General features: G+C 46.0%; 1 protein-coding gene and 5 pseudogenes across 1 annotated transcript; 1 reads left to right on the top strand and 5 right to left on the bottom strand.

Annotated features, from left to right (window-relative positions):
- Positions 1 to 6920: 6920 nt before the first annotated feature.
- Positions 6921 to 11076, bottom strand: LOC123813608 (annotated as a pseudogene).
- Positions 11077 to 19529: 8453 nt separating this feature from the next.
- Positions 19530 to 23410, bottom strand: LOC123813606 (patr class I histocompatibility antigen, A-2 alpha chain-like). Its single transcript, XM_045830677.1, has 7 exons — positions 23278 to 23410; positions 22758 to 23036; positions 22202 to 22480; positions 21383 to 21658; positions 21181 to 21285; positions 20717 to 20749; positions 19530 to 20401 (listed from the first exon to the last, which is right to left on the bottom strand). The coding sequence occupies exons 1-7, from the start codon at positions 23339 to 23341 to the stop codon at positions 20397 to 20399; spliced, it is 1041 nt and encodes a 346-aa protein (XP_045686633.1). The 5' UTR covers positions 23342 to 23410; the 3' UTR covers positions 19530 to 20396.
- A 10486-nt stretch (positions 23411 to 33896) lies between these two features.
- LOC123813609 lies at positions 33897 to 34799 on the top strand (annotated as a pseudogene).
- Positions 34800 to 35864: 1065 nt separating this feature from the next.
- On the bottom strand, positions 35865 to 43526 carry LOC123813607 (annotated as a pseudogene).
- Positions 43527 to 53529: 10003 nt separating this feature from the next.
- LOC123813611 lies at positions 53530 to 54920 on the bottom strand (annotated as a pseudogene).
- A 6394-nt stretch (positions 54921 to 61314) lies between these two features.
- On the bottom strand, positions 61315 to 68543 carry LOC123813605 (annotated as a pseudogene).
- Between the last annotated feature and the right edge of the window lie 3210 nt (positions 68544 to 71753).

Below are 71753 nucleotides of genomic sequence, written 5' to 3'. Positions count from 1 at the left end.
TCTTATGGGAACTCCTTTGTAGGTAACAGTCTGGTTTCTCTAGTGGTTTTTAAGATGATCTCCTTATCTTTAATCTTGGGTAATGTAATTATGCTGTGCCTTGGTGTGTGCTTCTTTGGGCCCTGTGTCTTTGAGACTCTCCGAGCTTCCTGGACTTCCCAAAAGTCCATCTCCTTAGCCAGATTAGGGAAGTTTTCCTTCATTATGTTTTTAAATAAGTTTTCAGTTTCTTTCCCTTCCTTTTCTCCTTCTGGTACCATTATTAGTTGGATGTTGGGACAGTTAAAGTTGTCCCAGAGGTTCCTAAGCCTGTCCTCATTTTTCTGAATTCTTGTTTCTTTATTCTGCTTCATGGTTGAATGTTTATGTCTTCCTTCTGCTGCAAATGATTGATTTCATTCCCTTATTTTCTTCTCTTCATTATTGGTTCCCTGTACACCTTCCTTTTATTTCACCTTTCATAACCTTCAGTTCTTCCTCTATTTTGCAACCATACTCAATCATTTCTGTGAGCATCCTGATTACCAGTGCTTTGAACTGTGCATCTGATAGGTTGGCTATCTCTTCATTGCTTAGTTCTATTTTTGGAGTTTGATGTTTTTGTTCCTTTGGGCCATGTATTTTCATCTGGGCTCACTTGTTACATAGTAAAGGTTGGAGCCTTGGGTACTTGCTAGGGTGGGGAACCGCCCCCCCACCCCCATCACTGTGTTGTGGCCCTGCATGTGGGGGAGGGGTCCAAGAGGGAACAGTGCCGTTTGCTCAGCTCTTGTCCCCACGTTCAGTCACTTCCCCGCTTCCCATAAGCGAAATTGGGCAATTCAGGTGCTGATTCCCTAGGTTGAGGGTGGGTTGTGTACATTCTGGGTACCCCGTAGGTCTCCCCCTGCAAAACTCTCCTGTGAGGCTGGGAGTTTCTCCCACCATTACCACAACCCTCACAGGCTTTTAGAGTCAGAGGTTTTGAGGCTTTATTTCCCCACACTGGAATCCTGGGTTGCTTGGTCTGTCTCACTCCCCAGTCATTCCTCCTGCTTTATCCACATGCAAATGTGGGACTCCTGCTCCTCCAGTCCCAGCCCCACAGTCTGCTTGTGGCTGTCTCTCCCACTCAAGTCCTTCAGCCCCCGCCTTGCAGTGAGTCCTCTGTGCCAGGCTGCCTATCTCTGCCCCTCGCTAAGGTCTGGATGGATATTTCCTCTTTAACTCCTTCCTTGTTGGAATTCCATACAGTTCGATTTTCTGGCAGTTCTGGTTATTTTTTGTTTTTAAATTTGTTGTTTTCCTCCTTTTGGTTGTGGGAGGGGGCAAACTGTATCTACCTATGCCTCCATCTTGGCCAGACAACTCTTTTCTGCATTAGCTGATTCTTTTTTTAGACTTTTTAAAAAACTGATTTCAGAGAAAGGCAGAGGGAGGGAGAGAAAGAGAGAGAAAGAGAGATTAGTTGTTCCACTCATTTACATTCACTGGTTGATTCTTGTACGTGCCCTGACCTTTGATGAAATCCACAACCTTGGCGTATGGGGACGACAGTCTAAACAATTGAACTTCCCAGCCAGGGCCTAAAGCATTTTTTAATAAAGGGATCCTAGTGTCTTTTTCTTTTCTTTTTTTACAGTGGTCACACCATATTATAGGAGTGTTAGGTGTATAGCAGTGATTAGATATGTATATAATTTACAAAGAGATCCCCCCATTAGGTCTAATTACCACCTGGCACCAGGCAGAGCTATTACAATGTTACCGAGTATATTCCCTTGGTTGTCCTTTACATCCCTGTGACTGCTCTGTAACTACCAATCTGTACTTTTTAATCCCTTCACCTTTTCCACCCAGCCCCACAAACCTCCTCTCATCCAGTGATCAACAATTTGTGTGACACCCAACAGAATCTTGTCTTTTTTTTTCTTTACCTGGTGGAGAAAAAAGAAAAAAACAACTCTGTAATTCTAATTTGTGGCCAACAGGTTCATTTGGAAGATGGTGATTGGTTCTTGCAGATGGAGGGGGAAATCCCCGAGTTTCTTTACTTCAGATATGATACAAAAATATCCTCATATTTTTGTATTCAAAATATCCTCATATTTTGTATTGCTTCCTTTCATTGTTTTTTACATTTAATCCTCACCTGAGGACAAGTTTTGTTGACTTTAGAGAGAGGGAAGGAGAGAGAGAGTGTGAGACATGGAGGGAACATGGATGTGAGAGAGGAAAGTTGATCATTTGCCTCTTACACACACCTGACTGGAGATCGAACCAGCAACCTGGCTATGTGCCCTGGCCAGCGATCCAACACCCCAACTTTTGCTTTGAGGGACAATGCTCCAACCAACTGAACCATCTGCCAGGGCTCTAAGTATTCTTTATGATTATTTTAATTACCTTTGCCCAGAAGGTGAGGGGAAATGATAACATTTATAGCCAAGAACCTAATGGTGTTCTGGTCTTTGGGAGGACAGAAAAGCCCGGCTTACAGAGTTCATCCTATGCCCAAGGAAACAGACGCAGAAGGCGGGCCCTGGATGGTGGGGTAGTGTCAGAGCCGGCGGATGTGTGGAAGGACTTTTCTTTAGTGTGGACCTGCACAACCCTTCCCTCCTGTCCCCCATGGTGACCTCTGAGGGAGGCCTGGACTTGGCCCTCAAGCCCCTTTCAGTATTGGCCTGTCTTGGTCCCTCTGGGTGGCTGTAACAAATTTCCATCTACCAGGTGACTTGGAGGCAACACTGTGTGTGGCTCACAGTTCTGGAGGCTGTGAGTCCTGGATCTAGGCTCCTGCATTGCCACGTACAGGTGGGGGCCTTCCTGTGTTGTCAATTCATAGGAGGGGAAGGACAAGACGTCTCTCTGGAGCCTCTTCTCTAAGAAATGCATCCCACTCACAACGGCTCTGCTCTCATGATCTGAGCACCTACCAGGGCCCCACCTCTTAGAACATGTGTGGGGTTTTATCATCAATTTTTTAAAAAAGCAATTTATTAATATATTTTACAGAAAATGAGGGAACGAAAGAGACAGAGATGGGAAGAGAGAAAAGAGGCAGACAGACAGACAGGCAGAGAGACATTGGTTGGTTGTTGAACTTATTCATGCATCCGGGATCCAATCCACATCCAACCGAGCTACCGGCTAGGGCTGGGGGGTTATAAATTCTGCACATGGGTTTATGGACACAAACATACAGACCACAGTATGGCCCAAGGTGCATTCAGTCCACTGTATTTCCAAATGTGAAGCACACTGTTGAGTTACTGAGGAAGGAATTGTGTGATTCATGATTGTATTAAAAAAAACAACCCATATATTAGTTATTTTCATAACATGCACCAATTCTGGCAGACTTTGAAAATAATGGGACTTCATCTCATTCCAAATTCTTTTTCCTTCCCTGCTGCCTCAGGTTAAGAGGGGACAGAGAGGCATCCCCATTCAATGAGAGACAGAAACATGAGAGACACTCACACACACAGAAACCACATGGGAGGGTGACTACATCCCTGGCAGAACTTCCTGAGAGGCCGGCACCTCCTGCAGGGGAATTTGAAAGAGGACAAGTGTATGTGGGGGTCACTGAAGGGCAGACACTTCTCTGTGTTCTTCTGTCTGTAGCTGTGTGTGTATCTGTCATTGGATCTCATTTCATGATCCGGGATTTTTCAGTCAGAACCGAATACTGCATGGCAATTCACACTCCTGTCCTCACACCCTACCATAAACCTGGGAAGTCTCAGAAAAGTGGAATTTTGTTCAGGGTGGAGGAGCTCCATGGCTCCTGCCATACAAGGCTGTACCCAGGTTGCAAGGGACCCAACCCCTTTCTCTCACTAACTGGGACTCCGGGGCATAAGGACCTGCAGGGATCCTCCTGAGTCTGGCCTCACCTGAAACACCCCCCAGCACTTCCCCATCTCCCACCTGCCCAGCCCAGGCAGGAGGGGCAGCTCAGGACCAGGCAGGCTCAGCACAGTTTCACCCAGGGTGCTGCCCACCCACAGGTCCCAGTCCCTCCTGGGCTGAACCCTCCTGGTTCTGCCCTGAGAGTGGATGGGAGGGACCCCTTACCTGGCTGGTCTGAGCTCCACAGCTCTGTGCAGGGATTTCTCAGGCAGGGTGGCTCCTGACCCCAATTACAGGGACAGAATATGTGGTTCTGACCTCCCCACACAGATGCCACTATCATGTCATCTGTCCTGTCAGTGTCACCATCTGGGTGAGGATCCTGGGGTGTCTCTAAATTACAGCAACTTGTACTGTGCAGATCCCCCTCAGGCACATCTGGTGATTGGGGGACAGTGATGGTCAGTACTGAGATGCCCTGAGGAGCAGCAGGGAGGAGGCAGAGAAAGTGTCCCCTCTTCCCTGAGGAGGAGCTGAGCTTAAAGTCACATGTCACTAGGGATGCAGGGACATCTGGGCCAGGAGCTCATGTCATGGTGTTTCCCACTGGCCCCTTTCCTTCAACTCCTTTTCTTCTCAGTACCCCATCCCCATGTCCCTCACACTGTCATCCCTGTGATCCAGGCTGGTCTCCCGGTGGATTCTAGTCCCACAGCTCTTGCTGCTAACACCTCAGGTCCGGTCTGTGGCTTTTCCTGAAACAGAGTGAGCCCCCAAATCCCACATAGAAATCCTTTTATGTTTTGATTAGAAAATATCGGGGACCATTAAGCTTCAGAAATCACTCAGGGGGTAATCCCAGAGAGCGTGCATTCTGAGATTTTCATTATGTTGACCTGAGAGCCACTTTCTCAATCTTCTGCTTGACTTTACCCCACAGTAGAGAAAATGCTGTGCCTTTCACATCATATGACAACATATGAATGATTTTCCCCACCCTGGGCCCTACCACATCACAGAATTGTGTGGTTCAAAATCTTTCTGAGATCAGGATGGCTTGTGGGCTTGTCAAAATCTACTCGAATTTCTCAAAAACTACTGACAGAATGTTGGGCATGATGTCCAAGTTAGCACCTTTTTAAACTTAAAATATTTTATTTTTTCTTTTCTTTTTATCTTTTTATCAATATTTATTCCCACATTCCCTTTCCACCTGTACCAACCCTTGCCCCCCATATTATTACATGTTGTCTGTGTCCATGAGTTAAAACATATATATACATATTAAACATGTGTATAGCTTATTCAGTAATATCCCTGATAATTCTAGCTTCAATCTGACACCACACATAATTATGATAATATTATTGGCTATTTTCCCTAAGCTGTACTTTACACTCTAAAATAAATGTTGAGGACAGATATGGGACAACCAGCACATTGTCATTGACTTGGGTAGAAATTATAAGAGGAGCTACGGAGGGTGAGTGTAGAAGTGGTGAAGAGCACAGCAGGAGAATCTCAGAATATCTCCCAATAAATTCCTAATGAATGACAAACACCAAATGCTGAATGTATGACAGGGACACCGGACTGTCACCAACCTGGGGAGTCACCAGGATGAACATCCCCACTGTTGGGACAGGGAGGTACAGAGTCCAGTCCTTGTTGTTTCCTCTTCCGCAGTCCTTGCTCCCTTGGTGGCCTCATCCATGCTCACAGCTTTAATGTCATTCTCATAGCATCACCTGCATACCTATGTCTCGAGCGCAGACATTTCTCCTCAAGGTCCCCACACTCATCTGTCCAACCCGAAATCTCATTGGTGTGTCTAACAGACATCTCACCTTGACCTTCTCTTCAGCTGAAAGCTTGAAATGCCCACCCGTCCCCCCACATACTCCTGCCAGAGTCTTCTCCCCTCTCTGCTGATATAACTCCATCTTTCTGCTGGCACAGTACAAATGTGGGGTGTCCTTCTTGACTCCTTTCCCACACCCCAGATTGAATCATTAGGGAATGCTGTGAAATCCATCTTCGAAATGCATTCAGTGTCCAGTCCCTTCCCAATGTTTCCACCACTCACAGCCCCATCAGAACACCCAGCACCTGCAGCCTGGAACCCTGGGAGCTTCCCCACACCTTTCCCTCTTGCCTCGCTGGTCCCTTGTCTCCTGATTCTGTTCTCAGCCCAGCAGCCAGACTGACCCTGTGGTCCGAGGGCTCTATTTTGAGGAGGATCTCTTAAAGGAAGCCACTAAGGAATTCCGCTCCTTGGCCTTGAACTTCCAGGACTCAGCATCTGCAGAATGAGATCAGTGTCTGCAGTGGATTAAGGACAGTGGATGCTGGAATAGTTCCTGCTTTAAGCAGGTGTCCTCACCTTCAGATTGGTCAGCTCTCTGATCCCACATTGACACCCTTGAGATCTACAAGTTGGGGGCCTGGAAGCTTAGGGTAACTTCTAGGCTACAAAGAGGCACTCCATTAGAATCTGGGGACTCAACCAGCCATGGCCAGAAGCTCCAAAAGGTACATTCAGATGTGTGGGAAGGAACCCTTAATTGCCCATGGGGCACAGGTGGTCACAGAGAACATCACTGGGGAGTCCTGTGGTCCCCTTGTCATGTGGCACATGGTCTGTCCCTCCTGGGTTGTCTCCACACCTGATGGTAAGTGTATGAACTTAAAGTGACTAGAACAGCTTAACAAATGATGTGAAGGTGTAGAATAACACCTACCAGAAACAACATGCCTTGGAGCTTATATCACTAATCTTAAAATAATGCAGGGATGTTGAGATGATTAAATGATGTTCTGATGTTGGGTGTAGAAACAGCAGACGGGGAACCTTAGAGTCCCAAGGGGAGGCTGCAGTGACTATTTTAGCACCAAGTCCTGGAGAAAGCAGCTCTGTCACTCTGGAAAGAAAGTTATTGTGAACAAATTCAGGTCAGTCTCAGAAGTGTTACATTCTCCCACAGACACCACATGCTCCGAATGTCCCACTAAGAGAATTCCCAAAATCCAGTTGTGTCCCTGTTCCCAATGCCCCCCACTTTCTGCCCTGAGGGTCTCACCATCAGGAGCTGTGAGAGACACATCAGAGCCCTGGGCACTGTCGTTGCCTGGGGGAGACACAACAGCAGAGTTACAGGGTCGGGGAGTCCCCTCCACAGACTCCAGCCCACACTCTCCCAAGGCTCCTAGACGTCACCTCCCCAACAACCAGACTTACAGTCAGCCTGAGTGTAGCTCTTCTTGCCCCTGTCTGTGGAAAGGAAAGTTTCTGTGAGAAGTCGTGGGTAGGCTGGGTCCCATGACCCTAAAAAAAAAAACCCATACTCGGGAGCACAGGGAAGGTTCCAGACCTGCAATTAAACACTCACGTTAGGATCAGGAATGACAGGGAAAGTACATGTGTGGGGACTGGACCTACCGCCACTCGGGACAACTGTCCTGAGCAGGGACCTTCCCCTCTGGACTCTGACAGCTGGAAATTGGTCCCTATCGCTAGAACCATCAGGTGATAAATGTGTCCCAGACTTTCCCACAGGCCTCATTAAAGAGTCAGTGTTAGCAAATAGGCCCCAGATGGACAAGCACCTGTGTGGGGATATGATGTCCATTAAGGAGGCAGAGCACACTTCCACCTGGGCTTGACCTCTAGGGGGACAGGAAACTCAGCTCCTGCCCCTTGCCCACCTGAGCACTTCCTCCTCCACAGCACAGCTCCAGTGACCACAGCTCCAAGGAGACCCAGGGCAGCAGCGATGCCCACAATGGTGATGGTGGTCTGGGGAGGGGGGTCTGTGAGGGGAAGGTGAGAGGTCAACCTCAGGCCTGAGTCCTGAGCCTGCTCAGGGACACCCTGAGGAGAGGCTCTGTGCCCACACCCCCTCCTCACCCCATCTCAGGGTCAGGGGCTCAGGCAGCCCCTGGTGCTGCACATGGCACGTGTATCTCTGCTCCTCTCCAGGGGGCATGACCACAGCTGCCCACTTCTGGAAGGTCCCGTCCCCCGCAGGCCTGGTGTCCACAAGCTCCATGTCCTGGGTCAGGTCCTCCCCTTCACGCTGCCAGGCCAGGGTGATGTCCGCAGGGTAGAAGCCCAGGGCCCAGCACCTCAAGGTGACCTCATGGTCAGAGATGGGGTGGTGGGTCACATGTGTCTTTGGAGGGTCTGAGGGGAGGGTGAGAAAATTCGAGAACTCTGCATGGTCATGGGATACTCCAGCAGTGCTCATGTGACCATCCTGAGAGTGGACAGGACAGTGGGGGTGGGGAAAGGGAGTGCACCACCCAGACACCAGCCTGGACAGAGACATGGGGGATAATCTCCTATTTCTTGGAAAGTTCTAGAATCAGGTTGAGAGCCGAGGGTAGGGTATGCAGGACTCTAAGAGGAGATACAGACTTAGGTGGATGCTGAATGGCTGAAAAAGCCAGAGTTAGGCTTCCAGAGAACGTCTCAGCCTGAGAACTAGGGAGAGTGGCTTGGAGCACCAGGTGCTGGAGGGTGTGAGGCAAGGGTGTCAAACTCATTTTCACTAGAGGCCACATCAACTTTGTGGTTGCCTTCGAAGGGCTGAATGTAATTTCGACTCCTTAACAGTTACGGAGTAGTGGCATTTATACAGTCCTAAAATTATTTTTGGCTGTTTGAAGGCAATGTTGAGGCTGATGTGGCCCCTGGTGAAAATGAGTTTGACACCCCTAATAAGGGAACTGCTGTGGGGTGTTTCAGGGAGAGGCTGGGTCCCTTACTGTCCTTTAGAGAAAGCTGGGCCCGTGGGTGAGTCACAGAACAAGGAAACCTGGGGAACCCTTCCCTCTCTGGACCTTGAGGGGAATTGTGACACTGCCCCATTTCCCTCCTCTCCTTGTAGGAAGCCCTCCCAGCCCACAGATCCCCTCCTAGGGGAGGCCTGCATTTTGGTACCTGCTCGGAGCAGCGTCTCCTTCCCCTTCTCCAGGAACAGGTGAAGCCAGCACACGCACGTGTCCTCCAGGAAGACCCATTCCTCCATATATTCGTCCTGCAGGAAATTGCGCCGTAAGGTGATCTGGATGGTCTTTTTGGCCTCGGTCGAAGATCGCAGGTCCAAGTTCAGGATGAAGGATTCGGTGCCATCGTAGGCGTACTGACCGTACCCGCTGAGGAAGCGTGGGTAGGACCCCACAACGCAGCCCGTCATTTCCTGCAAGGTGTGAGACCCTGACCGCGCCCTAAAGGTAGCCCAGTCCACTTGTTCCCCCTGGAGGACAGATGTGCCCCCCACGCGAGCAGCAGAGACCCGTCCCACGAGGCTTAAACGTAAACTGAGTGGAAGTAAGAATGGGTTGGGAACCCCTGGGCTCCTCCCGGGATGGTAGCAGGGCGCATCCCGGAGATTCGAAGGGATTCTTGCCTGTCCGTGGGCATGGGGGTAATGCCTAGACCTGGGCACACATGGCTCACCTTCCTGGCTCTGGTTGTAGTGGGCGCGCAGGTTGGTCAGCTTTGCTCGGGCAGCCTGTTCGTAGTGCTTGCAGGGCCTCGTCAGCTCCTCCCAGAAGTCTGGATCCTCCTGCTCCACCCACTGCTGCTCCGCCCACCGCACCCGGGACTGCACTCCCTCGGGTGCGGGGTGTCGCTGTCGAACCACAAAATCTGCGTGTCGTCCACGTGACAATGTATTGAGTCCGGACAGGAAAGTGGTGAAATATCTCAGGGAGTGTGGGCCTGGGGACGGGGAGGACGTGCGTCCTCGGTACTTGTCGGGGGTGGTAGCAGCAGGTGGCCCAGGAAACAGAAAAGGATTCGGTGGTTGAGAGGAGGGGTGGGTGCGGTGGGTGTGGAGGGAGGGGGTCTGGAGTCTGGGGTTTTGGGGTGCGCTGTCCTGGGTTCTCAGCTCCTGCCGGTCCCCTTCCCTCCTTGCCCCGCAGAGGCCTTCCCCCGACCCCGCACTCACTGGTCCAGGTCTGGGTAAGCGCCAGTGCCCCGGAGAGCAGCAGAAGCACAGGTCGGGGCCCCATGACCCAGACCCCGAGCGTCTAAGGAGAAAGAACTCGGGTACTACGTGAGGACTTCATACTCGAAACCACGGTGACACCGACTGGATCGTGCAGAGTTGGGACATACAAACCAGAATCACAGCAGAACGTCAGGAGTATCCAGGCAGAAGGACCTGTGAGAAGGAGAAGGGAAACCCCGAGGAGAAGGGCACACCCCCAACACTGAGAGTCCCCGCCCCAGACTCGGTCCTCAGGGCTGAGACCCTGAGAGCCTGGCTTGGGGACCCGGGAATCTGCCCCAACCCTCCTCCTGCACGGAGAGCTCTGTGCTGCTGTCTCCCTGAGTCCCCGCCCACGTGCTGTTCTATTAAACGATTCCCAAACATTTTGGTGTCAGACCATTTATACAGTCTTAGAAAATAGGGACGACCCCCCAAAATAATTTCGTTTATGTGGGTTATAGCTATCAATAGCTTAGCAATATAAGGAGTAAAATAATTTGAAAAAATTAATTCATTGGGAGTAATATTCAGTGATATGTTAAGAGAAACTATTTTCATGAAAAAATAACCATTCCCGAAATAAATGAGGTAGTGAGAAAAGTGGATCTGCTTAAGTTTTACTTTTTTGCAAGTCTCAGTGCTTGTCTGTATCATTACAAGTGTGATATATTTTCATATTTGCTCCTTCATTTAATCTGTTATTTTGGTGGCAATATGTGAAGAAATATACAGCCCGAGAAATATGTAGGAGGAGCATTTTTAATTACTTTTTTAGATAAGTGTGGATATTCAGCTTTGATTGTACCCTAAAGCTACACAAGTGGTAGTTCCTGAAAAACTCTTTGCAAAGTGGAACCTGAAACACCAACATTGAGTATTTCCTATTCTGGTACATTGCTTGAGTGGCTCTTGTACTGATGCAGGATTATTTAAAGTGATGCATTGTTTCACTAAGTGATAGAGATCTCCCAGTGTTCATGCATTTAATGACACATCATCAAAAATCACATTTGTTAACATTACCACAGACCCCACTGGAGATGGTTGTCAGCTCTGGGAAGCTGTCTGGCTGCTGTGGGGAGACACATGTTTGCCAGAATCCTGGTTTTCCCCTGAGAGCTTCCATTCCATCCAGACAACAAGTGCTGTCAGGTGTCAATTGCCCATTGACTTTCCTTGAGGGAGAAGCTCATGTTCATTTGAGAGAGTGTTCGCCAGTTCACCACACCTCAGTCATCACAGGTTCTGTGTCTCTCCTTCTCTTAAGTGAACTTGCTGTTCTATGAAGAAGCGGTTGACTCAGCTCTCACAGGTCAGTTTCCTGGGCTCATGGTACTTAGGAATGTATGTAGCAGAAGTGTGTTTGTGCACTTTCCTGGTCATCATAGCAGTTATGTTTTTCTTCATTCATTCTCCATTCTGCATTTATTCTTCATTCTCTATTATTCTCTATTTTTATTACAGGTAGTTAAGAAATCAATCCATTTGTATAATGAATTCAAGACAAAATTATCTTCTTTTTTAAAAAGTTTTTTTAAATTTTTTCATTTACTATTGATGACCAATATTATATTAATTTCTGTACAACTCTGCTGTCTTCATTTGTCTATGAGGGTCTTAGATGTACACTACACTCAAAATACAGCATATTCAAGAAAGATTACTTAATATCTGCTTACAAGTACAGTGTGCAGACATTAACCAAAATGTGATATAATGCCCTAAATTTTTAAATGATCAGAAATGCTCCTCACTGGACTTGGTCCTTGTGCACATTGCTTTGGGACCCTTGGTGTCGTTTTTGTGAACCTGGAGACATCAGCAGGCACACTCATCTTTATTAATTCAAGAAATAAATATGTGCGAGCACAACATGTATCACATTCCTGTAGGCCCCACACATAATTAAAAAGTTGTAAAGAGGAAGATGTAAATGTTGGAGTTCCAACTTAGATTCCTTACCAATTTGTCTTCCTCCTCTTCCCCCCAGAATTCAAGCAATTCTGTTTCCCTTCACCCTTGGATGCCTCTCCCCTAGATGAAAATATATATGAAGTTTCTACAATTGTGGAATGAAAAATTCTCTAAGACCAAAAGATGAAAAACCATGAAGGAAAACATAAAACTTTCTTACATGAACCACACACTCTGGAGATACAAACTCATGCCCATAACCAAACTCAAAGATGCATAAAAATGTTGTCAGAGGAAGGTAAGGTATGTCAGTGTTCTTCCGCCAAAGACCCGGAGGAGTGCCTGGGGCAGACAGCCTGCTGTGTGTATCTCTCCTGGGAGTGGGATTGCACCCCCAGGGATATGGGCAGATTCGAGGGACCGGGGAAGATAGGACATGCCCTAGAAGTCGGCTCTGGATGGCTACCTCAGGAGGATCTGTGGGTGCAGGATCCTCTGTAGATTGGCATTGTGAGGACTTGTGGGCAAGTCTGTGATTGGCATCTCAGGAAATACTTAGGGATGCAGAGGACTGAAGCGAGGGTGAGAGGGGTGATATGAAAGACATTGCCTTCCCTTCTGTTTGTCGGGCCCGGGAGCTGCTTGGTAGTGTGTGAGCTGCATGGTGCCTCCTTTCTGTCTGCGCTGAGACAACATGCAGCGTGGTGTTGTTTTGTCTCCTGTCTCCGTGGTCTCAGGATGTCCTTGTCTGATGCTGATGTTCTGTGAGAGCACGAATGTCCAACCGTCTATCTGTTTGGCAAAGATGAAGGAACATGATAGGCATTTCACCTGGAGGGGAGAGAACACATTCTGTATAAAGGTTGAAGGGATTGAAAACCGGGACAAAACTCCTGAAGGATGCTTTTGTAAAAGGTCTCAGTAACTTAAATGTGTTTACATATTGACACAGAAATTCTTTTTTTTAGGAATTTGTCCTAAGAATATAATTACACATACTTCAAAAATATATATTCAGAGATGTTTCTTGTGTTGTGGTTTTATAAGAGGAAAAGGATGGAATGTCTCTAAATGCTCCAATCAACAGAATGATGGTAACTATGGACAGAGGACTGCTTAATGTGTCTCAGGCAGTAACACTATGGGATCTACATAGAAGGTCAAGTATAAATCCACTGGGCACTCAATATGGTATCCTTGTGGGGTACAGAGGAATGGAGAATCACAGAAGTTCAGGGGTGGGGGAAGGTGTGGTGAACACAAGTTGTTTTCTCTTAGATCTTTGATGACTCTCTTTCACTGGGTCCCTTAGCAGCTGTGGTCACCAGACAGGCCTGGGCCTGAGTGGTTCTGCCTCAGGTCAGCCTGTGGTGTGTGGTGTGTGGTATGTGGTTTGTGGTGAGTGGCATGTGGATGCTTGACTTCCTCTGGATAAGATTTCATAACAGAAATCCAAGGATTTTGAAAGTATGTTTATTAAAGCTGGGGACAGTGATGCTAAGAAACCACTTAGGGTAGAAGAGAGAGTCTAGACAGAGCTGCTTTCAGCTCACTGGGAAGTAAAGTTCAGGGACATAGAAGTGAGCCAAGGCCAGGCTGTTGTCAGCTTACTGGATAGTCAGGGGAAAAGGGGGGCCTTAAAGTCAGGATGGGGGATAAGCCTGAGACAAGCTGTCAATGACCACTGCTCCCCTGGCTGATAATCTCAAGGGCACCTTAGAGCTCAGGAGAGAAAAAAGTTCATGCATGACATAGAATGTGGGTGAGGTCTAGAGTGAGCTGCCCCCAGGTCTCTGTCTGGAGGGTTTTTATCTCTCTTCTGTGGGTGAGAATCTTAGGGGAGGCTGTCAGCAGAATATTCATCAGCTTTCTATGGGTGTTTTTAATATGCTGATGCATCAAAATGAGCACATAGTTAGGTTGTGGATTATCCTCTGGTCAGCTCCACTGTTTTACTTTTATCTTAGGTCTGTCTGGCTCTAATGGGTTTTTTTTTTGTTCTTTGTTCCCCTGGCTTCATCTGGTTCTGGGTTCATCTGGCACAAATGACATTAACTGTTGTGAGACCCATTAACTGGGTCTCTATTATGTTTACTCCAACCAGGGTGATTCATGCTATGCATTCCCTGTTAAATAGGAGATGTACAAATAATTTGTTCTCAAGTGTCCTTAGTTAGGGGAAATAAGGTCTTGAGAGTCACCAGTTGGCTGTAAGTTGTTCAGACTGTTCGGCCTTCTTTGTTTTTCTTGCCTCAGTTTCCCCATTCCACTTGCCTAGTTTTCCTTTCTTCTTACCACCCTACCTCACTATGACTCTGCACTCCATGCAAGTGAACTGTTGCAATGTTCCGAAATGTTCTGTGATAGGAAGCTGCTTGGCTCAGAGCTTTGGAGGACATCAAGGGGCTGTGTACCTCAGCTATCCAGACCACAGTCAAGTTCATCATCCAGCATGGGTTTCAAGGTCTCCACTGCATCAGCATTAGAGTCTGGAGACAGAATGCAGAACAAGAGTAGGACCCTGGTTCTGTGACTCTGGCACAGTTGTGTGGGAGATGGGCCATTAGGAGAAGTGACAAACAGAAATTTAATCATGACCAAGTGCAGTGGGGGAAAGGTTCCTGATACCATGGAAACAGTTAAACAGGAGACCTACGGGTCCCCTCCACTGGTCTCCATCTAATTTGAAAGATGTAAAAGATAATGACATCTGAAACACAACAATTATGCACAGTCATAGAACAGGAAAGATCTCTTGGAAATTAAAAATGTCACCATAGAAATGAATAATTCAGTAGATGAACTAGAAGATTCATGTAGTTCTTCTACTGAGTCTCACAAATGGAAAAGTGTGGACAAGCTGGAGAAAATACCTATTAGTCTCTTAGTCACGGGATCCCAACAAGTTTATGATGTCTGTCTAGAAATAATGATGAGTAGGAAATGATTTTTAACATTTTCAGGAATATTTCTCAAAGTTCACAGATAACAAATTACATTTTGAATGGCCTAATCAAATTCTTGCTACAGCAGATAAAAACAGACCCACACTGTGACACATCACAGTGGAATTTCAGAAAGAGGGTGGAAGAGACCTTGAAACCTTCAAGAGGCAGGAAATCTGGGCATGGAGACTAGAAGATGTTCAAGTAATGCCTCCCACTTTCTGCAGAAAAAAATATTTCCAACACAGAATTCTATATCCAGTCAAGATATGAATAAGGGCTAGGGTAGCCTACAGTTCCTTTGTGTATTTAGAGTTTTAATAGTTAACTTCTCACATTGTCTTTGGGAAATACTACCAGACAAAGTGGAGAAAATGAGGTAGTAAACAAAAAAAAGAGGGACATGTAGGATCTAGGTGACAGGGGATCCAGAACAGGAGAGGCCATGGTTCCTTGAGGTGAGGTGAAGGACATCCAGTGTGTCCACCCAACTCCATGTGTGCAGGGACCCAGTCCACCTGTGGCAGGACCAAGGGCTGTGGACAGGTGTCTGCAGAGATGAAAGTGGTTGAATATCTGGTGTGTTCAAATACATACTCATGAAGATTTAGACTCTGGGGAGAGCAGTGGAATGAATGTGTGAACCAGACAGAATGGCCCCATGGCTGAATTAGGACCAGAAGCAATGACCAACAACCCCCTACCCTAGTGCTGACCAATCAATGGAAACCTCGAGCCTATGTTCTTTAGTGCCTTCTACAACCCATACCCTAGTGGCATTGGGAAATCAACTCACCTGTAACTCAGTGTTTTTGTCCACCTTGTTAAATCAACTTTTCCTTCCCTTTTTAGCTTTTTTAATCCTCACTGTAGGACTTTTTTTTTTCATTGCTTTCAAAGAGAGAGGAAGGGAGCAAGAGAAACATTGATGTGAGAGAGAAACATTGATATTTCCAAATATGAAGCACACTGTTGAATTACTGCAGAATGTATTGTCTTGTTCATAATTTTATTTTTTAAAAAGTCATATTTAATGATTTTCATCCCATGCACCCATTCAGGCACACTTGGAAATTAATGAGACTTCATCTCACTCCAAATTCTTTTTCCTTCCCTGCTGCCTTGGGATAAGAGGGTTCAGAGAGGTTCAAGTTTCCATTCAATTAGAGAGACGGAAATGTGAGTGACACTCACACAGTAACCACACAGGAGGGTGACAATGTCCCAGTAGAAATTCCTAAGAGGCTGGCACCTCCTGTAGGGGGATTTGAAACAGGACAAGTGCATGTGTGGGGGTCACTGAAGGGCAGACACTTCTCTGTGCCTTCTGTCTGTAGCTGTGTGTGTGTCTGTCATTGGATCTCATTTTACGACCCAGGATTTTTAAGTCACAGCCGAATACTGCATGGCAATTCACACTCTTGTTCTCACACCCAACTTTAAACCTGGGAGGTCTCAGAAAAGTGGAATTTTGTACAGGGTGGAGGAGCTCCATGGCTCCTGCCATACAAGGCTGTACCCAGGTTGCAAGGGACCAACCCCTTTCCCTCACTGAAGGGGACTCCAGGGCATAGGGACCTGCAGGGACCCTCCTGAGTCTGGCCTCACTTGAAACACCCCCAGCACTTTCCCATCTTCCACCTGCCCAGCCCAGGCAGGAGGTACAGCTCAGGACCAGGCAGGCTCAGCACAGTCCCACCCAGGGTGCTGCCCACACACAGGTCCCACCCAGTTCCTCCTGGGCTGACCCCTTCTAGTTCTGCCCTGAGAATCAATGCAAGGGAGCCTTTATTTGGCTGGTCTGAGCTCCACAGCTCTGTGCAGGGATCAGTCAGGCAGGGCAGCTTCTGAGCCCAGTTACAGGGACAGAGTGTGTGGTCCTGACCTCCCCACACAGATGCCACTATCATGTCATCTGTTCTGTCAGTGACATCATCTGTGTGGGGAGCCTGGGGCATCTCTAACTTACAGCAAACTTGTCTCATGCAGATCCCCCTCAGGTACGTCTGGTGACTAGGGATAGTGATGGCCATTACTGAGACGCCCTCAGGAGCAGTGGGCAGGAGCCAGAGAAAGTGTCCCCTGTTCCCTGGGGAGGAGCTGAGCTTAGAGTCACATGTCATTGGGGTGCATGAGAATCTGGGCCAAGAGTTCCCTTCATGGTGTTTCTCGCTGGGCAGGTTCCTTCAGCTCCTTCTCTTGTCCAAACTCTGTCCTGGAGTACCTCATACTGGTCAACTTAGCACTTTTTTTAAAACTTAAAACAATTATTTTATTTTTTTCTCTATTTTTCCCATCACCATCTATCCTCTTCTCACATCCTACCCCCTCCCCCACGCAATTACCACACTGTCTGTGTCCATGAGTTAATTTTTAAAAATTTTTCAATTACACTTAACATACAATATTGTATTAGTTGCAGCTGTAAAACAGAAAGATTAAACATATATATGTATATATATATATCTTATTAAATAAAATCTTCAATGTATTTAGTACCCATCTGACACCATACATAGTCACAGCAATATTACTTCCTACTTTCCCTGTGTTGTACTCTACACCCTACTCATAAGTGTCCAGGGCTGACACAGGACAACGACCATATTTTCCTTGACTTGGGCAGAAGTTACAAGAAGAGCTAAGGAGGGTGAGTATAGAAGTGGTGAAGAGCACATTAGGACAATCTTAGAGTATCTCCCCGTAAATACCTAATGAATGACAGTCACTAAATGGTGAGTGTATGATGGGGAGATCTGACTGCCACCAACCTGGGTGAGTCACCAAGAAGAATGTCCCCGCTGTGGAACAGGGAGGTGTAGTATCCAGTCCTTGTCTGGTAATCTTCCACAGTCCCTGCTCCCTTGGTGGCCTCATCCACCCTCACAGATTTAAATGTTATTTGTGTAGCATCACCTCCAAACCTATGTCTCCAGCCCAGAAATTTCTCCTCAAGGTCCCCACACTCATCTGTCCAATCTGACACCTCACTGGTGTTTCTAACACACATCTCACTTTGACCTTCTCTTCAGCTGAATGCTTGAAATGCCCACCCCTCCCCACACATGCTCCTGCCAGAGTCTTCCCCCTCTCTGCTGGCGTAACCCCATCTTTCTGCTGGCACAGTACAAAGGTGGGGTGCCCTACTTGACTCCTTTCCCACACCCCAGATTGAATCCTTAGGAAATACTGTGAAATCCATCTTCCAAATGCATTCAGTGTCCAGTCCCTTCCCACTGTTTCCACCACTTAGAGCCCCATCAAAACACCCAGCATGTGCAGCCTAGAACCATGGGAGCCTCCCCACACCTTTCCCTCCTGCCTCACTGGTCCCTTGTCTCCTGATTCTGTTCTCAGCTCAGTAGCCAGACTGACTCTGTGGCCCGAGGGCTCTCGCTTGGGGAGGAACTCTCAGAGGAAGCCACTAAAGGACGTGGGCTTCTTGGCCATGACCTTCCAGGACTCAGTATCTGCAGAATGAGAGCAGTGTCTGCAGTGGGTTAAGGACAGTGGACCCTGGAACAGTTTCTGCTGTAAGCAGGTGTTCTTCACCTTCTGATTGGTCAGCTCTCTGAACCCCTACACTGATACCTCTGAGGTCTACATGAGGGAGGCCTGGAAGCTTCGGATGACTCCTAGGCAACAAAGCAGCATTCTGGTAGAATCAGGGGACTCAACCAGCCACAGACAGAGGCTTCAAAAGGTCACATTCGGGAGTGCAGGGAGAAACCCTGAATTGGGCATGGAGCACAGGTGGTCACAGGGAACATCACTGGGGAGCTGTGTGGTCCCCTTGTACCATGGCACACAGTCTGTCCCTCCTGGGTTGTCTCCACACCTCATGGTAAGTGTATGAAGTTAAAGTGACTTGAAATGGCTTAATATATGGGCGAACGTGTAGATAGAGTAATACTTACTGGTAACCACTTACCTTGGAGCTTTTAATCTAAATCACTTCTGATATATATGGCTAATTTTAAAATAAACATTTCTGTAACAAATGAAATAAAATGAAAGGGCAGTCCTACCACACCTGTCTTTGCTCAAAACTGTGTCAGTCAAGCTCAAAACTCTTCCAACCTTCCCCAGGTCTGCAAGATGTGGCTGGAATCTGACTCCTCCCAATGACTCTGCTGCAGCTACACTGGCCTCCCCGCTGTTCCAAAACCACACAGACAGGCTCACTCCCCAGGGTGTCTGCATGGGAGGCTCCCTGCCTGGAATGAGCCTGCCCCAGACATCTTCATGGGTAATTGTTTGTGTCCTTCTCATCTTTCCTCCAAGGCCACCTTCCCATGAGGCCCATGCAGACCACCCGAACTCTAACAGGCCTCCTGCCCCTCCCAACACACCCCAATGCATTCCCTTCTCCACAGCACCTCCCACCTGCTCACTGGAACTCTTTCCTCACTGACTGTGGTCACAGGGCACAGTGTGTCCTTTTGCCACACAACATAGGCTCTGTGAGGCCGGCCATTTGGCCTGTGCTTGGTTCACTGACATACAGGTATACAACATGCTGCTACACTTCACAGATCTGCATTTTTAATTTTCATCCTCACCCAGGATTGTTGTTACTGATTTTACAGAGAAGAAAGCAGAGAGTGAAAGAGAGAGAGAAACACTGACTGGTTGACTCCCATACCCGCCCTGACCAGAAATTCAACACCAGCCGGGCATGTGCCCTTAACAGGGATTGAACCTGTAACCTTTGGTGTGTGGGCGACACTCCAGCTGAGCCCCGAAGCCAAGCTATTTGTTTTGAAATTGAAGTTATGATTTCCCAGCAGCAAAAGCATTACAACTCACTAAATGGTCAGATGATAGGTAACATTTTTATTAACAAAGTATATTTTAATAAAGGCATATACATTAGTTTTTAGACATAGTACAATTTAATAGACTTAGACAATTTAATAGATTTAGTAGACTACATATACCATAAGCCTAACATGATTAGCTCAGGGAAACCAAAACGTTTGTGTGACTTACTTTATTGTGATAGTTGCTTTACTGAGTTCATCTGGACACAAAACCAAAATATCTCCAAGGAATTTCTGGATTTCCAATGTAAAAATGGAAGGTCATTTACCCAGGACTCAAAAACCACTGGTTGAGTGATCCCTCATTGTACAATATCGTAGAAATAAATATACAAGGGAAACCTACATGATCCCATTAACCAATGCCAGCCCAATACGCTTAGTAAAAAACACAAACAAACCCTAATAAGTTAATTAAGAAAACAAAAATAGGCACAGTATCTACAAAAACAAAGAAACAACAAGCACCCAACACAGGCACTGAAGGCCAGACCCAGCAAGCCCTCACTGAGCACAGACCTGGAGCTATGACAAGGCCCAGGTGACGCTGACATCCCTGGGATCCCAGGTCCTGGTGGGACAAGGTTCTCCTGAAGCAACAAAAACAAAGGAACAAGGAGACCCAGCTGAGGAAAGACCAGGATGGGTTGGCAAAACCCCAACACTGCTAGCACAGGTCAGTCCCCAGGGAAGAGGACACAGGTCACCCTTTCCTTTTGGGGAGGGTGGTCATGTGACCAGCTCCTCCAATCAAGCTGATAAGGATGAAGGCACATTCTGATGCAGTTGCAGAAACAGCAGACAAGGATCCTTAAAGTCCCAAGGGGAGGCTGCAATGACTGTTTCAGCACCAAGTCCCCTACAAGGCAGTTCTGTCACACTGGGAAAGAAAGTTGTCATGAACAAACTCAGGTCAGTCTCAGAAGTGTCACATTCCCCCACAGCCACTGAATGCTCAGAATGTCCCACTCTGGGAGTCCCCAAAACCCAGCTGTGCCCTTGGTTCCAATGTCCCCCACTTCCTCCCCACAGGGTCTCACAGTTAGAAGTTGTGAGACACCCCAGAGCCCTGGGTGCTGTCACTGTCTGGGGAAGACACAACAGCAGTTACAGGGTGGGGGAGTCCCCCTTCACAGACCCCAGTCCACACTCTCCCAAGGGTCCCACACATCACCTCCTCAACACCCAGACTTACAGGCAGCCTGAGCATAGTTCTCCCTCTCTGTGCCTGTGGGAAGAAAATGTTCTGTGAGAAGTCAGGGGGAAGGCTGGCTCCTGTGACCGTAAAGGAACCCCACACTCCTGAAGCACAGGGAAGGTTCCAAAACTGTGCCTGAACACCCAGAGTAGGATCAGGAAACATGGGGAAGTACATGTGTGGGGACTGGACCAACCACCTGTTTGGACGCCTGTCCTCAGGAAGGACCATCCCCTCTGACCTGTGACAGCTGGGAATCAGTCCCCATTGCTAGAACCATCAGGTGATAAATGTGTCCCTTACTTTCCCACGGGCCTCACTAAAGAGTCAGTGCTAGGAAACAGGCCCCAGATGGACAAGTACCCATGTGGGGATACAATACCCATTAAGGAGGCAGAGCACACTTCCACCTGGGCTTGACCCCCAGGGGGACAGGAAACTCAGCCCCACCCCTTGCCCACCTGAGCACTTCCTCCTCCACAGCACAGCTCCAGTGACCACAGCTCCAAGGAGACCCAGGGCAGCAGCGATGCCCACGATGGCGATGGTGGTCTGAGGAGGGGGTTCTGTGAGGGGAAGGTGAGAGGCCAACCTCAGGCCTGTGTCCTGACTCTGCTCAGGGACACCCTGAGGAGAGGCTCTGTGCCCACACCCCCTCCTCACCCCATCTCAGGGTCAGGGGCTCAGGCAGCCCCTGGTGCTGCACATGGCACGTGTATCTCTGCTCCTCTCCAGGGGGCATGTCCACAGCTGCCCACTTCTGGAAGGTCCCATCCCCTGCAGGTCTGGTGTCCACAAGCTCCATGTCCTGGGTCAGGTCCTCCCCTTCACGCTGCCAGGTCAGGGTGATGTCCGAAGGGTAGAAGCCCAGGGCCCAGCACTTCAGGGTGACCTTATGGTCAGAGATGGGGTGGTGGGTCAAGTGTGTCTTTGGAGGGTCTGAGGGAGGGTGAGAAAAATCAGGAACTCTGCATGGTCATGGGACACTCCAGCAGTGCTGATGTGACCACCCTGAGAGTGGACAGGACAGCGGGGTGGGGGAAGGGAGAGCAACACCCAGACACCAGCCTGGACAGAGGCACTTGGGATCATCTCTTATTTCCTGGAAAGCTCCAGAATCAGAGTGAGAACCTAGGGTAGGAGTGTTCAGGTCTCTAAGAGGAAACACAGATTCAGGTGGAGGTTGAATGACTCAGAAAAGCAGTAGTAAGGCCTGCAGAAATGGTCTCATTCTGAGCACCAGGGAGAGCGTCCTGGTGCACCAGGTGAGGGAAACGCTGTGGGGTGTTTCAGGGACAGGCTGGGTCCATTATTGTCCTTTAGGGAAAGCTGGGCCGGTGGGTGAGTCACAGAATGACACCTGGGGGACTCTTCCATCTCCCGAGCAGAAGGGACATTCTGACACTGCCCCATTCTCCTCCTCTCCTTGTAGGAAGCCGCCCCAGACCACAGGTCCTCTCCGGGAGGCCCGAGCCCTGGTACCTGCTCGGAGCAGCGTCTCCTTCCCCTTCTCCAGGAACACGCGGAGCCAGCGCAGACAAGTGTTCTCCAGGTAGTCCCTCCAATCCTCCACAACATCTTGATGCAACAAATCGGTCAGTATGGTAATCTGGGTGGTCTTATTGGCTTCAGTGGTGGAAGTCAGGTCCAAGTTCATGGCGAAGGTTTCGGTGCCATCGTATGCGGTTTGACTGTACGCGCGGAGGAATCCCAGGTCCGATCCCACAACGCAACCAAAAGTAACCTGGAAGGTGTGAGACCCTGACCCCGCCCTAAAGTCAGCCCCTCGGACTTAGTCCTGCTGGAGTACAGAGGTAGCCCGCACCCAACCAGTCGAGACTCGACCCAGCTCGCGGGGGTTAAATGTAAAGTGAGTGAAAATAAAACTGAGTTAGGATCCCCGCGGGCTCCTCCTGGGATGGGCGCAAGGCGGATCGCGCAGCCCCGCGGGGAGCGTTCAGACCCACAGATTCCGGGAGACTCCTGCGGGTCAGTGGGGATCGGGGGTCGTGCCTGGTTCCAGGCGCTCGTGGCTCACCGTCCTCGCTGTGGTTGTAGTAGGCGCGCAGCTTGTTCAGTTTTGCTCGGGAAAACTGTGAGCAGTCCTTGCAGATCCGCGTCTGCTCCGCCCAAAAATCTGGGTCCTCCTGCTCCATCCACCGCTGCTCCTTCCACGGCATCCGCGGCTGTGCCTTTGGGCTCGGGGCGGCACTGTCGAACCATGTGACCTCCGTGTCGTCCACGTAGATGGCCACGATGTGCCGGAACTTCCCGTGTGGGGACACGGAGGTGCCGAAATGTCTCAGGGTGTGTGGGCCTGGCGACAGGGAGGACGGGCGTCTTGGGTATTTGGTGGGGCCGGTAGCGGCAGATGCCCGGGGAACAGCAAAGGATTCGGTGGTTAAGAAGAGGGGTGGGGGCGGGAGGAGGGAGAACAGAGAAGGGGGTCCGGGGTCCGGGGTCTGGGGACGAGCCCTCCGCGTCTCCGGGTCCTGAGCAGCCGCCGGGTCCCCTCCCTCCTGCCCGGCACAGGCGGTCCCTCCCGACCCCGCACTCACCCGCCCAGGTCTCGGTCACAGTCAGGGCCCCCGAGAGCAGCAGGAGCAGGGCTTGTGGTTCCATGATCCGGACCCCGAGCGTCTTCGGAGAAAGAACTCGGGTACTACCTGAGGACTTTATACTGGAATCCACGGTGACGCCGATTGGCTCCTGCAGAGTTGGGACATACAAACCAGAATCGCAGCAGAACGTCAGGAGTATCCAGGCAGAAGGACCTGTGAGAAGGAGAAGGGAAACCCGGGGAAGAAGGGCACACCCCAACACTGGGAGTTCCGCCCCAGACGCGGTCTTTGGTCTGAGATCCTGGGAGCCAGGCCTGGGGACCGGGGACTCTGCCCTGACCCCGCCTCCTGCACGGAGAGCTCTGTCCTGCTGTCTCCCTGAGTCCCGGCCCACGGGCTGTTTCATTCAGCGACTCTCAAATATTTTGGGTTTAGGACATCTATAGTCTTACAAACTACAGCGAATCCCCCAAGTAAGTTTGTTTATGAGGGTTATAGCTATCAATATTTACCCTGCAAGGAATAAAGCAGTTTGAAAAAATTAATTCATTTTGAATAATATTAATAACCAATATGTTAAGAGAAATAATGTTTTTATGAAAAATAAATATTCCAGAAATGAATGCGATAGTACACAGTGTGGATCTCCTTACATTTGACTTTTGCAAGTTTCAGTGCTTGTCTGTAAAATTAGCAATCGGCTGGAATTTCATATTTGCTTCTGTGTTTAATCTGTTATTTGGTTGCAGTATATGAAGACATATACAGCCTCACACAGATATGTAGGAGGAGCATTTTAAATTACTTTTTCAGACAAGTGTGGATATTCATCTTGGATAGTTCACTAAAGCTACACAAGTGGTAGTTCCTGAAAAGCTCTTTGCAAAGTGGAACCTGAAACAAATCCATTGAGTATTTCCTGTTCTGTTACATTACTTCAGTGGCTCTTGTACTGATGCAGGATTATTGAAAAATAATGCATCGTTTCACTAAGTGATAGAGATCTCCCAGTGTTGATGCATTTAATAACACATCATAAAAAATCACATTTGTTGCCGTGGCTGGCATAGCTCAGTGGATTGAGCGCGGGCTGCGAACCAAAGTGTCGCAGGTTCAATTCCCAGTAGGGCACATGCCTGGGTTGCAGGCCACCGCCCCCAGCAACCACACATTGATGTTTCTCTTTCTCTCTCTTTCTCCCTCCCTTCCCTCTCTAAAAATAAATAAATAAAATCTTTTTAAAAAATCACATTTGTTAACGTTACCACAGATCCCACTGGAAACGGTTGTCAGCTCTGGGAAGCTGTCTGGCTGCTGTGGTGAGACACATGTTTGCCAGAACCCTGGTTTTCCTCTGAGGGCTTCCATTCCATCCAGACAACAAGTGCTGTCAGGTGTCAATTGCCCACTGACTTTCCTTGAGGGAGAAGCTCATGTTCATTTGAGAGAGTGTTCGCCAGTTCACTACACCTCAGTCATCACAGGTTCTGTGTCTCTCCTTCTCTTAAGTGAACTTGATGTTCTGTGAAGAAGAGGCTGACTCAGCCCTCACAGGTCACTTTCCTGGGCTCATGGCACTTGGGAATGTGGCAGAAGTTTGTTTGTGCACTTTCCCGGTCATCATAGGAGATATTTTATATTTTATTCTCTATTTTCATTAACGACTGTTAAGAAATTAATCCATTTGTATAATGAATTTGATATATATATTCTTTTTAATATTTTTCATCTTTCAATTACAGTCAATGTATAATATTATATTAGTTTGAGGTATACAACTATGTGATTAGACATTTATATAACTTACAAAGTGATCCCCCCAAGAAATCCAGTACTCACCTGACACCATATGTAGTTATTACAATATTATTGACTATATTCCCTGTGCTGTACTTTACATCCCCTTGACTATTCTGTAATGACCAGTGTGTACTTCTTAATAATCCCTTCAAGTTTTCACCCATCCCACTAAATCCCCTCCCATCTGGCTACCTTCAGTCTGTTCCTTGTGTCTATGAGTCTGTTTCTGCTCAGCTTGATTGTTTTATTTATTTTATTTTTTAAATATTTTATTTATTTATTTTCAGACAGAGGGGAAGAGAGAGAAACATCAATGTGTGGTTGCCTTTCCCTTGCCCCCTACTGGGGACCTGGCCCGCAACCCAGGCATGTGCCCTGACTGGGAATTGATCCAGTGACCCTTTTGTTTGCAGCTGGTGCTCAACCCACTGAACCATACCAGTCAGAGCTGATTACTTTATTTTTCTGATTCCACATATAAGCACAAAGATCTGGCATTTGTCTTCCTCTGTCTGACTTATTTCACTCAGCACCATACCCTCCATCCATGTTGTTGCTAATGGAGAGATTTCATTGTTTTTGTGTGTGTGGCTGAGTCAGATTTTGTTGTGCATGTGCACCACTTCTTTATCTCACCATCTGTGGATGGACACTTATGTTGCCTTTAGTAAATAATGTTGCAATGAGCATATGGATATGTACACTTATCCTTTTGATTTCATGTTTTGGTTTCAGATAAATACCCAGAAGTGGAATGTCCGGGTCCTTCTTTGTCTCTTGTTATATCACCTTTGTTTTAAAGCCTGGTATAGACCTTATAGATTTTTTCTGGTACAAGTATTGTTACCCCAGCTTTTTTTGGTTTATTTGTTTCAATTTTCATCCCTGTGCTTTCAGTCAGTGTGTCTTTGGATCTGAATTGAGTCTCTTATAGACAGCTTATGTAAAGGTCTTGTTCTCTCATCTATTCAGCCACCATATCTTTTGGTTGGAGCAATTAATTCATTTTCATTTAAAGGAATTTTTGATAGATATGTGTTTATGGCCATTTCATTATTTATATATTTTTGCTTTCCTTCTTCTTAAAGAACACACTTTGACATTTCCTATATTACTGGTTTGCTGGTGATAAACTACTTTAGCTTTTTCTTGTATGGGAAGCTCTTTATCTGAACTTTAATTCTAAATGATAGCCTTGCTGGGTGGTGTAGAATTGGAGTAGGTCCTTGGTTTTTATCACTTTGAATATTAGTTGCCAATCTCCTTTGGCATGAAAAGTTTTTCTTGAGAAATCAGGTGATAGTCTTATGGGAGCTCCCTTGTAGGTAGCTTGATGTTTTTTAAAATTCTCTCTTTGTCTTTAATCTCTGGCATTTTGATTATGATGTGTCTTGGGTACAGATCTTTTTGTGTTCATCTTGTTTGGGACCCTGCGTTTTCTGGACTGATATATCTACTTCTTTCACCAGATTAGGGATGTTTTCTATAATCATTTTTTAAAATAGGGGTTCAAATCCTTGATCTCTCTTTTCTTTTTCTGGCATCCCCATGATGCAAATGTTGGTATACTTGACGTTGTCCCATAGGTCCTCATACTATCTTCATTTCTAAGATTCTTTTTGGTTGGTTATTTATTTATTTATTTATTTACTTATTTATTTTTTGCTGTTCTGATTGGGTGTTTTCTGCTTACTTACCTTCCTAATCTCTGATTTGATCCTGTGCTTCATATACTTCACTGTTGATTCCTTATAATGTATTCTTCATTTCAGTTTTGAATTCTTTATTTATGAGTGTTTTCCTTATGTTTTCTTTCTCCATTTTTATGTTTCTTATATGAACTTTGTTAACATTCACACTGAGTTCAACTCTTCTCCTTAGTTCATTGAACATTTTTATAACTAGTGCTTTGAACTCTATCTATTAGATTGCTGGCCTACAGTTTGTTTACTTCTTTTTCTGGAATTTGTTCTATTCTTTCATTTTGGCCATCTCCTCATTTTGGTTGTCTTCCCATGTTTGTTTCTATGTATTAGGTGGAAACACTATGTCTCCTTGTCTTGGTAGAGTGTCCTCATGCAGTAGGTGTCATGTAGGGCCCAGTGGTGCAGCTTCCCTGGACACTTCAGGTGCACCCCCCAATTTGGTTGTGTGCACTCTCCTATTGTAGCTGAGTCAGGATTGCTGTTAGCAATGGGAAGTATTTACCCGCAAGCAGATCTGCTGGGATGACTGGCTGTGACCACTAGAGGCTCTGGTACCCACTGAGCCCACCCCTTGAATGTGTTGCTGTGGAGATGATTGGGTGATACTTTGTTTTGATTGGAAGCTGTCCACAGGTGTGATGGCTCTGGGGACTCATGGATGGTGCAAGCCAAGATCAGCCACCATGTGTGTCCTGCCCAGAGCTATCTGACATGAGCTACAAAGCAATCTGCACATGGATGCTACTTTTGCTGGGCTTGGAGTGCCTGAGAAAGGCCAAGCTGCAAACCCAAGCTGGTTAGTTTTGGGCATGGGGACATTTTTTAGGAAAGTCTACAGCTTCAGCCAGGCAAGCTGTTTATATGGAAAAGTCACTGGAAAGGGCTTTAGTAGGCCTGCAAGTTGGGTGAGGCAGGGTTTCAGGGCATCACCAGAGTGGTTTGAATAGTGTTAGACAGGTAGATGAAACTCAGATATAGTATACACCTACCAGCTCTGTGAGGGAGGGATCGTCAAAGGAACAATGACCTCTGTCAGCTCTTCTGTCTGAGAAAATCTACCCACCCCCACATTTCTTGCCCCCATACCAGGCAATTCAGTTCCTCTCCATATGTTCCTTGTTCCTCTTGAGTTGCTGTCCCAGGGCTGGAGCTCAGAGAGAGTGAATGTGAGTAAGTCCATGTGCTGGCCCTTTAAAAGGAATGCCTTGGACCCCAGAAGCACTTTGTCTGACTAGCCTCAATCTCCACTGATTTTTACAACCAAAGTTGTAGATGCCTGTCTTCCTTTTACTGGAACCCTGGTCTGGGGGTGCCTAGTGTGAGGGTGGGATACCTCTCTCCTCAGGGTGGACCTCGACAAGTGAGATATCTCTCCCAATTTTTATCTGCCACATGTGAGTGTGGGACCTGTCCAATCGCATCTCCACCCCTCCTACCAATCTCCATGTGGCTTCTTTAATTCACTAATTGTAGGAGTTCCATTCAGTTATATTTCAGGGGTTCTGAGTGATGGTTGTTTGTAGCATAGTTGTAATTTTGATGTGGTCATTGGGTGATGAGAATACCACATTTGCCTACAGAGACATATTACCAAAAAACCAAGGTATTTTTAAAATGTCGATTTAAGGATGACTAATAAGTAGCAATAATAATTTTTAGAACTTTGACTGTATCATTCTAAAGTGACACAGGTTTTGTTTTCTAGTCTGTGAGGAAGTGGTGATGAAGAATGCCTGCTGTAACAGTTGGGTGCCCCAGCCTCCATTCTTGCTAAGTTTACCTCAGTACAAATATTGGTACAGTGAAAAGGCTAAAGATGTCCTTAATCCTATAACAATTGATTTGACCTCATCTATCCTATGAAAGGCTCTTAGACATTATCCAAAAATGTGATTTAATGCCTCAAAGTTGTAAATGATAAAAAACACTCCTCACTGGAGCTGGTCCTGGTGCACATCACTTTGGGACCCTTGGTGTGGTTTTTGTGAATCTGGAGACATCCGCAAGAACATATGTCTTTATTAACTCATGAGAAAATATTTATTGAACACAACATATACCAAATATGTGCAGGCCTCCTACATACTCATAAAATTGTAAAACAGAAGATGTAAACATTGGAATTCCACCTTAGAATTCCTTATATATTGCTCCTCCCAATATTTTCTCCAGAATTCAAGCAATTCTGTTTCCCTTCACCCTTGGACCACTCACCTCTAGATGAAAATTTACCTGAAGGTTTTACAATTGTGGGATGAAAAATTCTCTAAGCAAGACCCAAAGATGAAAAACCATGAAGGAAAACATAATATTTTTCTATGTCAACCACACGCTTCAGAGACATAAACTCATGCTCACAACCAAACTCAAAGACACATAAAAATGTTGACAGAGGAAGGTAACATGTGTCACTGTTCTTCCACCAAAAACCTGGAGGAGCATCTGGGGCAGACAGTTGGCTGTGTTCATTGCTGCTGCGAAGGGGAGTGCACCCCCAGGGATGTGGGCAGCTTCGAGGGACCAGGTGAGTCAAGATGTGCCCAGGACCTGGGCTCTGGACGGCGATCTCGGGAGGGTCTGTGGGTGCAGAGGCCCCTCTAGACTGGCATTGCCAGGATGTGGGGGCAAGTCTGTGATGGGGCATCTCAGGAAATACCTCTGGACGCAGCAGACTGGAGCGAGGGTGAGGGGTGATAGGAAAGACGCTGCCTTCCCTTCTGTTTGCAGGCTTGGGAGCTGCTTGGTGGTGTATGAGCTGCACCGTGCCTCCTTTCTGTCTGTGCTGAGACAACACACAGTGTGGCATTGTTTTTTCTCCTGTTGCTGTGGTCTCTGGATGTCCTTGTCTGATGCTGATATTCCATGAGAGCACGAATGTCCAACTGGGGAATAACCCAGCCTAGTGGTGAGCACCAGACCGGCCTGGCAACACGGGGCCTAGCTGTAATGCCAGACAAATTTTAATGTTGGGGCTGCTTTTCCTTCCTTCTTAAATTTAATATTTAAAAATATTTACAACTCAGTCAAAACATAAAGAATAGCAAGAAACATTTGGGAAAAGAAGAAATGCAAATGTCGAACAACTATATTTGTAATAATACATGTAAACAAAAATGCAAATGTGGATTAAGAAAAATAAGAATGAAAATTAAAATCTATCAGTTTGAGAAAGATGAAAGAACATGATGAGCGTTTCAGCTAGAGGGTGGGGAACACATTCTGTTGTAAAAGTCGAAGGGTTGAAAACCAGGACAAAACTCCTGAAGGATGCTTTTGTAAAAGGTCTCAGAAATTTAAATGTGCTGACATTTTGACACAGAAATTCTTCACAAATGTATCCTAAGAAGATAATCACACCATATATATATATATATATATTCGAGAATGTTCCATATTGTGCTTTTGCAAAAGCAAAATGATGGAATGTCTCTAAATGCTCCAATCAATAGAATGATGGTAATGACGGACAGAGGATCTCTTAACATCTCAACCAGTGACACCATGGGATCTACATAGAGGGTCAAGTGTAATCTTCAGAGCAAACCCATGAGACACTTGGTATAGCATCCTTGTGGGGCACAGAGGAAAGGAGACTTAGAGAGGATTGGGGGTGGTGGGGCTGCGGTTGAGCGCAAGGTGTTTTCTCTGAGCCTTGATGACTCACTTTCACTGGGTCCGTTAGTGGCTGTTGTCACCAGACAGGCCTGGGCGTGAGCAGTTCTGCTCCAGGCCAGACTGTGGTGTGTGGTGTGTGGTATGTGGTGTGTGGGTGCTTGGCTTCCTCTGGATAAGATTTCACAGCCCAAATCCAGGGGGTTTTGAAAGTATGTTTATTAAAGCTAGGGACAGTGACACTAAGGAAGGACTTAGGGTAGAAGAAGTAACTGGAGAAAGTCTAGGCAGGGCAACTGTGAGCTCATTGGGAAGTCTGAGAAAAGGGGGCCATGGAGACAGGATGGAGGTAAGCCCAGTACTAGCTGCCCACTCCCCTGGCTGAAAATCTCAAAGGCACCTTAGAGCTCAGAAGGACATAAAGAAGTTCATGTCTGACACAGGACGTGGGTATGCTCTAGAGTGAGCTGCCCCAGGTCTCTGTCTGGAGGGCTTTTAATCTCTCTTCTCTGTGTGAAAATCTTAGGAGAGGCTGTCTGCAGAATATTCACCAGCTTTTCAGGGGTGATTTTAATATGCTGATGCATCAAAATGAGCACAGAGTTGGGTTGGGGATTATCCTCTGGTCAGCTCCACTGTTTTAATTTTCCCTTAGTCCTGTCTGGCTTTAATGGTTTTTGTTTTGTTTTGTTTTGTTATTTGTTCCCCTGACTTCTGTCCTTGGGTTCATCTGGCACAAATGGCATTAATTGAGTGTCTGCTGTTTATTTTCACTCCAGGCAGGGAGATTTAATCTATGTATTCTCTGGTTAGGGAGGAGAAGAACAAACCATTTCTTCTCAGTGTCCTTGGTTAGGGAAAGATGAGGCCTTGTTATTTACCAGCTGTCTGTAAGTTGTTCAGACTGTTTGGCCTTCCTTAAATTTCTTGCCTCAGTTTCCCCATTCTTCTTGCCTAGGAATTTTCCTAGCTCCTTACTATCCTATCTCACTATGACTGTACACCATGCAAGTGAATGTTTGCAAAGTTCCAGAATGTTCTGTGATAGGGCTCAGCCCAGGAGGACATCAGGAACATTTTACCTTAGCTGTCGAGACCGAAGTCAAGTTCATCACCCAGCATGGGTTTCAAAGCCTTCACCATGTCAGGATTAGTTAGAGTGTGGAGACAGAATGCGAAGCCAGAGTAGGACCCTGGCTCTGTGACTCTGGCATGGTCGTGGGGGAGATGGACCATTAGAAATGACACAGAGAAATGTAATCATGACCCAGTGCTGTGAGGGCAAGTTTCCTAATATCACAGAAGTGGATAAGCAGGAGACCTACGGGTCCCCTTCCACTGGTCTCAATATTATCTAACAGATGTAAAAGATAATGGCATCTGAAACAGGACAATTATGCACAATCATAGAACAGGAAAGATTTCTTGGAAATTAAAAATATCAACATAAAAATGAATATTTCAATAGGTGCACTGGAAGATTCAAATTGTACTCCCACTAAATCATACAAATGGAAAAGTGTGGGGAAGCTGGAAAAAGGACCTATTAGTCTGTCAGTCAAGGGATCCCAACAAGTTAATAATGATAGTTTAAAATAGTATGGAAAAATCAAAATAAAAATGATGAGTATGAAATGATTTAAAAAATTTCAACAATATTTCTCAGAGTTTACAGATAAAAATTTGCATTTTGAATGGCCTAATCAAAGTGTTGTTACAGCAGATAAAAACAGACCCACACTGTGACACATTTGATGAAATTTCAGAAAGAAGGTGGGAGAGCCCTTGGAAACTTCAATGGCAGCAAATCTGGGCCTGGAGACTAGAAGACATTGATGCAATGCCTTCCACTTTCTGCATAAAAAAGTTTCCAACACAGAGTTCTATATCCAGTCAAGATGTAAGTAAGGGCTAGGATAGCCTACAGTTTCTTCATGTGTTTAGAACTTTAATAGTTAACTTTCCATGTTCTTTTTTGGAAAATACTACCAGGAAAAGTGGGGAAAATGAGGAAGTAAACCAAAAAAGAACATGTGGGTACCCAGTGACAGGGGAGCCAGAACAAGAGAGGCCAAGGCTGACTGAGATGAAGTGACACACATCCAGAGTGTCCATCTGGCACCAGGTGTGCAAGGACCTGGTCCACCTGCAGCAGGACTGAGGGCTGTGGACAGGTGTCTACAGAGATGACAGAGGTTGAAAATCTGATGTGTTCCAATACGTACTCGTGAAGATTTAGACTCTGGGGAGAGCAGTGGAATGACATAGTGGAAGCCAAACTGGATGACATAGGACCAGAGGCAATGACCAACCACCCCCAACCCTAGTGCTGACCAATCAATGGAGACCTTGGCCCTGAGACCCTCAGCCCCCTATGCAATCCATTTCCTAGAAGCAAGCCATTGGGGAGCCAGGTCTTAGAGCAACAATTTACTTGTGATGCCAGGTTTGTGATGCTTCCTTAAATAAACCTTTTGTTTCCTTTTTTTCTTTTCTCTTTTCTTTTTTTTTATCCTGACCCAAGGACATTTTTTTTCATTGCTTTTAGAGAGAGAAACATTGATGTGAGAGAGAAACCTTGAGAGGTTGCTTTCCCTGGGCACCCAGACTGGGGAACATACACTAAACCCAAGTATGTGCCCTAACCAGGAATCAAACCCACAGCCTTTGCTGCATGGGACAATACTCCAAATTACCAAGCCAACCACCCAGGGCTGACATAGATTCTTTGGTGAAGTGTTTGTCTAGAATATTGATCACTTTTTATTGAGTTATTGTTTTCTTATTGTTGAGTTTGATGATTCTTATATATGGTCTAAAACAAGTGATTTGCAAACATTTTCTCCCAGTCTGTGGCCTGAGCTCTTTTTGCAGCCATAACACCAACACTAACGCACAGATATGCTTTTCTTGGAAGGGAAATCAGAAGTGACTCACTTTGGTGGTTTCCTGGTAGAAGACTTCGGTGACTGATGGAGCAGGGGGACAATGTGACTCATTTATTTTGCGTATTTTTGAGAGCGTTTTGAGATCTCTTGTATATTTTCAAAGAACAAATTATATAAAATCTCTTTACTTATAAAACTCCAGACAGATCATCCTTAGATCATGGTTTAAGATCCAGATTCTGAACCTATCCTCTGGGACTAAGCATTTGCCTTAGAAATTCAATTCCTGGAAAACTTGGCTGGACTCTGTGGACAAATTTTCCTACAGAAAATAGCTAAAAATGTCATGTAGAATACAAAAAGCAATGTCTTAAGAGAAACAAAGAGTTGACTAGATACTAACGACCATGCCCCAGAAGAAGGGAAAGGCCCTGCTTGCCCTCCACAGAGAGCAGTGACCTGAGTGAGGAGTGGGGGAAGGTGTGCAAGTTCATTGTCCAGAGCCCAGACGTGAAGCCCAGCACTGTCAGCCCTGAGCTGAGCTCTTGACTTTCCTCTCCATCTGCCTTCCCTTTTATACAAGTCAACAAAGCGTTTTTAGTTGCCTTTCATGAGAGAGGATCTTGCATCCCCATATGAGAAGGAGGAAGACTGGAGAAAGGCAGAGTGAGTGCTGGTGAGAATTCCTTTGCAAATGGGACAAAAACAGTACTGTGTGGATTGAGACCTGGAGATATACTGGCAGATGGCTTGGCTGTGTCTGCAGGGCAATGATCCAGTCCAGGCAGAGGTTTCCATACATCCAGCCTCATTGCTTCAGAACGAATCAACCAGTGAATAGTTACAGATACATGATAGGTATGCCATGCACGTGTTCTTGATTTGAAAGGAAATTCACTGAAGCTGCCCAAAGGTACAATGAGTTCTCTTACAAGGCAACGGGGCACAAAAGCAGAAGACTAGAGGCATTAAAACCTGCTTGGCACTGAAACATCTTAACATCCGCAGGATGACAGCATTGTCAAATGCTAGCTACTCTTTTTCAGGGTGAAAGGGGCCAGCAACCTGCTGTTCATGGGATCCTAGAGAAAATGAACCTGGGTGGGGTCACCAGAGGAAATCAGCTTAACGCATTTGCTGCCATGCTGATACCTCACCAAAAGCAACCTCAGCTGATGGTTCTAGCATCTTGAACAGAGCTGTTACTGAAGCAATATGTTGTCTGCAAGCAAATTATAAAGTAATGTTACCTCTGAAGAGCTTGGGGATCTTTAGAGATCCCTGTAGCTAGGGCAGAAAAGTTAGCTTTGCAAAGGATAACAGAAGGACGTATGAATAGATTTATTGATCAGATTGGTGGTATAGTTCATTTTGAAATACCCAGAAGTCCTGCTAACATGGGACAAACATCCAGTGGCTTCATTTCCAGGTAAATAACCTTTTGGAGAAAATTATTATTCAGACAGCACCAGAATGGACAGTACAAGCCATGGACACTCAAAAAGACCAGTGACTCCTGGCAGAACTGTGCACACTACAGCTTTTTATGTTGTGCAGATTAGTGTCACTATCTCTGAAGCACCTGCACAGACATTTCAATCCCTTTCACTCGGGATTCCATGGAAAGGAGAAGTTATTAAAGCAGGATATACAAGCATTTAAAATGTGAATTCCTATATATTCAGGGTCTCTGTGCATCAGGCTACCTCAGATGTTTCAAAGGGTTTTTCTTTAAGCAGAGTAAGTGAAATACTCTGTTGGCTAACATTGTTTGGGATTTGTGATAACTTTGTAATTGTGTGAAACTTAAGTGCTTTGTGCCTCCCCAAATGTGGTTATTCTAATAAATGGAGAAGTGAGCAAAACCAAAGTAGTGTTTTGATTAAAAAAATATCAATCAGGAAAACTCGAGTGTGAAAAGAACCTCAGGTCCAAATTTCAGTGATAAAGCAAAAACTTGCATGGTGAATGTATATGTGGCCACTTTATCTCTTTGTAATGGGGTTTTAACCATCCAATGAACAAAGTTCTCAGAGGGCCAACCATGTAAAACAAATCAGCACATGTAAGAGGAAGCAATTAAAAAAAACTACTGGATTTTCTCTGTAACATGACAGCACATTGCAGACATATCAGGGGGGAAAGATACAAAACAATGATTAACTCAATTTTTTATTTCCCTAAGTTTTTCTCTTCATCCATGAAATAAAATCTTCACCCACAAAAGAGTAATATGAATCTAGACCACTACTGGATTATGTGCCAATGTAAGTCAAGTGTCACCCACGTTCACATGGAGGTAAATTTATGGAAAATATTCAATATTCCTGAAAAAAGGGCAATTCCTTTCAACAGCTGCAGTGGTCAGTGGGGAGACATATTTCTTCTACAGTTTTATGGATCTTTATCAAGCTCATTATATTCTGGATTGACTTCAAAATCTTCCAGGAAAGCTCCAATTTCAAATGGAGCTTCTAAGGTCAGCACAGATTTTACATAGTAAATGGTACTGAAGACATAATTCCTGAACAAAGTAGTCATGGTTACTATTGAAGCTGTCTTCTATATATTGACCTTCTCAACTGTGGTTTCGCCACATCAAGAGCAGACTCAGGAGTTCTAGGTCCCTGAGGAGCAGCAGGGAGGAGCTGACAGTGGGTGAACAGGAAACCAGGACCTGAAACATCTGCATCAGCCACAACCAGAATCTACAAAGTGAGTAATGTAAGGAAGTAAAAATGGAATTGAGCTCCAGCATCAGCACGGTGTGGGTGACTCTGATCTCTGGAGGGCATTGGTGGTGACTGTGGGGGTATGAATGTGCTGTAGCTTCTGGAGGTGTCTGTGCAGGTGAAGCACCATGGAGACCCTGGGCCAGATGGTGAGGACAGTGAACGTGACATCAGAACATGACCACAAGATGGCAATGCCTGCACTGGTTTTGAGGGTGAAACTAAACATTTCCCTTTGCTGTTGGTATCTTTTTGCCTGTTCAGTGGAGCAGTGACTTTCACAAGTGCAGAGATATTCATTAAGAAACTGGTCCTGGCTGTTGTAGCTCAATAGATTGGGCAAGGACTTGTGAATGAAAGGGTCTCCAGTTCTGCTTCTGGTGGGGACACATCCCTGGGTTTTGGGTCAAGTCAGGTTCCCCGTGGGGGGGTGTGCAAGAGTCAACCACACATTAATGTTTCTTTCCTTCTCCCTCTCTTTCTCCTTCCCTTTCCCTCTCTCTAAAAATAAATAAATAAAATCTTGAAAGAAGGGAACAGAGAAAGAAACTGAACATCCAGCTGAACATTCAGCAGTTGCAACAGGAAGGATGGAGGAGCTTGGGACTTCTCTGAGTATCCTCCTTTCCACTCTCCCAGGGTTCTGTGAACTTACAGGTGCTCAGGACTCAGGTGGTCACAAGGTGGCGCTCTCTGTACATAACAGACACACACCCAAGACTGGACGGGGTTGGGGAGGTGGGAAGATCCTCTAAACCAAAGCTGCCATACTGTGGGGAATCCCAGAGGAGCGAAAAATCATAACATTGGCCATGGCTGTGTGGGTGAGGATCCCGTCTTTAGGTCTCTGCCTGTGTCCCAGCAAGACTGAGGGAAGAAGTATTTGAAGTCATGAAAGGCAAGGACCTACATCCAAAATTACTCTATCCAGCAAAGCTCACATTTAGAATGGAAGGGCAAATAAAGTGCTTCCCAGATAAGGTCAAGTTAAAGGAGTTCATCATCACCAAGCTGTTATTATAAGGGATGTTAAAGGGACTTACCTAAGAAATTGAAAAAGATAAAAAATTATCAACAGCTCAATGACAACAAACTCACAATTATCAACAAATGAACCTAAAAAAAGGAAAAACAACAAAAACAAAATCTCAGCAAACAACTGGAACAGGAACAGAATCGGAGAAATGGAGATCACATGGAGGGTTTTCAGTGGGGAGGGAGAGGGGAGAAATGAGATGGGGAGGTGTAGGGAAGAAGAAGCATAATTGGTAGGCATAAAATAGACTGGGAGAGGTCAAACATGGTATAGGAAACAGAGAATTCAAAGAACTTGTATGTACTTGTAAGAACTTGTATGTTCATGTCATGGACATGAACTAAGGGGGGACGATGGAGGGTTGGGGGGTGTAGGGTGGAGGGGGAAGGAAAGGGGGGAAATTGGGACAACTGTAATAGCATATTCAATAACATATTTTAAAATAAATCAAATATACTGGGAAATTGAACTTAATCCTCCCATGAGGTCATTTCTATGGAAACTAAGTGGCCAGAATTAAAATTAGAGCTTCTGGATAATGAAATAGTAGAACATCGTAGTTCATCTGACCAAAAATAACACGCAAGGTAAAAAGGACAGTGGACGAGGGAGGAAGATGTTATTAGGTTAATTAAACTTCTGATGATACATGCACAGGGTTTTGGTGGCTGGGCCACCAGTTGCCCTCAGACGCTCCCTTGTCTAGTATTAGATGTTTTCTCTTCCTAATCGGTGTTGTGGGTTTAGTACAGTTACTCCTGTCCCTGATGTGTAAATGTTACACTAGAGGCAAAAAAACACAACTTATAACAAGGAGCGAAAAGACTCAGGTCACAGCAGCTGAAAAACTGGAAAAGATCCAGAACATTCACAAACAAGGATGTGAAGGCTCTGATCGCCTCCCATTTCCCCGCCTTCTCTGAATAATAACAGTTGGGCCTTCAATGCTGTCCTGGGTTAGGGTCTGGCCCCGCTCCCAGGGGTCCGCCCTGTCCAGCCAGACAGACCTGACTCTGAGAAGGCCCAGGACTGAGCCTTCCCAGCACCATGGGACTCTACCCACCCAAAGTGTTAGTCAGCAATGTGTGCTTTGATTGGTTTATGACCAAAGGGGGGCATGTGGAAGGAAAGGGGCCACATAGTAACCTGAGAAGCTCAGGGGAGGCCTGTGTGGCAGCCTCACACACTCAGAGACCTAAGGGAACCTCACTGCTCATCCCGAGTAACCCGGGGATGGCCTCCCGGTGGGTTCTAGTCCCACAGCTGTCCCTGCTCACAGCCTCAGGTCTGTTAAGTGGCTTTTCCTGAAATGAAATGAACCCCCAATAATCTGCATATAAATTATTTTTATATGTTTAAATTACAAAATGTTGAGTTCCACTATTTGCTCCAGAAACCACTAAGGGGTATCATTGCAGAGAGCGAGCATTCTGAGATTTTCATGATGTTGAACTGAGAGCCACTTTATTGATCTTCCTCTTGACTTCACCCCACAGTAGAGAAAACAGCACATAGCTTTCATCCTCATATGCCAGTATATGAACTACCTTGGCATCCCCAGTCATTTGGAAAAAACAGTTATGTGGGGATTTAAGTCCTTTCCCCAGTGTGGGCCCTAGCTCATCACTGAATTGTGTGGTTCAAAATCTGGCTCATGGGCTTCTTACAAAATATTCAAATTTCTCCCCCAAAATGCTGCCAGGATATTGGGCATGATGTCCAAGTTAGCAGCTTTTAAACTTTAAATATTTTTTTATTTTTCAAAACATCTGAAATATAGTGTTTATTAGTTCCATCTATAAAGCACAGTGATTAAATACTTACACAGCTTGTTAATTAATCTCCCTGATAAATCTAGTACACATCTCACACCATATGTAATTGCGACAACATTATTGACTATGTTCTCTAAGCTGTACTTCACACCCTACTCATAAATGTCCAGGCCTGATATAGGACAACCATCATATTTTCACTGACTTGGGTGGAAGTTAATAGAGGGGCTAAGGAGGGTGAGTGTAGAAGTGGTGATGAGCACAGCAGGACAATCTCAGAATATCTCCCCGTAAATTACTGATGAATGACAAACACCAAATGGTGAGTCTGTGATGGGGAAATATGGTCGTCATCAGGCTGGGGAGTCACCAGGATGAACATCCTCACTGTGCAATGAGGCTGCAATGAGGCTGCAATGACTATTTTAGCAGCAGGTGGGTGTAGAGTCCAGTCCTTGTTCTGTCCTCTTTCACAGTCCTGGCTCCCTTGGTGGCCTCATCCATGCTCATGACTTTAACTGTCATTTTTGCAGCATCACCTCCACATCTGTGTCCAGCCCAGATATTTCTCCTCAAGGTCCCCACACTCATCTTTCCAACCTGGCACCTCACTGGTGTTTCCATCACACATCTCACCTTGACCTTCTCTTCAGCTGAACACTTGAAATACCCACCCCTCCCCCACACATGCTCCTGCCAGAGTCTTCCCCTCTCTGCTGATATAACCCCATCTTTCTGCTGGCATAGTACAAAGGTGGGGTGCCCTCCTTGACTCCTTTCCCACACCCCAGATTGAATCAGTAGGAAATGCTGTGAAATCCATCTTCCAAATGCATTCAGTGTCCAGTCCCTACCCACTGTTTCCACCACTTAGAGCCCCATCAGAACACCCAGCACCTGCAGCCTGTAATCATGGGAGCTTCCCCACACCTTTCCTTCCTGCCTCGCTGGCCCCTTGTCTCCTGATTCTGTCCTCAGCCCAGCAGCCAGACTCACCCTGTGGCCCGAGGGCTCTCTGTTGGGGAGGAACTCTCAGAGGAAGCCACTAAGGACATGGGCTCCTTGTCCATGACCTTCCAGGACTCAGTATCCACAGAATGATAACAGTGTCTGCAGTGGATTAAGGACAGTGGACGCTGGAACAGTTCCTGCTGTAAGCAGGTGTTCCTAATAAAATCAGGTGTTCCTCATTTTTGGATTGGCCAGCTCTCTGTATCCCAAATTGACACCCGTGAGGACTAAATGAGTGGGTCCTGGAAGCTTGAGGTGACTCCCATGCAACAACGCAGCAATTGGTTAGCATCAGGGGACTATACCATCAAAGCCAGAGGCTCTAAAGGATACACTTGGATGTATGGGAAGGAACCCTGAATAGTGCATGGAGCACAGGTGGTCACAGGGACATCACAGGGGAGCCGTGAGGTCCCCTTGTCCCATGTCACACAATCTGTCCCTCCTTGGTTGTCTCCATACCTCATGGTAAGTTGATGAACTTAAAGTGACTAGAACAGCTTAACAAATGGGCTGAAGGTACAGATAGAAAACCACTAGTGGAAACCATACAACTTGGCATTTTTAATCTAAACCACTTCTGTTTAGATTATGTATATAAATATACAGCCAATTTTAATGTAATGTAGGCATATTCTGATCCTGGGTGCAGAAATAGCAGTCAGGGACCCTTAAAGTTCCAAGAGGAGGCTGCAGTGCCTGTTTTAGCAGCAGGTACCATAGAAAGCAGCTCCTTCATGTTGGGAAAGAAAGTTATTGTGAACAAACTCAGGTCAGTCTCAGAAGTGTCACATTCTTCCACAGCCAGCACATGCTCAGAATGTCCCACTCTGAGAATCCCCAAAACACAGCTGTACCCCTATTTCCCAATGCCCCACACTTCCTGCCCTCAGGGTCTCACCACTGAGAGCTGTGAGAGACACATCAAAGCTCTGGGCACTGTCACTGCCTGGGGAAGACACAACAGCAGAGTTACAGGGTAGGGGAACCCCCCTCACAGACTCCAGCCCACACTCTCCCAAGGGTCCCAGACATCAGCTCCCCAACACCCAGACTTATAGGCAGCCTGAGTGTAGCTCTTCCTGCCTCTGTCTATGGGAAGAAAATGTTCTGTGAGAAGTTAGGGGGAAGGCTGTGTCCTGGGACTCTAAAAGAACCCTATAGCCCTGAAGTGCAAGGAGATTTCCAGAACTGTGACTGAACACCCAGAGTAGGATCATGAAATACAGGGACAGTACCTGTGCGGGGACTGTACCAACTGCCCTTCTGGACATCTGTCCTCAGCAGGGACCTCCCCCTCTGACCTGTGACAGCTGGGAATCAGTCCCCATAGCTAGAATCATCAGGTGATAAATGTGTCCCTCACTTTCCCACGTGCCTCACTAAAGAGTCAGTGTTAGGAAATTGGCCCCAGATGGACAAGCACCCGTGTGGGGATACGATATCCATTAACAAGGCAGAGCACACTTCCACTTGGGCTTGACCCCCAGGGGGACAGGACACTCAGCCCCACCTCGTGCCCACCTGAGTTCTTCCTCCTCCACTGCACAGCTCCAGTGACCACAGCTCCAAGGAGACCCAGGGCAGCAGCAATGACCATGATGGTGATGGTGGTCTGAGGAGGGGGATCTGGGAGGGGAAGGTGAGAGGTCAACCTCAGGCCAGTGTCCTGACCCTGCTCAGGGACACCCTGAGGAGAGGTTCTGTGCCCACACCCCCTCCTCACCCCATCTCAGGGTCAGGGGCTCAGGCAGCCCCTGGTGCTGCACACAACAGATGTATCTCTGCTCCTCTCCAGGGGGCATGACCACGGCTGTCCACTTCTGGAAGGTTCTGTCCCCTGCAGGCCTGGTCTCCACAAGCTCCATGTCCTGGGTCAGGTCCTCCCCATCATGCTCCCAGGTCAGGGTGATGTCCACAGGGTAGAAGCCCAGGGCCCAGCACCTCAAGGTGACCTCATGGTCAGAGATGCAGTGGTGGGTCACATGTGTCTTTGGGGGGTCTGAGGGGAGGATGAGAAAAATCAGGAACTCTGCATGGTCATGGGACACTCCAGCAGTGCTCATGTGACCACCCTGAGAGTGGACAGGACAGTGGGGGTGGGGGAAGGGAGTACACCACCCAGATACCAGTCTGGGCAGAGGCACCTGGGATATTCTCCTATTTTTTTTTTTTTTTTTTTTTTTAGATAATCTCCTATTTCCTTGTAACGTTCTAGAATCAGAGTGAAAACCTAGGGTAGGAGTGTCCAGGTGTCTAAGAGGAGACACAGACTCAAGTGGAGGCTGATGATTCAGAAAACCTTGAGTCAGGCCTCCAGAGACAGGTCTCAACCCAAGAATAAGGGAGAGCATCCTGGTGCACCAGGTGCTGCAGGGTGTGAGGAAACCACCGTGGGTCCTTTATTGTCCTTTACAGAAAGCTGGGCCCATGAGTGAGTCACAGAATAGGGGTACCTGGGGGACTCTTCCCTCTTCGGAGCAGGAGGGACATTCTGTTACTGCCCCAGTTTCCTCCTCTCCTTGAGGAAGCCGCTCCAGCCCACAGATCCCCTCCTTGGGGAGGCTTCCGTCCTGGTACCTGCTTGGAGCAGCGTCTCCTTCCCCTTCTCCAGAAGCAGGTGGAGCCAGTGCACGCACGTGTCCTCCAGGAAGACCCTCCGAACATCCGAGTCAGGGAGGTGCACTAATCTGTAACTGGGGCTGGTTCGGGTCTTTGTGTCCTGGATCTCGGTGGTCCAGGAGCGCAAGTCCTTGTTCAGGGCCACGCAGTAGGTGCCGTGGTAGGCCAACCAACTGAATCCGCGGAGGAAGTTCCCGTCCGACCTCACGACGCAGCCGGTCATTTCCTGGAAGGTGTGCGACCCTTACCCCGCGCGAGGTTGGTCCCCAGTTACTTAAACCCGCTGTAGGAACAGGTGTGTCCCCGACCCAACCCGTCCGGACCCCACCCGTGGTGACTGAACCTAACAGGAAAATGAAACTGGGCAGCATCCTCACAGGGTCCTTCATGATGGGGGCCCGATGGGTCCCGCAGTCTCAGGAGGACGCTCGGACACGGAGAGTCCGGGCGACCGCGGCGAGTCCATGGGGACGCGTGTGGTGCACGGACCCGGGCACGCGATGCTCACCGTCGTCCTCGCTCTGGTTGTCGTGGGCGCGCAGCTTGTTCAGGTTCGCTCTGCTCATCTGTTCGTGTTGCTGGAGTTTCCGCGTGAGGTTGTCCCTCTGCGGGTCATCTAAGATCTCTGCCTCCAGCTTCTGCCTCGGACTCGCAGCGTCGTCGCTGTCGAACCGCGCGACCTCCGTGTCGTCCACGTAGCCGACAGCGATGTACCGGGACCTCCAGGTGACAGGTTCCGACATGGAGCTGGTGACGATTCTCAGGCTGTGGGGCCCTGGGGGCGGGGAGGGCGCTGGTCCTGGGTCTGCGATTATTCCGGTAGGGGGAGGGGGTCCTGGTTGGGGGGAGGGGGAAGGGGGCGGATGTAGGAGTCGGATATCTGGGGTCTGGGGTCTGGGCCGGGGATTGCTGGAGACTTGCAGTCCCCGGGTCCAGTGCCCCCGCCGGGTCCCCTCGCTCCTGCCCCGCAGAGGCCGTTCCCTCCGGACCCCTCACTCACCCACGCTTTTCTCGGTCACGGCCAAGGTTCCGGAGAGCCGCAGGATCAGGGTTCCCGACTTCATAAACAACCAAGACATACAGCATACAATGAGTTCCGCTCCCCCTTGAGGATTTTAAACCACTAAAATGACGCTGATGGGCTGCTCTAGAGTCTGCTCTCACCCAATGGGAGTGGGAACTGCGGAAGTGTTATGAATATTTAGGACCTGGGACCTGACTCCACCCGGACCCTTTCCCCTAAGGGGAGACCTCTCTGTCCCGCAGTCCCCGCCCACGTGCTGTTTTAGGGAGCTACTCTCAAAACATTTTGTATCAGAACATCTATACACTCCCACAGAATAGGGAGAACCTCCAAAATGATTTTGTTAGTGTGGGTTATAGCTATCAATATTTAGCATACAAAGAATAAAACAGTTTGAAAATTATTAATTCGTTCAGAATAATATTAAAATCCCCTTACATGTTAACAGAACAAATTTTTTTATGAAAAATAACTATTTCCCAAATAAACAAGGTAGAGAGAAGAGTGGATCTGCTTAAGTTTTACTTTTTGCAAGTCTCAGTGCTTGTCTGTATCATTAGAAGTCGGCTGGATTTTCATATTTGCTTCTGTGTTTAATCTGCTATTTTGGCTGTGGTATATAAAGAAGTATACAACCTCACACAAATATGTACGAGGAGCATTTTTAATAATCTTTTCAGATAAGTGTGGCTATTCAGCTTTGATCATACACTAAAGCCACACAAGTGGTAGTTCCTGAAAAGCTCTTTGCAAAGTGGAACCTGAAACTACACCATTGAGTATTTCCTATCCTGTTACATTACTTGAGTGGCTCTTGTACTGATGCAGGATTATTTGACAGTAATGCATTGTTTCACTAACTGATAGAGATCTCCCAGTGTTCATGCATTTAATGACACATCATCAAAAATCACAACTGTTAACGTTACCGCAGATCCCACTGAAACGGTTGTCAGCTCTGGGAAGCTGTCTGGCTGCTGTGGTGAGACACACCATTGCCAGAATCCTGGTTTTCCCCTGAGAGCTTCCATTTCATCCAGACAACAAGTGCTGTCAGGTGTCAACTGCCTGTTGACTCTCCTTGAGGGAGAAGCTCATGTTCATTTGAGAGAGTGTTCGCCAGTTCACTATACCTCAGTCATCACAGGTTCTGTGTCTTTCATTCTCTTAAGTGAACTTGATGTTCTGTGAAGAAGAGGCTGGCTCAGCCCTCACAGGTCACTTTCCTGGGCTCATGGTGCTTGGGAATGAATGGAGCAGAAGTGTGTTTGTGCACTTTCCTGGTCATGATAGGAGATATTTTACATTTTCGTTGTCCATTTTCATAAGGAGAGTTAAGAAATTAATTCATTTGTAAATGAATTCAAGATACATTTATCTTCTTTTAAAATATTTTTTATTTTTCAATTACAGTTGATCTACAATATTAAATTGGGTTCTGCACAACTCTGTGTTTACATATTTATGTAAGTTACAAACTGATCACCCCAATAATTCCAGTAACGATCTGACACCATATGTAGTTATTACAGTATTAATGCCTGTATTCCCTGTGCTGCACTTTACATCCCCATGACTGTTCTGTAACTACCAGTATGTCCTTCTTAATGCCTTTACCTTTTTCTCCCAGTCTCTTCAGTCCCATACCATCTGGCAACCAGCATCTGTTTCATGAATCTGTGAGTCTGTTTCTGTTCTGCTTGGTTACTTCATTTTTCATATTCCACATAGAAGTGCAATCACCTGGCATTTGTCTTTCTCTGTCTCACTTATTTCAGTCAACACCATACCTTCCATTCCTGTAGTTGCCAATGGCAAGCTTTCATGCATTTTTATGGCTGAGTCATATTCTGTTGTACACATGCACCACTTCCTCATCCATTCATCTCTTGATGGACACTTAGGTTGCTTCCATATACTGGCCTCTGTAAATGATGCTGCAGTGAACATATGGATGTGTATGTCTGTTTGACGTCATGTTTTGTTTTGTTTTGTTTTCAGATAAATACCCAGAAGTGGAATGGCTGGGTCCTTCTTTGTCTCTTGTTATAGCCTTTGTTTTAAAGTCTGTCTTTTCTGGTAGAAGTATTGCTACTCCAGCTTTAATTGTTTATTTCCATTTTCATGAAATATCTTTTTCCATCCCTGTGCTTTCAGTCTGTGTGTGTCTTTCTATCTGAATTGAGTCACTTAGAGGCAGCATAACTAAGGGTCTTATTTTCTTATCAATTCAGTCACCATATGTCTTTTGACTAGAGCAATTAATCAATTTGCATTTATACTAATTTCTGATAGATATGTAGTTGTTGCCATTTTATTATTCATATTCTTCTTCTTCTTCTTCTTCTTCTTCTTCTTCATGAAGACCCTTTAACATTTCTTGTACTACTGCTTTGGTGGTGATAAACTCTGTTAGATTTTTTTGTCTGGAACACTCTTTATTTGTCTCTTGATTAAAAATGATAGCTCCTTGGTTTTCATTACTCTGAATATTTCTTGTCAATCTTTTTTGACCTGAAAAGTTTTTGCTGAGAAATCATCTTACCATCTTATGGGAGCTGCCTTGTCCATAGTTAAGTGCTTGCATCTTGGTGCTTTTAAGATTCTCTTTTTGTCTTTAACCTTTGTCATTTTCTTTCATTGTTTTTAAAAATTTTTCATTTTAACCTTTGTCATTTTCATTATGATGTGTGTTGGAGTGGGCTTCTTTAGATTTCTCTTGTTTGAGGCTCTGCACTCTGAAAGTAAGAGTTGAGAAAATTTTAGTGTTAGGTAATAGTTAATAAGTAATGAAGGCCTGTAAAACACTGTTGTTTCAGGCACTGAAGGAACCACCCACCTGAACCCAGGTAACAGAAGGATTCCATCTTTGTGCCCCAGGGTGACTGCAAGTAATCAAGATCATATCTGAGCCATGTGCTCCAGGGAATCACAGCCACCACCCAAGACACAAATAAAAAATCATAGGTCAACAGATGAAAGAATGCTAGGAAAATTGCTTTTATATAATTAACATTTTCCCTGGAGGCAACTGTGTGGCTTGGCTTCTGTGCCCTGAGGAGCAATTCAAGGTCAAACTAGAATTTTCTTGTAGCATTCCAGCAAGGCAGATGTAAGAAAGCCTATATAATCAATCACTATTTTTTAAAAGATTTTATTTATTTATTCTTAGAAAGAGGGGAAGGGAGGAAGAGATGGAGAGACACATCCATGTGTGGTTACCTCTCCTGCACTCCCTAACAGGCACCTGGCTCACAACCCAGGCATGTGCCCTGACTGGGAACCGAACCAGCAACCATTTAGTTCACAGGCCGGCACTCATTCCAATGAGCCACATCAGCCAGGGCTCAATTACTATTCTTGTTGTGTTTGTGCAAATAATTAGGACAAATTAACACTGGAATTAATGCAGTCTCTTCGGTTAAAAAAAAAGGGCATTTTTAGGGAGGGAAATTGTGTTTCTATGAAAATCATAATGCTCAATTGTGGGTCATGGGCTCCAGTTAAATTTTTATTTTTCACCTACAAACTGAATTGGATCTTGAATTTTTCTAGTTTTCTTTCAAACGAATGTTTCATTTTTCTTTCATCCTTTGACTTGGAATTATTGAGAACTGCTGATGTAATGCCAGCCTTACAGAATTCACCTACGCAACTGATGACATCACCAGACATTTAACTGCTCACAAGGAGGATCTATTACCCTGTCACTGCTCACTGTCATTCCAGCAAAGGCCTTGGTTTGGAAGTCTTCTCCTCTGACAGCCTTTCAGACTCAAAAACAGGAGAGGTTTTTCTGTGTTCACTAACCTCTGTGTTCTTCTTCTTGTTTTCATAGGGTGTATGCCAATGACATTGTTTACCTGACTGCTTGTGTCCACACTAGAGGCCTTTCTAGAGAAGCCTGTCTGCATCTCCATCCCCTGAAATGAGACTCGGTGGTTTGACTGAAAGGGCTTGTTGTCAGGACTAGATGTGAGACAGGAGAGTAAGGAGGTAGGATAATTCTTGGACAAGTGGGATGAGGAAACTGACACAAGAAAGTTAAACAAGGCCAAAGAGTGTGAGTAATTCACAGCCAGCCAGTGATTTACAGGACCTTATCTCCCTAACCAAGGACACTGAGAGGAAAGGGTTTATGTTCTCCTCCCTGGCCATAAACCACAGGGGAAGACAGGAGGAGTCTGTTGCAGAGAGGCAGCAGTAGCACAAAGGCAGGGACCTTGGGTAGACACTGAGAACTCCCCTTTCAGCTCCTCCTCCCCTTAGTCCCAAGAGAAACAGCACCTCACTCACCCCCCTAACCCCCAGGAATTTCCCCCTTCCAATTCCCACATTTCCCCCCATATATACTTACTTCTGAAAGCTCAAGATAAAGTGGATGTTAAGGTTTTAATCCACCACCTTCTCAGACTGCTGGCCTCTGATATGAAAAGCACAATTTTAAATAATCCCTGTCTCTTCTTTTTGGCTGAGTGGTGGTGACAGACAGCATGAGCCCCGGACTCGGTTGCGCTCTGGTCTCAATTCCGGTGACCCAGGTGTTGAAGAGTTTCCCTTAGGGCAGCCTCTCACCATGTATGGACCCCACCAAGTGCTGAGCCTGCTGGAGCAAAAGGGAAATTTTCGGCTGAGTGCTGGAAGAATGAGCAGGTACCAGATTATTCCTCTCCACCACCCCTATGTCTCCCTCAAAACAGTGACTAAGTTAAACCCTGCCTCTCTTCTCCCAGAGCCTGACTTGGCTGTGCTAATACATGACTGAGCTGAGATCACTGATGAAGTGTCTTCTAGCAGAATTGATTTACAGGACCATCTTGTAGAAGAAGCAGACTGGACTCTCTGTGCAGATGGAAGCAGTTACATGGACACAGGAAACACAAAGGCTGGGTATGCAGTAGTGAGGTTTGAAGGAGGAGTGGAGGCCCAGGACTTGCTGCCAGGAACATCTGCTCAGAAAACTGAACTGATTGCATTAAGGAGGATTATGGAATTGTCACACGAAAAGAGAGTGAATGGGTGTGCCTACTCGAGGTACACTTTCCTGATTTGGCTTGCACATGGTTTCATCTGGAAAAAAAAGATGACTATTATCTTCCAATAAAAAGGAGGTTAAGCAAGCAGCAGAAGTTTTGAAATTATTAGGGGCTGCTCAGGTTCCTTTACAGATGGCAGTCATGTACTGCCCAGGACATTAGAAAGAGGACACTGAAGTGGCTAGGGGAAACATTCTGGCTGATGGAGCAGCAAAAGAGGCTGCTAAAGGAACACTTACAATGCCTTTGGTACCTCTTCTAGACTTGTCAGAATTTCACCTTGAATATTCGACTGCAGACTTAGAGAAAGACAAGAGCTGGGGTTTTGATGAAGAAGGTCCTGACAGTAGATGGAGAGAGAATAAGAAAGGAGTCACTGCTTCCAGAACATTCAGTAGAGCCAGTCATGAAGCATTTGCATGAGGCCACTCACTGTGGAAGGGACTCATTAACTACCTATATCAAGCTGTGGTTCACAGGTCCTGGACTTTCTAAGGCCAAGGAAAAGTAATTGCTGGGTGTGTTGTGTGCCAGAAGAACAACCCTAAGACAGATCCATAGCCAAAGAAAGTAGGGAAACTATACCAAGGACAGAGCCCATTTGAGGACTGGCAAATAGTCCCTTACCCAGATGCCAAGGGTCCAAGGGTAGAAATATTTGCTAGTCTTTGTTGACACCTTTTCACGATGGGTAGAAGTCTATCCTACTAGAACAGAGAAATCCTCAAAGGCAGTAAAAGCCTTATTGAAGGAAATAATCCCTTGCTTTGGCCTCCGTGGCAGCATCCAGAGTGATAATGGACCTGCATTCATTTCAGAAATTACACAGAAGGTTAGTAAATTTTTAGGAATCAAGTGGAGACTTCACACAGTATGGAGAGCTCAGGCTTCTGGGAAGGTAGAAAAGGTGAATCACACCTTGGAGAAAAATGTAGCTAGGCTGTGTCAAGAAACTCATGTCCATTGGAATCAAGCTTTGCCTATTGACCTGCTCAGGATAAGGGTGGCTCCTCGAAGTGGGGTTTAGCTGAGTTTTTATAACAGTGTTTGTGGGTGACCATTTCAGGTTATGATTGGGGTGGGAGAGATGAATATTGATGAAGAAGTGAAGATAAAGAAATAAGTACAACATTTAAGTCAGAACTTAGCTGTAACTAATGACATTGCTTGTATTAGTGACCTCTGCCCCACAGGTTCCCTACATTCCTCTGAGTCTGGAGATAAGGAGCTACTTAGACCTTGGACAACAGGATCACCAGACAGCTCCCTAAAAGAAAAGTGGGCTGGACTTTGGGACATACTCCTACCAGCCCCATCTCATTGATGTCAGCAGGCATGAACCTTGGACTCCTGACACCAGACTTAAGTAGGCACCAGAATAACAATGGAGTAGCGAATCGCAGGGAGACCTAAAGGTCATCTTTGGAAAGCCATGGTTTGTATTCTTTTTGTAACTTTTTATTTAACCCCATGTTATGGAAAACAATCCTTTCAAACCAGATTAAAATATTTGGGTATATTTAGCAAAAAAAAAAAAAAAAGCTTGCAGGAGGAACCTGTGTCAAACAGACCTTCACTTTAGGTCTTGTAGGTGTTTGTACCCCACTGGAGAGCTGTGGAAATCGTGCTTTGTTTCAGCGTATCATCAGTAAGAAAATAACCTATCTGATATTTATAATCAGGGACCTGCAGTCACTCTAAAGGACAAGAAAATGTTTTCCTTAAAAGTCACTAATGCAGCCCCAGCAGGAGAGGGTGCAGCTTTTGTCAACTGTACTAGAAACCGTTTTGTGCTTTCTGCAGACGTGAAGATGAGTTGCATCACCACCACTAATGCATCTTATGGGTTTGGCCATGTCAAATTGCCTGCAGGATGGTTTCTGTCAATAATATGCAGAAGGACTGTTACTCTCATGTTCCTGCAAACAACTTTGGGGGACCACGCTCTGTGGGAAAAGGATGGTGTTTATGCCTCAGAAGCCCCACCTCCCTGGGCTCAATGGGAACTCTCCCTGGCACCTGATTGTAACAGCAATTTTCAGCTCCACTGAATACATGTCTTTTACTATATTTCTAATGCCAGCCATGGCGACCTCATTGAATATAGAAATACGTAGATTAGCCTGTGCTGTGGCAAAGCTTTGAGTGACACCTGTCAGGCCATAAGGGTCCTCGGTCAAGAACTGGGACAAGTTAGAGGAGCAGTATTAGAGAATTGTGCCAGTATGGACTTCCTCCTTTTAAAGATAATCATGGATGGGCAGAATTTAAAGGGCTCTGCTCTTTGAAACTGCCTGATAATTCACAGCCCATGGAGCATAAAGTATAGCAAGTAAACATAGTGGTGTCTGAGACAAAACAACCAGAGGGGTTCTTTGGTGCTTATTTGTCTAAACTAACCTCATGGCTACCAGAAACGCTATTCTTAGTGAGGTACTCATTGTTTTTATTCTTGTCATTGTTTTCAGTACCATAGCTTGTTGTGGCGTACACGGCATCCCCTTACGCGGATCTGTGATTAAGTTTTTTCCTGAACCTGGGGACACAGGAAGAATCACAGGTCAACAGATGAAAACATGCTGCAGCTTTTATGTTATTAACCTTATAAAAATGTTGACAGAGGAAGGTAAGGTGTGTCAGTGTTCTTCCAGAGGAGTGCCTGGGGCAGACAGCGGGCTGTGTGCATCGCTGCTGTGAGGGGGAACACACCCCCCTGGGGTGCAGGCACCTTGGAGGGACTGGGTGAGACAGTGTCCCATGTGTCCCAGATGTGGGCTCTAGACGGTGATCTCGGGAGGATGTGTGGGCACAGGAGCCCTCTAGATTGGTGTTGTGAGGACGTGGGAGCTAGTCTGTGACTGGGCATTTCCAGAAATACCTCAGAATGCAGCAGAAGGGAGCGAGGGTGATAGGAAAGGCACTGCCTTCTTTTCTGTTCACAGGTCTGGGAGATGCTTGGTAGTGTGTGAGCCGCACCATGCCTCCTTTCTGTCTGTGCAAAGACAACATGCAGTGTGGTGGTGTTTTGTGTCCAGTTGCTGCCATCTCAGGATGACCTAGTCTGATGCTGATGATCTGTGAGAGCATGTACATCCAACCAGAGAATAACCTGGCCCAGCAGCGAGCACCAGGCTGGCTCCTGGCAACACTGGACCTCACTCTAAGTGCCAGAGCAGTTCCGATGTTGGGGCTGCTTTTCCTTCTTTCTTAAATTCAATATATAAAAATATCTACAGCCCAATCCCTTCCACTGGGCCCCTGGGCAGCTTTGTCACAGAAGTCCCTGGGCCTGAGCAGTTCTCCCTGGGGTGGGGGTTGTGTAGTGCAGGGTTCTAGACTTCATGCAGGGAAGGTTTCACACCCTGACCCAGGGGATTTTCAGAGGATGTTTATTAAAACCGGGGACAGTGACACTGAGGAAGGACTTAGGGTAGAAAAAGCAACAGGACAGTCTAAGCCGTGCTCTGGTTCTGTTCCCTAGAGAAGTTATAGAAATGGGTGAGCCAAGGTGGGGCTGCCATCAGCTCCCAGGGAACAACGGTCACAAACAGTTAGAACAACAATAATGACAGGCTGCTGCCAGCTTACTGGGCAGCAAAGATCAGAAAGTGTTACAAAAAGCGCTATGGCCACTGGAAAGTCAGAAGGAAGGGGGACCTTGGAGGCGGAATGAGGAGGGTTGCCCAAGGGGAACTGGCACTGGTCTCCTGGTTGCAAGTCCCCACTAGGGAGCCATAGAGTGTGGGAGGAAGTGAAACGTGCATGCCCAGGAAGGGGCACAGGTGCTCTAGAGCAAGAGGGGCCCTGAGTCTTTGTCCTGAGGGTTTTATCTCTATTCTGTGGGTGAGAACCTTAGGTATAGGGAACCTATTCTCCTGGAATGGCAAATGTAGCCCAGCCCTATTGGCAAGCCCATGGGTGCGTGGCAGCACACAGGACACCAACCCCACGGGTCGGTTTTCTTGTGGGAAACCAGGCCTGCATTGTAGCTAGGCTGCTTGAAGGCTTGCTCTTGCTAAAACTCCCTCACCCTGAGCTGTAGCAGCAAATACTTACAGCATATCCTTAAAGTAACTTCCTGGAGTCTGTGCTAATTCTCCCAAGGATTGAGGTGTAACCAGACCAATTACTCTTATCGCTCCCTTGCATTTGCCACATTTTTTACTTGTTAATCTGTAGGAAGTAATCAGTAACATCCTTTCCTTTGCTATCTGTAAAAAGTAATTACCTAAAGCAAACCTGAGCATAATGAATGAGAACCTTCTTTGATGTATGCTATTAGAAATCCAATAAAAGCCTGTCAAGGCAAGAACTGAGGTACTCTCCTCTTGAGAGAGTGGCCATGCTGTCCCTTGGCTCCACAGGACTCGGTAGTCTGTGTGAATTTGTCTCATCTCATCCACATCACCACAGACACTGCTGGCTAGAGTCTGCATCACTTAGGGGAGGGTTTCAACAGAATATTCATCAGCTGTCCAGGTGCATATTTTTTCCTCTACTACATTTCCACTTTATTAAGGTGAACCAACATAGTATTTATGTATCTAAACATTTACTGTAAGTTTTCAGTGATTTTTACATTCTGAATTATCTTTCCATAATTAAGTTAATTTAGGCACATTGGTCTGTATTGTATAGAAAATACTTTAGGTCACAAATAGGAATGAATATAATTTGCAAATGTTACAAAGATGATTCCAAATTTCAGCTAACCTCTTTTCCAAATTGTAACCACTTGTTTGGTCTCTAATAATAAAAATACAGAACAAAAACAAATGCTTCAATATACCACATGTGAGATTCTGGGGACTATGAAATCTCTGAAGGAGCGGTAAGCCCTGACTACCGGACAGGTCAGAACACCGGCAAGGCTTAATTGCCAAGTATTTAACAGAAGACCACAGATTTTGTTTTCTATGAGGCGCTAGGAGCTATAGGTGTCACTTGGTAATGCACTGAAATGGCATTGCCTAGTGGGAGTGTGGCACAGGAACATTCTTTGATCCATTACTTTGGAAAAGTTTCCACTATGATTGTATGGCCCTGACCTCCAGCTGCACATGCAGCTACAAACCAAACTGACCTCCTTTCTTTCATAATCTCTTGGCAGCTGCCATACCAACCAGCAGCCAGTGGCTCCAGAAGGGTGTCTGAGGGACAGTGACTCACCCCAGTTGTTGAACTTCTCCAAGGCAGGAGTTCCAACCTTGGTTTAACTACTCAGGTAGTTTTGTACAAACCAGTCAGAATCCATGACTTTCAAATTAGCCAAAATCTGACCTGAGAGAGCTTCGTGAAATTTAAAACCATCGATATCATTTGTTGTTAATCCTGCCTTCTCTAGAAGTTTTGGAGTAACATATGTTGGTCCAAGTGAAAGTTGATCCTTTGCATCTTGAGACATGTACACCAAATCCCTCAAATATGCCTTTGGCTTATAACCCATGGCCAGAGCTTTTTCCTCTGCTGTAATCAGCATCGTAGAGGCATCACTGGTCAGGAAAGAAGAATTTGCCACTGTCACTGCACCATAGGGCTTGATGAATGCAGGTTTTAGTTTGCACATCTGCTCCAGGGAGGAAGGACGAATGCCATTATCTTTGGTGACTGCACCTTTTCCTGGTACTCTGAAGGGCACAGAGTGAGAAAGGAGTCCTTGATCCTGTGCCTTCTTGGCCAGGCTAAGTGAGTGCAGTGCACGCTCGTCCTGTTCCAGCTGAGAAACAGCAAAGGTGGCAGCCAGTGGGTCTGCAGAGTGGCCCATGGTCTCATTGGTGGAGACCTCTGCCCCCCCAGGGAGTTCAGGTACAAGGAAGTTCAATCTGAATTTGGAGATTAGAGATAGTTGCTGACCCAGAGTCTTGGTCTTCTTGAGATCAGGCATCATTTCCTCATTTTTCTTGAGTGATGAACAGGGATGTTGGACATTAACTCTCCGTCACCTGCCATGACCACATCAGACTGGCCAGAAGCATTCAGGCCAACACCTGTGGCCATGGCTTGATTGGCAGAGGAGCAGGCCGTGGTGCCAGTGTGAGCAGGGGTCTTGTCAGAGAAGCTCGAGCCGAGGGCAGCCTCTCTAGCTGCTCTGGTTGTTTTCACTTCCTCTATAACTGTGCCAAAGGTGATATAATCCACATCTTTCTTTGGGATATTAGTGCGTGTCAATGAACCCAGGTCTTTATACAAAGTACCTGACAGCAAAAATGGAATACAAACACCATTGACCACCATGATATTTCTTAAATTGGGTTTTCCAAGGTTTTCTTTGATTTAGTCTGGGCAGCTGGGGCTGCTCATAGCTGGGGCGAACAGCTCAGAGATCTGATAGAAAATCTGAAGGCCCATTGTGATGTACTGGGAAGGTTTTTAAAAGTGTAAGTCAAGATGGAAGTCATTAGGAAATCTGCATCCACATCAACTCAGGCTCCCCGTGCTGACAAGGTTCAGACCACCCAGCTGTATTTTTTATATGATAGTGTGTCTCATGAGCGCATGGTGGCATTTAGGGAATATTCTTGGTCTGCTGTGCTGTTTTACTTTTATCTTGAGTCTGTCCGGTTCCAATGGCATTTATTTTCTATTTGTTCCCCTGACTTCATCCATCCTTGGGTTTGTCTGGCACAAATGGCATTAATTGGGTGTCTGTTGTCTATTTTCCCTGATCAGGGTGAATTAAGTTGTGTATTCTCTGCTTAGGGAGCTGATGTACAACCACTTGTTCTGAAGTGCCTTGGTTAGGGGAGATAATATCTTGCAATTCACCAGCTGGCTGTTAAGTTCCAATTGTTTTGGCTTGCTTAATTTTCTTGTCTTAGTTTCCCCATTCCTCTTGCCTAGGAATTTTTTTAGCTTCTTACTATCCTGCATCACTATGATTCTGCAATCCATGCAAGTGAACTGTTGCCATGTTCTAGAATGTTCTGTGATAGGAGGCTGCTGGGCTCAGAGCTCAGGAGGACATCAAGGGGCTGCATACCTTAGCTAATCAGACTGCAGTCAAGTTCATCATCCAGATGGATTGCAAGACCTCCAATGTGCAATGGTACCTAGGTACGTGTTGGGTTTAGAACTTGTCAAACCTGATACTGAATAGTGTAATTACAATCTACAGGTTCCTAGGAATGATTTACAGGAAACTCCAATTGGTGCTGCTTCTTTAATTTGGTTACAGAGGGATCTTATCTGATGGATGAACAAGGACATTACTGAGAGGGATATGCAGTAACTTCCCTGGTGGACATAATCGAGAGCTCTCGTCGACTGGAAATGAAATCTGCCCAGCATGCTGAACTCACTGCTCTAACTCAGTCTTGTCACCTGGACAAAGGTCAGTAGCCAATGTTTACACTGAGAGTAATGTGCACTTGGTGTAGCTCATGACTGTGGAATGCTATGGAAATAGGGAGGCCTCTCTACTACCTCAGAGCAGCCAATAAGAAGTGGAAAACTGGTTGCAAAATTGTTATATTCTGCACAGGAACCAAAAACAATGGGCAATTATAAAAAATTCTGGGGCATTCTAAAGCTGCCACCATGGAAGTGAAAGGAAGTAATTTTGCTGACATTGAACCTGGACAGACAGCATTGAACAGAGACATTATCCAGACCCAAGAATGTTTCTTGCTTTCTATTAAATCAATAAAATATTATCTTTTACAGTTTCAACAGACAGCTAAGGAGAAAGAAAAGAGAATATGGCAACAAAAATGGGGAAACTCTGACCCACACAGAGAAATGTGGGTTGGACCCAATCAGAACCCATCTTACCTGCAGGGGTCCAACTCACTGCACTTGAACCTGTACATGAGCCACCACACTGTGGTCCTGGGAAGGTGATTTCATGGAGTGAACAATGTCACTGGAGACCTTCTGCTGCTGTAGCTCATGAGGAGCATAGCAGATGTCCTATCTGTCCAAAGTACAGCCCAGGAACCCGCTCCCTGGGTCCCAAGGACATCTCCCACTCCCTGTGGGTCCACATGAAGATTGGCATTTCATCCAAATACCACCGTGTCAGGGACACAAATGTACATAAATAATGACTTGTGTGTTTCCTCACTGGGTTGAGGTGTTGCCTTGCAGGAGAGTGACAGCCTTAATGACGGGCAATTCTTGTTAGAAAGAATAACTCCCCACTGGGGAATTCCCTCTGAGTGACACTGTGCCTGAGGGACTCATTTCATTGGGCAAGTCACAAAATCCGGCTGCAACCTTTGGCCCTTTCTGCAGCACTTTCACTGTGCCCCTCACCCCTGTCCTCTGGACTGTGGGGCGCACCAATGGGACCATCACAATTCAGCTGGATAGAACTTCAGAAGCCTTCACTCTGCCCTGGACAGAAGCTTTCCCTAGAGTGCAACTCAACCCGAGAGCCACGCCCTTTGGTGAACATAAACTTTTCTCCAGGGAGGTCTCTGGCCTCCCTGTGCATCTGGATGAAGAAGCACATGGACCAATTTCCTGGAAGGAGACTTTCTACATTGTTGTCAGGGACTTATTAACCAGCTTAAAGAAACTAATAAATTGGTAACCCATTCATTGTACACTGTGATCTCGGGAAATGCAGATTTCAAAGATCATGGCTTAGAACTAAAAGATTCAGTCTGTTGGAAGGGACATCAAATAAAGGACTCTCTCCAACCTCATTGCAGGGACCTTTCCAGGTACTACTAACTAACCCATGTGCAGCCCAACTCAAAGGAGTTAACTTATGGGACTCCTTTGGTTTCCAAGTTCGTCATTGAGCATGGGTTTCAAGGCCTCCACTGTGTCAGGATAAGTCAGAGTCTGGAGACAGAATGCAGAGCCAGAGTAGGACTCTGGCTCTGTGACTCTGACACTGTCATGGGGCAGATGAGCCATTAGCAGAAATGACACAGAGAAATGTAATCATGACCAAATGCTGTGAGGGAAAGTTTCCTGATATCATGGAATCAGTAACCAGGAGACCTATGGGTCCACTCCACATTATGTGAGAGATGTAAAAGAAAATGGCATCTGAAAGAGAACAATTATACACAGGCATAGAATAGGAAAGATCTCTTGGAAATTAAAAATACCATCATAGAAATTAATAATTCAGTAGTGACCTGCAAGATTCAAGCTGTTCTCCTGCTGAGTTGTTCAAATGGAAAAGTTGTGTGAGCTGGAGAAAAAAAACCTATTAGTCTGTCAGTCATGAAATTTCAGCAAGTTAATAATGACAGTTTTAAAATAGTATGAAGAAATAAAAATAATTGTATGATGAGGAGGAAATGATTTTAAAATTTTCCAAGAGTATTTCTAAAAGTTTACAGTTAAAAAGTTTCATTTTGAATGTCCTAGTCATATTCTTCTACAGCAGATAAAAACAGACCCACACCAGGACACTTCATGATGTAAGTTCAGAAAGAGGGTGGGAGAGACCATGAAAACTTCAAGAGGCAGCAAATATGGGCCTGGAGACTAGTGGACATTGTTGCAATACCTTCCAATTTTTGAAGAAAAAGTATTTTTAACACAGAGCTCTATATCAAGTCAAGATGTGAATAAGGGCTAGGATAGACTAAAATTTCCTCATGTGATTAGAGTTTTAATAGTTAACTTTCCATGTTCTCTTTTGAAAAATACCAGCAGACAAAGTGGGAAAAATGAGGAAGTAAACTAAAAAAGAGGAACATGTGGGATCGAGGTGACAGGGAAGCCAGAACAAGAGAGGCCAAGGCTGCCCAAGATGAGGTAAAAGACATCCAAGGTGTCCATCTTCTCCAGGTGTGCAGGGACCCAGCCCACCTGTGGCAGGAATGAGGGCTGTGGCCAGAGGTCTGCAGAGATGAAAATGGTTGGAAATCAGATGCGTTCAAATACGTACTCATGAAGATTTAGACTCTGGGGAGAGCAGTGGGATGAATATGTGAAACCTGGAAGAACAACCCCATGGCTGACATTGAACCAGATGCAATGACCAACTACCCCCACCCTAGTGCTGACCAATCAATGGAGGCCTTGACCCTAAGTCCCTCAGTCCCCTTTGCAACCCAACCCCTAGAAGCCATCAGAAAACCAGGTCTTAGGGGGACAAATCACCTGTGACTTGGTGCCACTCCCTTAAATAAACATTTACTTTCTGTTTATGTCTTTTTCTTTTTTTGTAATACTCACTTGACATTATTTTTTCATTGCTTACAGAGAAAGAGGAAGGAAGAGAGAAAAACACTCATGTGAGTGAGAAACATCAACTGATTTCCTTCCATAGGCACCTGGACTGGGGATCATATGCACAGCTGAGGTTGTGCCCTGACCAGGAATCTACTTGCAACCTTTCAGTTAAGGGATGATGCTCCAGCCAACTGAGCCACACCAGCCAGGGCTAAACCTTTACTTTCTTTGATGCAAACTCCTATTTGCATTGGATTGGGCTTTAATGTGCACACAATGAATGAACCCCTTTAGTTTAGTGATACTTTTCATTTATAACTTTTAACATTTTTAATTTTTTATAGTGAATATATATTCATTATGTAAATTGCATATTATCTATATCCACATAAGTAATTTAAAAAGCTTTGTTGACATGTATAAAAGAAAAGGCAGATGGGGAGGAAAGTCAAGAGCACAGCCCAGGGCTGACAGTGCTGGGCTCCATGTCTGGACTCTGGACAATGTACTTACACACCTTCCCCCACTCCTCACCCAGGGGCACAGCCCTCTGTGGAGGCCAAGCTGGGTCTTTCCCTTCTTCTGGGGTGTGGTCATTCATATCTCCTCAACTCTCTCTTGCTTCTAAGAAGTTGGTTTTTGTACTACACATGACATTTTTAGCTATTTTCCATGGGAGGATTTGTCCACAGCATCCAGCCAAGATTTTTGAGCATGGCATTTCTAAGACAAACAGTTGGTTCTAGAGAAGAGGATCAGAATCTGAATCTTAAATCATGATGTGAGAATGTTCTGTCAGGAATTTTCTAAGTGAAGGGATTTTAGTATAACTTGTTATTTGAAAACATTATTCATGCACATACAAGAGTTTTCAAAAGACACTGAAGAATATATAAAAGAAATGAGTCACAATGTCTCCTTCCTCCCTCAGTCACCTAAGTCCTCTCCCAGGAAACCTTCACAGTGAGTCACTTCTGATTCCTCCTCCCAGGAAAACCTATCTGTGCATTAATGTTGTTGTTATGTCTGTAAAAAGAGCTCAGGCCACAGACTGGCAGAAAATGTTTGCAATTCAATTCTTTTAGAAAAGACATAACAAACCTCAACTCAACAATCAGAAAACAATAACAATAAAAATTATCAAAATTCTGAACATGCTATCCCATGAAAGAATTTATGCCTGCCTTGTCCAGGTGGTTCCATTGCTTAGAGGGTCATCACAAATACAAAAATGTTGTGGGTTTGATATCTGGTCAGGGTGCCTATGGTGAGGAACTGATTGATGATTCTCTCTCTGTAACACACACACACACTCTCTCTCTCTCTCTCTCTCTCTCTCTCCCTCTCTCTCTCTCCCTCTCTCTCTCTTTCTCAAATCAGTTAACATTGCCTTTAGTGAGTTTTTTTTTTAAGGCTTACTGCAGGACAGTAGCTTTGTTATGGCTGTAGCAGCCTCATATGCGTCTCTTTACTGGGTCTCTTGGTGGTGTCGTTTTCTGTTGCGTTGATTTATTGTACAAGTTGTTTTGTATAACTATGTGCTGTGCAGGCTTGCAACTCAGAAGCAACAGGCTGAGCTCTGTAGTCCAGGTGAGCAGTAGGGAGACCATCCAGGTGTGAGAGCCTCTGTGCTGTTTGCACAACGACAACATCACACAACCACGTGTTTCTTAGGGCGGATCACCACCATTAGGCGGCACATGAGTCAATGTAAGTGCATCAAATAAACATGCTGGGCACCTTATGCTTACACAAGGTGGTGTGTCAGTTATATTTTAACTTAAAAGGATTTTATGTACAACATTGGCATTCAGAAGGATCAGTGAAAAAGGTAATTAAGAATATTATAAACACTGACATCCACAGATGAGATTGTCAAGAGTCACTTCCAACAGTCCATGACCCCAGGAGCTCTAGGATCCCTGAGCATCCTCAGTGAGGGGCAAAGAGCAGGAGAACAGGAAGGCAACTAGGGGAGGTCTGCACCCACCAGAGATGGGGGCGCACTCACACAACAACTTTAAAGTGAACACAGAAATCAGCACATAGGAAGTGACACAGGTGTCCACCAGCATCAGGATGGTGTGGGTGGCTCTGGTCTCTGGAGGGCATTGGTGGTGGCTGTGGGATGTGAATGTGCTGCAGCCTCTGGTGGTGTCTGTGCAGGAGAAGGACCATGAAGACTCTGGACCAGACCATAAGGACAAAGAACCTGACATCATGATATGACCACAAGATGGCAGCCTCAGGCAGGTCTAGAGACTGGGGACAGTGATGGCCATTACTGAAATGGCCCTCTGGAGCAGCCAGCAGGAGGCAGAAAAAGTGTCCCTTGTCCCTTGGGGAGAATCTGAGCTGAGAGTCATGTTGTCATTGGGGTGCAGGGACAATCTGCAGCAGGAGCTCCAGTCACAGCATTTCCCACTGGGCCCTTGCCTTCTGCTTCTTCTGTCCCCAGGTCCCTCACAGTGGTCATCCTGTGTGACCCCTGACTGGTCTTCCTATGCATTCAAGTTCCACAGGGCTTGCTGTTCCCAGTCTGAGGTGTGTTGAGTCTGGAAAATACCTCCACTTGAAGCCACTGTGTCCTTGCTCAGGGCCTGGGGTCTCCCTCTGTCCATGTGACTTAAAGGACACTGCAATACCTCTGTATCACTCATAGAGCTCATACTGGAGTCTCCCATTGCACCAGCCTGTCCTCATGTTCTGGATGATTACTGTGGGGAGAAGCCTTCCTGGTCGTACACACTGGGATTAGGAAAAAGCAATGATGGGGAAATATAGGACGATAACATTAAAATTGATCACTGTCATTTCAATTGACAGTAAGAAATGCCAGTTAATAATCACATCTTAGAACCCAGCTCTACCCGCCAGCTCACTGGCCTGAAATCTTCCTTCTGAGATACCACTGGGAACAAGGGGCACAGTCCACTGTTTCTTCCGGTCCTTCTGCCATGGCCAGTGCACTGGACACATAGACTTGTTACTTTAGGTATAGGGGTTGTTCAAGCTGAGACAGGCAGGTGGGACATCCAGGGTTTCAATGCAGTATCCAGCTGTGGATGACCACGGGGAAATAAAAATGCTCTGCACCTGACCTCTGGTCTCCTTCCATCCCCACACATGTGACCCCCTCTCCTCTCTTCTTCCCCCGCCACTTCCTTCCCCTCTGGTTACCATGTCAGCGCTGGCTGTGACTGTGAGTTCCTTTTTGTTTGTTCTGTCAATTTGTTTGTTGCTTTTTGGTTTTATGCTCCACATATGAGTGCAATCACATGATTTTTATCTTTGCTCATCTGACATATTTCCCTTAGCATAATACCCTCTAGGTCCATCCAGGCTGTCGCAAATGTTAAGGTTTCATTCTCTCTTCCTGCCTCGTACTGTTCCACGGGGTGAATGTACCAGAGCTTGTATATGCACTTACCTACTGATGGGCACCTGGGCTGTGTCCAGAGTTTGGCTACTGTAAATCATGCTGTGATGGACAGAGGGGTGAATATATTCTTTCAAGTAAGTGTTTTGGATCTCTTCAGGTAAATACCCAGAAGTAGGATCACTGGGTCGACAGGCAGATCCATACTTATTATCTTCAGGGAACTCCACACTGTTTTCCAGAGGGGCTACACCAGTCTGCATTCCCACCAAGAGTGTGAGAGGGTTCCCTTTTCCCCACATCCTGGCCAGCACTGGTTTGTTGCTCTACTGAAGGTAGATTTTTTGACAGACATGAACAGATACCTCATTGTGATTTTAGTTTGCATGTCTCTTAGAGACAATTGAGCACTATTTCAGGACTATTAGCCATCTGTGAGCCATCTGTCAGTCCTCTATTAGCCGTCTGTAAGTGTCTGTTCCGGTCTTCTGTCCATAGCTTTTCAATGCTCACCTGAGGACATGTTTGTTGATTTTAGAGAGATAGAAGAAGGGAGAAAGTGAGGGAGAGAGAGTGAGACAGAAAGGGAAATACTGACATGAGAGAAATACATGAATCTGTTGCCTCTCGTTCAAGCCCCCAGGAGGGATAGAACCCTCAGCCCTTTGGCAGACTGGTTGGCAGGCTCCAACCCACTGAGCCTCTGGGCCAGGGCTGCCCATTTTAAAGGGGGATGGTTTCATCTGCCCCTTCACTGTGCACGTCTGTGTGTCTTTGGATGTGAGTTGGGTCTCCTACAGGCAGCGTAATTGTGTTCTGCTCTAACATATTCATCTTCTCTGTGCCTTTTGGTTGGTGAGTTCAGCCTATTCAGGTGATTATTGACCTACAAGGACTCTCTTTACTCATTTTACCTTTGGTTTCTCGTCTTGTGTCTCCAGTGTTTACTTTCCCTACGTTCTCCGTCTGTCAGTTCATTGTGGCACCTCTTTGTGCTTCCAGGACCCGTGGCCACCAGCCCTGCTGTACTACCTGGGCGTCCTTGCACCTGTCCAAGGTTTTAGACACTCCATGGCCTGAAGGTCACATCTACTCTCTTGCCCTCTGCCGGCTGGCGGTGGCATTACAGCCAGATTGGGAGGGGACCATTGTGAATTCCTCTGGGTTCCTTCTTCTGCTGGTTCTGATGCCTTGGCCTCACAGACCAGGTCCTGCGGGGAGCTTCACAGTGTCTGACTTGTGTCTTTGAGAGGGGTCCTCACTCCACCAGGATGCTGACATCCCACCCTGTATCTGCCACTGGCCTCATCAGCCCATGTGCTGCACCTGCAGCCCCATCCAACCTTCCCTCTCAAGAATCTGCCAATTTTACTTCAAGGACAACTTGCCTGGTGGTAGCCAAGCAACACAACCCTGCTGTGATGAAGGGGAAGGAACCAGGGCCAAAGGCCCAGGGGGAACTGTGGCAGAGTCGCCCCTGTGACACCTGAGACACTTTCTCCTTGACTGTTCAGTTCTCATCACTCCAAGCTGGAAGCTAATGAAGCCTCCCTAACTCCAAACATTATAAATGAACATAAGGATTCTTTTTGAGCTCATGAACCTCCTGTGTCCAGCTGCTCCTGAAGTCCTCCTGCTTTCCTCTAGGGTCTCGGAACATTCTGTGTGTAGTTGAAATAAATGTGTCTTTCTGTTGCTGAGAGAAATCACACACACACACATCTCCTGTTGTTGAGAGAGAGAAAGCTCAGTCAGGTTCCCTTCCTTACGTTCCTTAGGCACAAGCCCTGACTGGGAATCAAACCTGTGGTATTTTGGTGCATGGGCAGACACTGCAATCAACCCAGCCACCCTGGCCAGGCCACATCCCTGTTTGAACTGTTTCTGTAGGTCTGGGTTCTGATTGCAGAGAAAACCATTCAGTCTGTTGGCTCACACCACTTTTTATTTTGTCTACAACCTCCCTGATACATGCAGTTGATCTTTTAGTAAATGAAAAGGAAAACATTTGGCAATTGATGTGAATGCTCAAAACATATTTATTGGACAATTATACAAGGAAGTCTCCCTAAAACAACCATAACAGGACTTAATATGGGAAGTGGAAGTTCCCCATAATTTGTGTTTGGGATTCACAGCTGTCCCATGTTTTGCAGGGTGCTGGGTCACCAGCCGAGAGTCTGATGTCTATGGCTGTGGGCATGCAGGGTGCGTCTGTACCTGTTGTGCTCAGAGCCCCGTGGCCTTGTCCAGCTGCACTGGCTATGCTGGGACTGAACCTGGGACAGAGCGTCATGATGCTCTCGCCATCTATCTCTGGAATTCCAGGAGCGAAAAACGGACGGAGGGGCTCTGCCACAGAAATCGGGGGGAATGTAAAAATATGGGAGCCATCGCCCACATGATAAAAGGAAATGGTTCCCATTTCCAAGTCCAGGAAAACGCCCACTCGGTGTAAGCGGGGACTGACCATGAGCTCTGTCACCGGCCTGGTGCTGGCCAGGAAGGTGACATGCTCCCTACAGCTCACTGTCCAGAAGCCACGTTCTGAAGAGAGGACGACATTCTCCTGTCGAGGAACAGACTCCTTGCAGACGCCCAGGTTCCACTTTGCGCTGGTGCCCACGTCCACCTCCCAGTAGTGCCGGCCAGAGGTGAGTAGCTGGGAGCCCAGCACACAGAAGGAGGCGCTGAACCTCTCAGGACAGACCCTGCGCTTCTGCTCCACGTACATGCAGCGGACTTGCCGCAGGTCCTCAGAGATGTAGAGGTGGTTGTTGGCTGTGTCCACATCCAAGGTCACATCCACTGTGGAAAGAGAAATAATGCATCAGCTCTGTCCCTAACTCTCTGGGCCACCTAAGGGACCCACATGACTCATTTACTTTCTTGTCTTCTACTCCACACCTCAGGTTTTCCTGGGGGAACTTCCCTTGTCCCTAATTACATCAGATTTCATGGACACAAGGAACAGTTATCATTGGAACTGGTCCTTGGTCACGACAGACATTCTCTCTACATTAAGCTCTTTGCTTAGTTGATTAAGGACTTTTTTTCCTTTAGTGTGGACTCCATGTGGAAAAAGAGACCATGACTGCTTCATGTTTTCAAAATTAGCATACAAATTATCACAGATTCTGTGCACACATACCCCTGAACTAGGCATTTCAAAGGATGGAGAATATTCTACTTGTTGCAGAATAAAATTGACATCAAAGCTTTCTGTTTCCTCTCTCTCCCTGTCTAAATTATATTAAAATTATATATATACACATATATAATATATTTATATGTAAATATATAAATATATAGATCTGTACATATATTTGTAAATATATGTGTATATATGTATTTTTTCTATGATTCTTGACATTAGGATGCGCTGGCACCTTAGCAGGAACCTGGACAGCAGCTCAGTGGGGCAGCACCCAGAGGAGCCCGAACACGGAGCAGCGGACCCTGGACAGCAGCGCCGCCTCCCTCCGACTCTGATTCGGGCACAGAGCTGCCCAAATATAATAAATATAAACCATGACACCATTAAAGTCCTAGAGGAGAACATAGGTAAGAAAATCTCAGATATTTCATGCAGAAACTTTTTTACTGAAATGTTCTCTAGAGCAAGGGACATAAAGGAAAGAAGAAACAAATGGGATCTCATCAAAATAAAAAGCTTCTGCACGGCTAAAGAAAACAGCATCAAAATGAAAAGAGACCCAACTGTATGGGAAAACATATTTGCCAATGATACCTTAGGCAAGGGTTTAATCTCCAAAATGTATAAAGAACTTACACGACTCCACTCTAAGAAGACAAGCAACCCAATTTAAAAAATGGGCAAAGGACTTGAACAGACACTTCTCCAAGGAGGACATACAGAGGATCCAGAGACACATGAAAAGATGTTCAATATCACTAGCTATCAGAGAGATGCAAATTAAAACCACAATGAGATACCACTTTACACTAGTCAGAATGGCCATCCTAAACAAAGCAACAAACAAGAGTTGGAGAGGTTGTGGAGAAAAGGGGACCCTAGTGCATTGTTGGTGGGATTGCAGACTGGTACAACCACTATGGAAAGCAGTATGGAACTTCCTCAGAAAACTAAAAATGGATCTGCCTTTTGACCCAGCAATTCCACTGCTGGGACTATATCCTAAGAACCCTGAAACACCAATCCAAAAGAACCTTTGCACCCCGATGTTCATAGCAGCACAATTTACAATAGTTAAGTGCTAAAAGCAACCTAGATGCCCACTAGTAAATGAATGGATCAAAAAACTACGGTACATTTATATAATGGAATTCTATGCAGCAGAAAGAAAGAAGGAGCTCCTATCCTTTGCAACAGCATGGAGCTGTTGGAGCTGGAAAGCGTTATGCTAAGCGAAATAAGCCAGACAGTGAAAGACCAATACCATATGATCTCACCTTTAACAGGAACCTAAACAACAAAACAAAGAAACAGGCAAAATATAGTCAAAAACACTGAAATAGAGAACAGGCTGACAGTGACCAGAGGGGGAGAGAAGAGGGAATTTCAGGAGAGAATGGGAAGGGTTTACAGGAACAAATTTAAAGGACACATGGACAAAAACTGGGGGGCGGTTAGTAATGGTAGTGAAGTGGGGAGGGATGAGTGGGTGGGCTGGAATGGGAGTAAAAAGGGCAGAAAACTGTACTTGAACAATGATTAACAAAATTAAAAAAATAAAAAAGAAAGAAAGACACCTTCCGGAGTAAAAACTCCTCAATCCCTGTTTTGTTTTTTTTATCTCTTTTTCCTTTTTTAATTTAATTTTTAATTTTTTTTTCCTTCCCTGGGGATATGTTTTTAATGATTTTGCACAGGGAGGAAAGGGAGGTGTTGGGAAGGAGAGAGACATCCATTGGTTGCCTCACGTGCGCCCCCTGGTGGGAATTGAACCTGCAACCTTGTGGTGTCCAGGAACCACTTTAACCAACTGAGCCACCTCCAGGGCTCTTTAATTTTTAAAACAATTTTTTAAGTTTCAGTTACAGTTGGTGTACAATAGAAAATAATATTGAATGCAACTAGAGTTGAAAACAGTGAAAAATAATTGATGTTTGCCAAATGGGAGGGGGTTTGGGGTATGAGGTAAAACAGGGGAAGGGGTTGGGAAGTACAGATGGGCAGTAACAGAACAGGCCCAGGGTCATAGTGGGAAGAACAGGGAATATAGTCAGTAATACTGGGGTAATGTGCATGGTGCCAGGTGGGGACTAGGCTGATCATGGGGAATCACTTCTTGAAGTATATGAATATCTAATTACTATGCTGTGATTTTAAACTACTGTAATGTTGTGTGGCAACTGTAATTCAGTAATTAAATTCAAACATATTTAAAAATGAAAATAGTTTACCAACACATTAAATACAATTAAGAATCGGAAAGGATGGATTTTAGGGATACAGGCAATGGAACACCCAACCTCTGATTTCTACCTAATCAATCAAATTTCTACTCCATCAGCCTCCAGTTCCAGGTGACCACCTGTGTGGCTACTGAAAATACAGGATAGGATAGGTCAAGTGCATGATTATGTCCTTTTTCTTTTTTTTTTTTAAGATTTTCTTTTGTTTTATGATTTTAGAGAGAGGAGAAGGGATGGAGAAAGAGAGGGAGAGAAACATCAATGTGTGGTTGCCTCTCCCGGGCCCCCTACTGGGAACCTGGCCCACACCCCAGGAATGTGCCCTGACTGGGAATAGAACTGGCTACCCTTTGGTTCCTAAGGCTGGCACTGAGTCCACTGAGTCACAGCAGGCAGAGCTAAATCCTATATTTTCTTGGATACCTGCAGATGGCTCTGACCTGTGGGCCTTGGTTGAGAGACATTGTGCCAAGCAACAGGAAACTGCTTTTATTCCTGGTCAGGACATGGGGGTGATTGTGTATTGGGTCCTGGGTCGGGGTCATTACCAGAAACAATCCGTCGATGTTTCTCTCTTGTATCAGTGTTTCTGACCATGTCTCACTCCCTTCCCTCCTCTCTTAAAATTTATAAATAAAATCTTAAAAAAAGAAAGAAAACCTACAGATGCTTTTAATGCAGACTTCCAGGTTGGCACATGGGGAAAGAACAGAACATTTCAGGTGCCAGAACCCAGGTAAAGCACCTTGACTGGAGGGCTTTTGACAAGTGGCTGTTTTCCATGGGGTGAGGGCTGGTGGCCCCCAGACCTCACCTTGGAACCTCCGCATCCTGGGGTTCATCCTCAGGATGGCTCTCAGCTGTGGCTCCAGTGCCCTGACTTCTGACACCAGCCTGGCCAGCTGGCGATTGGGCCTGATGTCGCTCTTCTGAGAAACCTCAGGGCAGGTGAAGCACACAATCCCGTGTCCTCCAGGGGCCCCTCGGCAGTGAGTTGACACACTTGAGGCAGCAGATGAACCCACATTTCAGGCTCACGGGGTCTTTCCAGGTAGCTCAGGCAGACATAGCAACTGCTTATATCTTTAAAATGTTGGGCCATGCTTGCTGTCTGGGTGGGAAGGGACATGCGCATTAGAACACTGTGAGTGACAAGGACTGATGGGTTCTGGGACTCCAACCCTGTTTCTGTGAATAGCGACCTGTACTCACCAGTCCCAGGCAATCAAGATGCAATCCAAGTACAAACATCAGTAGCTCATGGCCCGGAATTTCTGATTTTGAAATGCTAGTTAGCATGAAGATAAGCTTTATCCTGGGGCTGTAAGTTAGGGGGTGAGATGGTCTCTACTCTACTTGTGAATTTTTTTTTTCAATCCTCAGCTAAGGGCAGGTATTTATTGGTTTTAGAGACAGAGAGTAAGTGGAGAAACAGGGATAGAGGGAGATACAGAGAGAGAGATGTGAGAGTGAGAAAGAGAGAGTGAGATCAGTTGCTTCTTGTACACACCCTGAGTGGAGCTGCAACTCTCAACCCTCAGTAATATGGGATGACAATCAAGCCAACAGAGCCACCCTGGCCAGGGCTACCTGAATGTCTCCTGTGGCAGCCTGTAGTCTGGAGTGGCTATTGAGCCAGTGGGATGGAGCCTTATCCACCTTGAAAGGTGTTGAGCATAAGATATACCCTCAAATTTGAAGACATCACAGGACCGGAGAATATAAGCCACCTCCCAAAGAACTTCTGACATTGATCAGATGTTGAAATGACTGCCTTCTGCCAGTGATAATGAAAGGCTTGTTTTTGTTAGTTAGTTAGTTTGTTTGTTTTTACTTTGTATATGTGGCTTTTCGTAGAAAATGAGGTTAGCCCTGGCTGGGGAGCTCACTTAGTTAGAGTATCATTGATACCCCCAAGGTTGCAGGTTCAATCCCATGGTCAGGGCTCAGACAAGATGCAACCAGTGAATTCATCAATGAGTTCACAACAAATCCATGTTTCTTTCTCCCTCACATCAGTAAGTTTACTTAAAAAACCCCCACTAATTTATGATGACGTCTCTGTGTGACTTTATATGTCCAGTGGACAGTGCTGGCTGAGACCCAGAAATCCTACCACTGCCCCAGCTGAGTGTGGCTGAGACCCACAGCAGAACCTGAGAGGTGGAAGAAATCAGTGGGTGAAACTCCACTCACCACCTGGTAGGGTCCACCCATCTCGGATCTGACTCAGCATAAAAATGACCATGTCATTTCTGCCACCTGGTGTTACACATCTAAGTTCTGCCCACTGCTCCCATCAAAGGCATTCATCCCTAGATGTCCATCCCCATGCCTGGGACTGAGCTGGCCTCAGTCAGCACTTGCTGAACCTTTTGTAGAAACAGGAAAATCAAAACCATGGACTCACCTCTGGTGCACTAGGTCCTCTTCTGGTTTCCAGCTGCTTCCCCTGTTGGCTCAGCTCTGGAGTGAGGTCGACCAGCAAGCACCTTTTATCAGGCTGGGCCCTCCTCCCACCTCACCCACTTTCTGTTTGTCCCACCCAATCCAACCAGGTTTCCACCCAGGTAATGAGATTTTCTCACCCCACAGAGAGAACTTACCAGGAACAAAGGATAGTATGAAATACTATGACATAGTATTTCATTGTGTATGAAAATTATTTTTAAATGAATGTGAACAAAATACTGCCATGTAATCATTGTAGATTAGATCCTGAATATCATTTCTGGTCCTCTCTTGGGAAATGAATATCAAAATTGACAAAATTTTCTCTCTCAATCCTAAAATGGGATCCTTTGGAATGTTGGTGACTGATTTGCCTAAAAATGTCTGGAATCACTGGATTGTGGATGGTAGTAGCATCACCTGAGAATCACCAGGCCTCACACTACCTCGTTTTTATTTTTTTATTCATTTATTTTATTTTTTTAACTACTTTAATTGTTTACTTTGTTTCGGGTGTCTGATTTCCCGCTTTCGTTCACTTCACCCCTGAGCTCACCTCCCTGCCCTCTGGGGAGTCAGCAGGCAGTTGTCTCTGTCTCTGGGCTAATCCCTTTACCTTGTTCCATCCCCTCCCCCTCCTCCCCTCTTCCAGCTGTCAGTCTGTTCCATGTGTCCATGCCTCTGTCCATTTCAGGTGTGTCAAACTAATTTCACTGGGGCCACCTCAGCATTGTGGTTTCCTACAAAGAGTCGATAATGATTTCAGGACTGTACAGATGTAACTACTCCTTAACTAGGGGCAAGGACCTCAGCCCTGCCGCCAGGTAGAAAACAAGGTGCCGGGCCACATAAAAGAAGGTGGAGCGCCGGATTTGGCCCCAGAGCCTTGTGTTTGCCGCCCGTGGTCTATTTTGTTTATTAGATTCCACAGATAAGTGAGATTAGATGGTGTTTGTAGTCCTGAACTGGCCCTTTAAACCTCTTTTGTGCCCTGACTGGTGAGGCTGTTTTGGTTTTGTGTCATCCCGCAAAGGAAAAGGATGCTGGTTGGATCCCTGGTCACAGAGAGGCAACTGATGGACGTGTCTCTCTCACATCGATGTTTCTCTCCCCTTCTCCCTCCCTTCCCCTCTGTCTGAAAAATAAAAACAGAAACATAAATGACCCCTCTTTTGTTATGTACATATTATTTGAAGAGTGCTATGTTTATTTTATTTTGTTAATTTTTAAAATGTATTTTATTGAATATGCTATTAGAGTTTTCCCAGTTTTTCTCCCCTTTATTCCCCTCCATCCTGTACCCGCCCCACCATCATTCCCCTACCTTAGTTCACGTCCATGGGTCACATATAGAAATTCTTTGGCTTCTCCATTTCCTGTACTATTCTTACCCACCCCACACCATCTATTTTGTACTTACCATTTATGCTTCTTATTCCCTGTACCTTTTCCCCCATTCTCCACCCTTCTCCCTCCCCACCGATAATCCTCTCCACCCATAACCCTCGATGTGATCTCCATTTCTGGGATTCTGTTCCTGTTCTAGTTGTTTGCTTAGTTTGTTTTTGTTTTTGTTTTTAGATTCAGTTGTTGATCATTGTGAATTTGTTATCATTTTCCTATTTATGATAGGGGACTTAAGACTTGGAAAATTTTAGCTTAAGGTAAATAGCCATAAATCTAGCAGGTAATGTGTATGTTAAGCTTTGGTTTCAGAAAGTACAGATAAGGCCCATCCTGGCCCCTGGGAAAAGCAGCCGACCTCCTGGGGCACTGGCTAGAGATTACCACCTGGAGACATCCTACCAGGAAGAAGCAGGCGACTACCCCTCCCTCTTGGAGACAGCTAATGGCCCAGGAC

Source organism: Phyllostomus hastatus, unplaced genomic scaffold (assembly GCF_019186645.2).
Source record: "Phyllostomus hastatus isolate PE091 unplaced genomic scaffold, TTU_PhHast_1.1 phas_contig_1540, whole genome shotgun sequence".
In the NCBI taxonomy this organism is placed as follows: domain Eukaryota; kingdom Metazoa; phylum Chordata; class Mammalia; order Chiroptera; family Phyllostomidae; genus Phyllostomus; species Phyllostomus hastatus.
This window is presented reverse-complemented; position numbering and strand designations above follow the sequence as displayed.

Excerpts from the sequence above, each read along its gene's own strand:
- LOC123813606 (XM_045830677.1), bottom strand. The coding sequence starts at position 23,341 with ATGGAACCACAAGCCCTGCTCCTGCTGCTCTCGGGGGCCCTGACTGTG. Across the intron at positions 21,286-21,382 it reads GCCCCTGACCCTGAGATGGG|AACCCCCTCCTCAGACCACC; the intron begins GTGAGGAGGGGG and ends TTCCCCTCACAG. Across the intron at positions 20,750-21,180 it reads GTGGAGGAGGAAGTGCTCAG|GCACAGAGAGGGAGAACTAT; the intron begins GTGGGCAAGGGG and ends TTCTTCCCACAG.